Genomic DNA, 72,089 nt, shown 5'->3' with positions numbered 1-72,089 from the left:
ACATACATCTGAACACACACTCGGCGACTGTTGCTATACAGTTGTGACGGTGAGTAAAGACGTGGGCAGCTGTCGAGCATCTTCGCCCGCACCGAGGCGAGTTCCGTGGGTCAGGAGTTCCTCTACAGTGGTCCAGTCGTCAAGCACCTTTCGGTTCCTCAGACGACTTAGTTTCTGCTGGCTCATCTCAAGAACTGTACTATAACGGTTATCTATGACCCCACCCCCATGCACCAATCCGGTAACAGCCACGCCCCCTCTGGCCATCTGCTGTCGCTGTTTCTGCAGCATGTGCTCACGGCGTTCAGTGCGACTCCAATATCGACCCATACGGACATCGGAGTGGCTTTCCTCATCTGTGCTCATGCCACTACGCTCATCCGCCAGACGGGATGCTCGATCTCGTAACATCTGGTTTCGAACTGCCCGCATGTTTCCGCTAGCTGTTTTCCGGGTGGCTGCAGTGGGCATGTGGCCCTCCAGAGTGCTGTAGAGACCGCCTCCGCCCCCTGCGCCCAGGCGGTTGGCAGGTTTAGGCCAGGTATCATTGGTGTCCTGACTGGGCGTGTGACTCAAGGTGTGGAAGCGCACGTCTCGTTGTCGGCCGGGTGGCTGCTCGTTCACAAAGTTCTGCTGTAGCTGGGGTTCAGTTGATGCTCGCATCCTGTTGATGTCTTGAAAATTTTGAGGCGGAACCCAGCGATGGTCGTCAATTGGACATACCAATGACGGTTGACTCATCATATGTGTAGCTTGTGTAGTGCATGCAGTCTGTGCAGCGAGTGCAGGGTGTGCAACAGGGTGTGCCAGGTGCCCCATACTGCGCATCATGGTGACATCCGGTTCTTCAGGTAGCTCCATTGGAAGGTCGATTGTGTGGCTGCAGTGATGCAGCGTTGCGCTGCAGTAGTTGGGTGACGCCGGGTGACTCGCCCGCCTGCGGTGCTCCATGGATGCAGGATGGTGATGCAACGTCCTGCTTCTTCTCAGCATTCCTGCAGAGCTTCGATGCGGCTGTGGCCTCCGCTGGCCAGATGGGGTACTGCAAGTAGAGTGCACAGCGGGATTGAACAGCGAGCCGCTACTTGAGCTGTGTCTGTTCAAACTCGGTCGCTCCTCTTTGCGGTACTGCACGGATGACACTCGGGACAAGCCTCGCGACCCCGGAACTGCGGGTATGCAGAGGTTTTGAGGCTGCACCGTTAGCGCCTCAGGGATGGCCTCCAACTCGCGGTGTTTTATCTGGCTGTCTCTTCGTTCACGGGAAGACGGCTCTCCCTGGTGGTGCATACGAGCGTTGTAATGGCGCATGCGTCTCTCTAGCAGTCGCTGGAATCGCAGAAACTCTCCAGTACTGACGCTGTAAAATCCAGAGTCGCTCAGTTCTGATGAGATGAAGGATTCAGATGAAGGTGAACCTCCCCCTGCGTGGACGTGGCATTCATCAAGCCCCTCCTCTGTCTCCACCCCCGACAGCTCGCCCTGGTGGAAACTGCCATCCGTCCAGCCGAGACCGCTGTCCAGCTCGTGGTGGAGGGGCAGGTAACCGACGGGTTTCTCCATCATGTAGTCTTCGTCATCAGTCTGTCAGACACAAACATACACACATATTATTAAATGAAAGCAATACGCCACTCAAGGCGGTGCGTTACAGTGATTTTACCATGGTACAATGATTCTACTTTGTGTTCTTCCTAACAACACCACACTTAAAGTCATGTAAGTTCTCAGACGGCTACTATGAGCACATCTGAGAAAGTTGTAGTCACTGGATTTGAAGATTGTGACGTTCATGACATCAAATCTTTTTTGAGTTTTGAATAAAACACAAGATTTCCACCAGCAGAACCGTATAGTCCTCATTGTTTTCAGAGTTATATCTGTGAAATAATCAAAGCTTCATTACTTTTAGATGGACAGAAATTCTGACAGCAAAGTCTACACGGGTCTCCACTATATTGTCCTATGAAGACAGTGAAGAGGCTACCACGGCATATTTTGATGTTTTTTCCCCACAGCAGTCTATTATAGTGGTATCAATGATTTCACATAAACTCGCCACTAAACAACACGTAAAAAACTGTGATTGGTGTCTTTATATATCTTGTCTGTGTGGGTGGTTCTTGGCCAAAATAAGCTGCAATGTGGACCAGACAAGGCTTTTAGTTAAAAGTCTAAATATGTGACACTACAGTATAGTAGCGTAAATGATAACATAGTATTTATGTTTCGGTGAAATATCCCTTTCCCTTTGACTTTGTGAAATCACAAAGGTTGAAGGGAAAACAAGTTTCACATTTAAATGATATATGAACTGAATTCATTGAACTGTAGCAGATTCGAGCTGGGAGTCACTCTTATGGCAGACCGGCTGAGAATATTCAGTATTTATGATCGCTAGTTGCCTGGTAACACATAACTTACATAATCTGTGACTCCTCGCCTCTTGGGCTGTGACAGATCGAGATGCTTTTGAGAATATTCACACTACAGTTCTACAAACTACAGATGCAATCCTGAACTCTCAGCTCGAGTCTAGTTCTACATTCATTCAGTCAAAGACTCTTCATTAATTGTTGATTAACATTTGAAGATTATTGATTAATTCTCCATAACTGCACAGATGGTGAAATAGTTCCAGGTTTAGGGTGTAGGGGTTAAGGGTTAAGTTAGGGGTAAGGAGGTAGGGTGAAGGGAAAGGGTTAGGGGTAAGGGGATAGTGTTAGTGGGTAGGGGTAAGGGTTAGGGGTAAGTGTTGTGGGTAAGGGTTAGAGGGTAGGGCTAGGGGTAAGGGTTATGGGTAAGAGGGTAGGGATAGAGGGTAAGGAGGTAGGATTAGGGGTAAGGGGGTAGGGTTAGCGGGTGGGGGTAGGGTTATGGGTAAGCGTTAGGTTTGGGGTAAGGGGGTAGTGTTAGGGGGTAGGGGTAAGGTTTAGGTTTGGGGTAAGGGGGTAGTGTTAGGGGTAAGTGTTAGAGTGTAGGGTTAGGGGTAAGGGTTAGGTTTGGGGTAAGGGGGCAGTGTTAGGGGGTAGGGGTAAGGTTTAGGTTTGGGGTAAGGGGGTAGTGTTAGGGGTAAGTGTTAGAGTTAGAGTGTAGGGTTAGGGGTAAGGGTTAGGTTTGCAGTAAGGGGGTAGTGTTAGGAGGTAGGGGTTAGGGCTAGGTTTTGGGTAAGTGGTTAGGGTTTGGGGCAGGGGTTAGGGGTAAAGGTTAGGTTTGGGGTAAGGGGTAGAGGGTAGAGTTAGGGGTAGGGGTAAAGGTTAGGTTTGGGGTAAGGGGTTGAGGGTAGTGTTAGGGAGTAGGGGTAAAGGTTAGGTTTGGGGTAAGGGGTAGAGGGTAGAGTTAGGGGGTATGGGTAAAGGTTAGGTTTGGGGTAAGGGGTTGAGGGTAGTGTTAGGGAGTAGGTTTGGGGTAAGGGGTAGAGGGTAGTGTTAGGGGGTAGGGGTAAGGGGTAGAGGGTAGTGTTAGGGAGTAGGTTTGGGGTAAGGGATACTTGACAGTTTTAAACGAGAGAAGGTGGATTGGATTCAAAGCAAGACCGTATTTCTACATCCAAGAGCGTTTTAGGGACGAAACCCTCAGAACTTTACCGAAGTGCAATTGACGTCAAACGTCAAAATATTACAAATAAATGCATACCTGAGGTTTATCGGCCACTTTGCAATGGCCGCATTACCACCTTGTGTGCATTAAATGCTCAATAATTCAATAGTCATTCATCAGTTATTCTTTATGTAGGTTCTGCTCATATTTTCATGCTCTTTTAGAAGTTGTAGTTTGAAAAAATCTCACCTGACTCTGGAAGCTTCTGGGCTCATCTGGATTCGCATTGCAGCAGCCAATCAGACAGTTTTGTCCCTGAGAAACGGCATTCGAGAATTCTGGGTCCTAAAAAACGATAATTAAACAAAGAACCAGACTGTTATTGGATGTGACGATTTATTGATAATGAATCTGGCTTCATTTGACCCTTTAGTACACTTGCCCCAAAGACTGCACCCGTGACACGCCAAGAACAGCATCATTCTTAATATCATTATTGCATTTGAAATGTTTCTGCCCTAATGAGAAGAACATTTGTCCATTCATGAGCAATTATTAGCATGACGAGTGTCATTATCTTTGGTTTTTAAATGACTGTTAAAGGGAAACTGTCAGTCTCTGTCTCCTTCAGTGGCTTTATTTCCTCTCGCCCACCGCACACGTGAGTCGTGTTCGATTGTCTGTGTGTGTGTGTGTGTGTGTGTGTGTGTGTGTGTGTGTGTGTGCATTCCCAAGCGTAGCTAAAAGCATGAATAATTCCTGCGCATAAGAGAGAAGCTTGATTTTGAAATACGTGTTTATTTGGAGACGCACACAATTTAGCATCTCTTAACACTACACACATAAAATGAATGTAGCAACTGCTTTTAAACATTCATTTGAGCTTGTCGCTGTAAAATTAATCATAAATGATTGATATTGATGTTAGCGTCAAATGCTGAAGTGCACAATTGCTATTTCCTGCTTAAAATAAGATTTTTCAGTGTGTGAAAATGCAGCTATGGTGCCTCGGCCTATTTGTATTTATTAATATATTTTAATCAAAATTATCTTTTAATCATAATGTAAATATCACAGTCGAGTTTATTTTTGCTCAGGCAAGAGTTTCCGAAAAGCTGCTTTAAGACTAAATGGATTATAAAGAGAGCTGTACAAATAAAATGGACTATATATAATTGATAATTTATATTATATTATAAATTATAAAATGCTTTAAATATGTTCATGTAAAAGCACAATGGACTGTTTTTATAGGTTGTATAAATTAATTATATATATTATAGAATCAATTCATACAATATTTTTAAACATGAATTTATTGATTTTAATAAACAATGTTTTTATAAATTATACAGTATATTTATTATTGCTATAAGGTCTAAAACAAGGTTCTTTACATCAAGTGTAAATCAAGCAACTGCATGCATGTCCTTATGAATATTAACGCATGCTTATTATCATGCATGTATTATGTTAATGACTTACGTTGCAGGACAGGCGGTCTCTGTGCTCCAGGTCTCTGGGTGTGTTGGGCAGGTATTCGTACCTGCTTCCGTCTCTATGGTTACCTGGCAGAGTCATGTGATTGTAGTACGTCCTGAAAAGGCGGGAAAAGTACAAACACTCATATATATGTGGTTTATGTAAAATGAGTATTATATAGTGATGACACAGCTCTGGCCCCGCCCCCTTCACTTAAGATGCATTAAATGATCTTCTTCTTGCACTATTAACAGTGTGAAATGTGTGTCCAGTCGGTGTCAACAGTGTCGCACCTATCCGTGTGAGGCAGGTGTGGTAAGGTACAGGAGTGCGCTCGAAGAGGATCCCACGAGCGCTCCGTCTGCGTGCTGCAGTCCGTCGTCCTGTTATACGGCAGGCTCCGCCCCCTCCGGCCCTCAATCTGAAGCGTGATTGGCTGCTCATAGCTGGCCAGGATACGAAAGGCCTCGCGGTTCTGCAGGTGCGTCAAATCCCGACCATGAACCTGAATGACAAAGAACAAGACCAAGCGATTTTAAAGACTCCATGAAATGGTTTTATAGTAAAATTGTATTTCCTGTCTTGAAATGGAAAGTTGGGACGTATGGAAGGGCTCGTTTAGCCAACAGGCTTTAGCTATCGTCACAGCGCTGAACATGATTTGGTACTTGCTAGTCGATGGCTGGTGGTATTTAGCGGAAGGGGCGTTCACATTTTAGAGAGCATTTGATTGGACAAAAGCTGTGCAGTGCAGAATGGGCATCAATCATTTTGGGACTTCAATCGTAAATCGTTCAGAACACCATTCTTACGTAAATGGTTTCATCGAACTAAACGTGTCATTACAAATGTCTTTGTGTATTATTCACGAGACATGAACACTCATTTCTGTATAAATTGATCATATAAAATAGACAGAAATGAGTTGTGTTCATGTCTCGTGAGTAATACACAAACACTGTAAAGTTTAAATGTAAAATTGTATGTAAAAAAAAATATTTGACTCTCATTTGAGTGACCGCCAGCTGTTGTCATACACTCTATTTAACCCGATCTCTCTCACACACACACACACACACACACACACACACTCTCTCTCACACACACACACACACACACACACACACACACACACACAGTTTAATCACTTTATAGGTTGACCATTGTAACACATCCCCACTCAGGACCACATCTGTACTGGACTGGCACACACACACCATGAAAATAATCATGTATGTATGAGTCACGAGAGAGTGAGAGCGTGTGTGTGTGTGTGCGTGCGTGTGTACGTGTGTGTGTGTGTGTGTGTGTGAGAGAGAGTGTGTGCGAGAAATGAGAGGACAAATTGGACATGGTGTATCAGCTTCAGTGTCACTCATACTCACTATCAACACACACGCATAAAATCACAAATACAGATAGAATCCTGAACATACACACTCATCACACACACACATGCACACTCATCACAATCACTCACTCACACTCTAACACACACACACTCATCACACTCTAACACACACACACACTCATCACACACACACATGCACACTCATCACAATCACTCACTCACACTCTAACACACACACACTCATCACACTCTAACACACACACACACACTCATCACAATCACTCACTCACACTCTAACACACACACACACTCATCACACTCTAACACACACACACTCATCACACTCCAACACACACACACACACTCATCACACACACACACTCATCACACACACACACACTCATCACACACACACACTCATCACACTCTAACACACACACACAAACTCATCACACTCTAACACACACACACACTCATCACACACACACACTCATCACACACACACACACACACACACACTCATCACACACACACACACACACACACTCATCACACACACACACACACACACACACTCATCACAATCACTCACTCACACTCTAACACACACACACACACACACTCATCACACTCTAACACACACACACACACTCATCACACACACACTCATCACACACGCACACACACACACACACACACTCATCACACTCTAACACACACACACTCATCACACTAACACACACACACATCACAAATACACACACACACACTCATCAAACACAAACACACACACACACACAGACACACACTCATCACACACGCACACACACATGCACACTCATCACAATCACTCACTCACACACACACACACACACACACTCATCACACTGTAACACACACACACACACTCATCACACACACACACTCATCACACACGCACACACACATGCACACTCATCACAATCACTCACTCACACACACACACTCATCACACTCTAACACACACACACTCATCACACTAACACACACACACATCACAAATACACACACACACTCATCAAACACAAACACACACACTCCTCACACACACACATACACAGACACACACTCATCATACACAGACACACACACTCATCACACTCTAACACACACACACTCATCACACTAACACACACACACATCACAAATACACACACACTCATCAAACACAAACACACACACTCCTCACACACACACATACACAGACACACACTCATCATACACAGACACACACACACTCATCACACTCATCACACACACACACTCATCACACACACAGACACACACACACTCAACACACACACACAGACACACACACACTCATCACACACTCACACACTCATCACACACACACACAGACACACTCATCACACACAGACACACACTCATCACACACACTCATCACACACAGACACACACACACACACTCATCACACACACAGACACACACACAGACACATTCATCACACACACACACAGACACACTCATCACACACAGACACACACTCATCACACACACACACAGACACACTCATCACACACACACACAGACACACTCATCACACACACACACAGACACACTCATCACACACAGACACACAGACACACACTCATCACACACACACACACACACACGCACACACACACACACACAGACACACACACTGGACTCACCCCAATGCTGTCACTCATCCACGGCCGTGACAGTCGGCAGCCCATCACCACGGCAACAGATGCGCAGAATCCTGCGGTGATGCTGTGAATTCACAGAGCGCTGTTTGAAGAACAGTCGCATGCATCGACACACACACATGCATGCACACGGTCGCATGCACAGCTGCAGTGAGAGAGATGCGCAGCAGAATCACACAGCACGCTCTCTCTCTCTGATCGCCCGCTCGCATCACTGCCACTCCAACACTCAAGCCCTGCCCACCGCAGTATAGTAACCCTGCTGGAACACAAGCCACGCCCCTCACACATACACACACTGATTGGTCGGTCAGTGGTGCCTGTCAGCTGAAAGTGAGAGCTGATTGGCTGGTAGAGCTCAATCTTCTCTCCCTCTCTCTCGACCATTCAATCAGATTGCAGACTATAAAGATTAATTAAACATTTAATAAGAAAACACCCTCAGATGTCCACTTTCAGAACATCAAATATGCACTTAAAACTGAGGAACAATTGTTTGTTAAGTCCAGCATCACTATCATTATTGATCAAACCTCTAACAGTAAATATTAAACATTCAGGGTTTTTGTGCTATAGACATCAATGATCCGTCTGTTACTTCACTAAAATATTACCTAAAAAAAACATAAACTTACATTAAAGAGGAGAGACTATTCTCTTCTGATGTGGACCAGTAAGAAACCACCAAGAACACCATAGAAATCACACAGTAATGCTCTAGCAACTACAGAAAAACCTTAGCAACTTCCCAGAACACCCTAGCAACCACAAAGCAACATTCTAGCAACCTCTCAGATCACCTTAGTAACCACATAGAAACACCCTAGCAACAATATAGAAACACTCTAGCAACCTCTCAGATCATCAAATACACACCTGATTGCAAATGCATAGCAATGCTCTAACAACCTCCCAGAATCCCCTAGAAACCGCATAGCAACATTTTAGACAACTTCCAGCAATGCTCTGACAACCGCAAAGAACACCCAGAAACTGCATAGCAATGCTCTAGCAACCACCCAGAAAACCCTAGCAATGTAATAGCAACAATCTAGCAGCCGATGAGAACACCCTAGCAACTGCTTAGCAATGCTCAAGTAGCTTCCTAGATCACCCTAGCAACTGCATAACAACATTTTAAAAACCACAAAGAACACCCTAGTACCCACATAACAACGCTCTAGCAACCACCCAGAACACCCTAGCAACTGCTTAGCAATGCATTAGTAACCTCCCAAATCACCCTAGAAACTGAAAAGCAATGTTTTAGAAATCACAAAACACACTTTAGTAACCTAACAGCAATGCTCTAGCAACCACCCACATAACCCTAACTACCACACAGCAACCACCAAGAAGACCCTATCAACCTCCCAGAACACTAGCAACTGCTTAACAACCACTCAGACCACTCTAAAAACCACATAGCAACCACCCACAACACCCTATCAACTGCATAACAACCACCCACAACACCCTAGCAACTGCTTAACAACCACCCAGAACACTCTAGAAACAACATAGCAACCACCCACAACACCCTAGCAACTGCTTAACAACCACCCAGAACACCTTAGCAACTGCATAACAACCACGCAGAACACTCTAGAAACCACATAGCAACCACCCACAACACCCTAGCAACTGCATAACAACCACCCAGAACACCTTAGCAACTGCATAACAACCACCCAGAACACCTTAGCAACTGCATAACAACCACACAGAACACTCTAGAAACCACATAGCAACCACCCACAACACCCTAGCAACTGCATAACAACCACCAAGAACACCTTAGCTACTGCATAACAACCACCAGGAACACCTTAGCAACTGCATAATAACCACACAGAACACTCTAGAAACCACATAGCAACCACCCACAACACCCTAGCAACTGCATAACAACCACCCAGAACACCTTAGCAACTGCATAACAACCACCCAGAACACCTTAGCAACTGCATAACATCCACACAGAACACTCTAGAAACCACATAGCAACCACCCACAACACCCTAGCAACTGCATAACAACCACCAAGATCACCTTAGCTACTGCATAACAACCACCAAGAACACCTTAGCAACTGCATAATAACCACACAGAACACTCTAGAAACCACATAGCAACCACCCACAACACCCTAGCAACTGCATAACAACCACCCAGAACACCTTAGCAACTGCATAACAACCATGCAGAACACTCTAGAAACCACATAGCAACCACCCACAACACCCTAGCAACTGCATAACAACCACGCAGAACACTCTAGAAACCACATAGCAACCACCCACAACACCCTAGCAACTGCATAACAACCACGCAGAACACTCTAGAAACCACATAGCAACGTTTTAGAAATCACAAAGAACACCTTAGTAACCAAACAGACATGTTTTATTCAGAGCGCAGCTCATCGAATGTCAAAACTTTATTTCCCCTCATATATGGTGCAGTTGAAGAAGGAATACTTTTGGTATTTAAAAATAATAATTATGGTTACCCAGTTTGTAAATTGTGATTTAAAATATTGCTGTCTCATGCACTCCAAACCTGAAGTAGGGGAGAGATTTGTTGTGTATTTATTGTCAAGTGTCAAAATTACTGCTTTATTATACATGACAAAGTTAATAAATGACCATTATTGACATCATATTTTAGTTTTATTTTAATTAGATCAGATACAGTTGTGAGAGGGGGATTTTACGCTGTAATATGTCGCCATATGCCCCGTAGTCGGGCACGTTGTAACATTTCACATCTTCTTTTTTCCAGGTAGATGGCGAAAACATTACAAGCTGTATTAATAAAACAAGAACACATATTTGTACCAGACACGTGTCAAAGTCATGTGAGAAAGAAAAACACTTTGAACTTCAAGTGTATTTACACAGACGTAAGAAAACCAAAAAGTGTTCGTTTGCGCCCCGAGCTCTTTTTGTATCCCCAATTTTTATCGCCTCAATCCGGGTGGTGGAGGATGAGTCTCAGTTGCGTCCGCTTCTGAGACCGTCAATCGGCGCATCTGATCACGCGACTCGTTGTGCATGACACCGCGGAGACTCACAGCATGTGGAGGCTCATGCTACTCTCCACGATCCACACACAACTCACCACACGCCCCATTGAGAGAACCACTAATCACCACCACGAGGAGGTTACCCCATGTGACTCTACCCTCCCTAGCAACCGGGACAATTTGGTTGCTAAGGAGACCTGACTGGAGTCACTCAGCACACCCTGGATTCAAGCTCACGACTCCGCTGAGATACCGCAGACCCAGTTAGTTTCTTTATTTTTAGCCTGTTTAGAATCAAACTAACAAACGCGATTACTCGTTTTTTTAAATATAATTTTCTATTATTTAATATTAACAACATTGCAATGCACCTTAATACCATTAATTGTATTTATTTATTTATTTTTTGACAGTTAGCACTTTCACTTTCAATCCTTATTGGCATTTCAGTTGGTAGACAACAACCAATAACACAAAAACAAGTAACATCAAACAAAACAAAATGTATAAAAAGCTATTTATAAAAGTAGGCCTAAATGCCGGAATATAATCAATAAAATTGTCTATCATGCAAATCTACCAGGGAGCAACTCGCCATCCGCGCAGACGATTAAATTAACCGTCAATTCAGTTTTACCGCACGCAATTTATTTGTTTACAAGAGCGGCTTATCGAGAGAGAAGACACGGTTATCAGTAAACTCAAGATGCTGCACATTAGACGGCACATCGTGTCACTTTGGTCTTTATACGATTATCCCGGGATGTGTGTGAATGCGAGCACAGATTACGGGAAAGCTCTTGCAGTGTGAATGAACAAATTTTGCAGTCCCAGAACAGTTCCCGGAATGACTTTTCCTGGGATTAATGCTGAGATCTCTGTGTGATAGGGGCTACAGAAACATTCTAGAAACTTCCCTAGCAACCACCCACAACACCCTAGCGACCGCATAGCAACACTCTAGCAACCAGAGAACACCCTAGTAACCACATAGCAATGCCGTAGCTGCCACCTACAACAACTTAGCAAGCACATATTAACACCCAAGCAACCTTCCAGAACACCCTAGCGACTGCATAGCAACACTATTGCTACATCCCAAAGAACAGCTCATTACACACACACACACACACACATAGTGACTATGCTTACATGGACATCAGAAAGCAGCTTATTGCGTGGACGCAGCGTTCCGGTTTACATGCGTCTCGGTCAGTTAGCAGCTTTTCCCACAGCAACGTAACTTCCCTGCGACGCTAGAGTAAATAACAAACATGGCAACCGAGGAAGACTTCACCATTTTATTCTACATTCCTACACATTCCTTTGTTTTACTTCCAGATATTCCAGAATTGTTGCTGTGTTTGTTTTCTTAACTTTCTATCGTGACCTGCAGCGGAATTGCGCTTCAATAGTGGGGTTTCCCGCTTACGTAAAGCTCTGGGATTCCCCCGGTGCATATGCAAAGACACGAGGGGCCGTCAATATTTGACATTGGCATGTACAATTGGGTATAGTTTATAGTGCATGTTCTTTTCACACTGTACTCCAAGAAATGTAGAATTATTTCTGCTGTGTTGACTTGTTGTTGGGCTCCATCGTAAGACGATTGTTCTCCGGTCTGTTCACGCACATGCGCACTCCTCAAACGGTAATGTGTTTACACGGCCACATTAAACCGCATCTCCTGGAGAAACCTTCAGTAACTATCATTTACCCTGAAATAAACACGTCTTATGTGCATGTAAACGTGGTCACTGAATGTACAGTCTACTGTACGTTAAAGGAGGTTTTGCAGTAACCTTAAATCACTGTCACGCACATTCAATTATTCACAAACACAGACTAAAAATAGCATCACACACACACACACACACACACAAGAGTGCACTAGAAATCTGTCTGAAGCTTCTGTTTTACACAAATGAGATCTTTATAGTATTATGATTGTTTCCTCTAGACGGCGATTAAATGGTGATTTGTGCTTGAGTGCTTGTTGAGATTCAATCAAAAGTCTGAGATCTTAATATGAACTCAAATATTTATCATCAAATTCTTCCAAGAGCAAAAGATCTGAGCTTTGCCATCTACATTTACTCTGTATGTCTCTATACTGTATGCCAACAAATGTCTCCTTTCTGTCTTATTTTATTTCTCCTAGATTGAAATAAGTTCATAAACAAACTCATCCTCATTTCTCCCGCTCTGATGTGATTGTGGGTTTTTCAGGTCTGTTATTAACTCACTGCTGGGAGATTTGGGATGTAACCGGTCTTGACAGCAGTCGGGCAAACGCGCTGCTGCAGCAGATCTTGCGTGTGTTTCTCCTGCGGGCGGCACATGCAGAGCAGAACTCACGCCAGAGGAAAGTGCAAATCTGTGTCAAGCCATCACACGTTCCAATAAACCAGCAGAACCATGAATAAATAAAGTGAGTGTCCTGCTGATCAGGAGCGGGTGTTCAGACACGTTACAAACGTTTTAGGTCCGTTTATTTAGCGTGTTAACTCGGTACATAACGAAAAATAACGTGTTCAAAAATGTACGCTATTAATCAAGCCCCCGGACCATAATAAGGAAAGTTCACCTTCATGCCAGCAGGGGGCGGTATGCACAACTCCGGCCATACAGACAACAAACTACACTTATGGTGCATTCAAATACAACGCGAAGAAAATTTCCGCCTTGCGCGAGTTGGACCGTTGGATTATAAATGTGTTTTTAAACTCGCGCGAGTAACGCGAACCCCCGAGTATTCCCGCTTCTCTTCCGGAAAAGGACAGGAAGAGGAGCTTCTACGACGTGGTTCATTGTAAAGTTCAACCAATAGCTGGAATCAAGTAGACGCGCTTATTTTCATGCGCAACTTCCTCGCTCACTTTCCTCTGAGCGATGTCTTTATTCGTCCGGTCTCTGCACATGTATGACGTTGTGTCATGTATGAAACACCGCTACAACAATCTTTTCCAGATTTCTTCTGCTACTACGTCAGTGACATACGGACTATCTCAGTGCTGATAGGCTTTCGCGACAACGCGTTAAGCGGATTTTTCGCTCGAATTGAAAAATATAAATGTAAAAAAAAATCGTGATTTCACGTGTTCGAGTTGCGCCATTCGCTTCCTTCGCGCTTCCCTTTCCTTTGCATTGACATTGTATGTAATCGCGCTGTGCGAAACGCATTGTATGTGACCATTGTACCATTACTGACAGCAGACAACACAAGATAAAAAAAATCGATTTTTCATCGCAACCAAATTTAGATGCTCCAAAAGTGTGTCTGTACAAGCGTACATAGAAAAGCCCTTATAATTAGTCTACCTCGGACAGATTGACGAGTTTAACTATAAAAGGGATTTATCTGAACTGTAGGCCAATAACATGCTTATGTTCAATGATGACATGGAAATAATACAATTTATTGCCTTTAAAAGTCACTTTTTGTGTTCTCAAATCAATACTGTGCTCATCTAACACAATAATGCAATGCGTTTAATTATCTGAATTATTATATTTATCACATATTTTATTGAAAGCTGCACTACGTACAATTTTCTGGTTACACATTAACAAATTGCATTATTGATTGAGTAGTTAAACAATGAGTGTTCAAAACAATATCCTTTCAATATGTGTAAATAGGAGTGTTTTATATCTTCATCGAAGCAAGTAATATTTCAGTTTTAACTGTTTAATCGTACATAATATCATCTGTCTCCAGTCATGATCACACACAGGCGATGTCTAGATAAGCTCGAATCATGAGGTTCGTCCTCCAGAAGAGCAGAAACACGACTGACGTAAAGCGTTCTTACGCTAATTGCTGCAGTTTCAAGTTTCAACCACAGATGTCGCTAGAGAGCACAAAGTTACATAGTGCAGCTTTTATATATGTCATTCTTTTGATTAAAACTTGTAATTGAAGCTGTAATTGTTTTCATGATCAGTTTTTACATGTTATTCTTCAGTGGCGGGGCGGAGGGCGGGGCCGGGTCATGATTCCGCACACCCGCCCCTAATCAGGCTAATTACCTCTCAAGAGGGATAAAGGCCGACCGCAGACGGCAGTGCGACAGAGAGAGAGAATTACGGGCAGCTGTCCGACACCTTTGTGTGTGTGTGTCTGGTTCAGTTTTATATTCAGCTATTATTTATATTGCAAGCCGGTTCTCGCCTCCTCCTTTCGCTTTAACCCCCTTTACCCTGGTGCCGAAACCCGGGAAGGAGGAGGGATGTGCCGTAGTGGAGTTCTCCCCGCTACCATCCACCCCAATGGAGGAGCCCGGCCGCCGGAAACAGAGGAATGGCCGCCGACCACAAGGGGAGGAGGGGCTCCCAACCAACCGCCTGGAGCTGTTACCACTGCCAGGGGCGGGGGAGACCCCTACCGTCCACGAAAAATGCGCCGGGGCGTTCCTTCGGCCAGGAGCCGGAGGACTGCCTCCGATCCGCACAGGGAGGCGTGGCTGTCGTCCATTAGTAGGTGGAGGAGTGGCCGAGGAGCAAGCTACTTTTATATTAAACTATTATTTATATTGCCAAGCTGGTTCTCGCCGCCTCCTTTCCCTTTAACTCCCTTTACATCCTCTCTTAAAGGTGCAGTGTGTGGTTCTTTGGAACATCCAGCAGTTTGGTAGATTCTCATTTAAAGTGCCACTAGCGCCACCAAATGGCGCTAGTGGCAAAAATGATCACAGTTTTCAAACAGTTTTCCTGAACACAGGAAACATCTCATTTACTGCTGTCTATGAGAAACAATTGAGATATTAAAGAGATTACATGTGTGATCTAGCATGGCGTTGTGTAGTTATAGGTGGTGATAACTCAGGGAGACACACTGCTAGAGGAAGATGTCATCTCAGATCAGTGGCACTGCAGTCAGTGAGTGCATGTGCCCGTGAAGTATTTCTGTGGGATTACCCAAGATGCCCCTGTTCACCTCCAGATGGCAATGTCTCGGTTTAGTCTCAAAGGACACACAAGAGCGCCGGGGGTCGCAGGAGTCACCGGACTCTAAAACCGCAGACATAATTGTGTCTTAGTGTAACAGGGAGGCACTTCGCTCATAATGTGACAGACTCAAAGAGGAAGACAGTGAGAGCACTTCAACTGAACCACATCATTTAACTTCTGCAACACACACTGGAGCCAAATATAGACAATCGCTGCTGTCAGTTCACATGCCAAGCACACATACACACCAACAAACCTGCTGTCTGCGTGCACACGACACGATAGACATTATATACCTTATCTATCCTGTACTGTCCATTCTATATGATATACTATTTTACTCTATATACTACTACCTATTATAAGAGCAAGAGACTTCAGAGTCTGAATGAGAGTAATCTAATTAAATATTCAACCAGATGCACAATTCTGAATTAAACTTAACCCCTTACCCTGACATTTAACATTCTCAAATACTGTTTTTCAGTGGCGGACTATTGTGACTGATTTGTATTAGATCACAGGAATAAAAGCTGCACGGCAAAGGATGTGCGCCGTCTCCATGGTAACAGATACAGGGATGGCGTAGTGACAGAAATGCACTTAAGAGACAGACTGATACAGTTACTGAACAACAAATTCTCACCATATTCGTGCTGGATGTAAATAAGTTTACAAATTAATTCATGTGTGTATGATAAATTAGCGTGAACTGTAATGTCTGAGTTTGCTGTAATACACTTGACCGCCAGATGTCGCTGCAACGTCACGTTGTATCACTATAAGTAACGCAACACACTGAAGACAATTTAAAAACACTGCACACACACACACATTGTGGACTTATGTTAATTACACTTTTATTATTATTATAAAATACACCATATTTATCCCTTGTGCGTCAAGTTAAAACAAAGTTACTCAGAGGTCCTTGGAGGACAAAAAATGTCATAATATTATATATCAATATTATTTTCCACTTTCAATTAGTTAATTTTTTTAACCAACATCAGTCTTGATCAAAACTACCAAATATTCATTCATTTTCAGGATATTAACCCATTAAATGCCAGTTTGTTTATATAATGCCACTGTTGTTTTTATGAAAAAAACAAAAACAAAACAAAAAAATTATTATTTTACATATCACCATGTAAGCTAAGGGAATTTATTTATTTTTTATTATCACAGTCTGGGATATATCAATGATTAGCAACAACATTGATTTTAATGCATTGTTATTTTTTGTGCAGTGTCAGATAAAAACAAAACAAAAAACTGCCATAAAAAATACTATATATTAATATTATTTTACACTTTCATTTACTTTTTTAACCAACATCATTCCTGATCATAACTACCAAATATATACAGATTATATACAGGATTTTAACACTTTAAATGTTTGTTTACATAATGCCACTGTTGTTTTTTACACTCACACACACACACACACACACTCTCTCAAACACAAACTCATACACACACACACTCATACACACACACACTCTCTCAAACACAAACTCATACACACACACACACACACTCATACACACACACACACACACATACACTCATACACACACACACTCTCAAACACAAACTCATACACACACACACTCATACACACACACACTCTCTCAAACACACACACACACACACACACTCTCAAACACACTCATACACACACACACTCTCTCAAACACAAACTCATACACACACACACTCATACACACATACACACTCTCTCAAACACACACACACACACACACACACACTCATACACACACACACACTCTCAAACACACACTCATACACACACACACACTCTCTCAAACACAAACTCATACACACACACACACTCATACACACACACACTCTCTCAAACACACACTCATACACACACACACTCTCTCAAACACAAACTCATACACACACACACTCATACACACATACACACACTCTCAAACACACACTCATACACACACACACACACACTCATACACACACACACACACTCTCTCAAACACACACTCATACACACACACACTCTCTCAAACACAAACTCATACACACACACACACACTCATACACACACACACTCTCTCAAACACACACTCATACACACACACACACTCATACACACACACACACACTCATACACACACACACTCTCTCAAACACACACTCATACACACACACACACTTGTATCTGCATCATGTATTCAGTTGTCCTGCAGGTCTCTATAATACAGCAAACAGAGTACACACACACACACACACACACACACATACACACACACACACACACACACACACACACACACACACTCACACACACTATAATACAGTAAACAGAGAATACACACACACACACACACTCATACACACACACACACTCTCTCAAACACACACTCATACACACTTACATCTGCATCATGTATTCAGTTGTCCTGCAGGTCTCTATAATACAGCAAACAGCACACACACACACACACACACACACACTCACACACACACACATGTCGTGTTTCACACATTTACACGGACTTTCATACACATAATGGCTTTACACTGTACAAACTCTATATTCTACACACACTAACCCTACCCTAAACCTAACCCTCACAGAAAACTTTCTGCATTTTTACATTTCAAAAACATAACTTAGTATGATTTATAAGCTGTTTTCCTCATGTGGACTGACAAGATGTCCCTACAAGGTCAAATCTAGGTATTACTATCCTTATGGAGACATTTAGTCCCCACAAAGTGATAAATACACGCTCACACACCCACACACACACACACACTCACACACACTATAATACAGTAAACAGAGAATACACACACACACTCTCTCTCTCTCACACACACACACACACACACACACACACACACACACTCTATAATACAGTAAACAGAATAGGGGAAAAGCTTGTATTTGCTCCACAGGATAAACATGAGGGAAATGGTGCCATCTGGTGGAAAATATTAAAAAAGGACATTTTGGGGGGTCTGGGTATCTCAGCGAGCAAAGATGCTGAATATCACCCCTAGAGTCACGACTTTGAATCCAGGGTGTGGTGAGTGACTCCAGTCAGGTCTCCTTAGCAACCAAATTGGGCCGGTTGCTAGGGAGGGTAGAGTCACATGGGGTAACCTCCTCATGGTCACTATAATGTGGTTCTCGCTCTCGGTGGGGTGTGTGGTGAGTTGTGCGTGGATGCCGCGGAGAATAGCGTGAAGCCTCCACGTGCGCTACGTCTCCACGGTAACACACTAAACAAGTCACGTGATAAGATGCGCGGATTGACGGTCTCAGACGTGGAGGCAACTGAGATTCGTCCTCCGTCACCCGGATTGAGGCGAGTCACTACACCACCACGAGGACTCAGAGCACATTGGGAATTCCAAATTGGGAAGAAGGGGGGTCGGGGATCAAATATTGCATTGTTTCAATGGGGACATTTTGTCCTGAAGGTCCTCAGTGTAACTATTTTATCTATTATAGATGGATTATAAGAACTGAGGTTGAAATATCAAAATTCCCCCCAAAAATACACACTTTTGGCTAAACGTATGCCGTTGGCATTAACACTTGTAATGTAATGATTGAAAAAACAAGACAAAAATGTCCCGAAGGTCGCACAAGGGTTAATAATCAGAAGACTTATGGACTTTTAATGACAGCTTGGTGATATTCTTAGCTGGTTCAAGATGGTCCTCCAGTCTAACCAACTCTAAAACCAGCCAAGAGACCCCCTGACCAGACAGGAAGACCAGCAAACCAGTTGGATTGAGATGTTTTTCAGGAGGTTATATGTTTTATGTAGTTTGGTCGTTGTTTTCAGGTCGTGTGTAGGTGATCCCTGAGCACAAACCTACGCGCCAAAGCAAACAAAGGAACCTCGGTTCACATCGCCACTCGCTTCTATAATTACACGCCGAAACTTTACGGTAAAGAACGCCTTCACGCGGATATTGTTTTTCCACTGAGTGTCGTCATGCGTGTCAGAGCTGGGCTTTACGTCAATCTCCATATTTGGAAACGGACGGAAGCGGAGCGTCACCATAACACGCCAGTGTTTTCCACCCTGACAACCAATCAGTCAGTCAGCGAGCTCAAGTGAGGACCCGCCCATCTGTTTCATTGGAGGTTCTGTGTGTCACTCAGATCAGTGCGGGTGACGTCATTAACTTCGTGTGTATTTATCCGCGGATTCGCTTCCTTACAAACAGAACGCAGCGCTTTGAGAACAACAGGATCTCTTGGACCGAACCGAACACAAAGGAATGTTTGCGTTATCGTAATCAAAAAAACGTTTTGATTCAATTCACCAGCGACTCAGGACGGCGGCTGTTCTGTTTTTATCTTCACTGTTATCATCATCAATACTTTTGGAGGTAGTGAAATGACTCACGGTACCGAAGCAGAAATGACCCCGGAGATTTCGGCCGCGGCAAGTTTTGTGTGCAGGCTACTGCGCAGCCGCGGACACCTGAGTGACGCACAGCTCCAGGTGTTCAGAGACTGTCTTGCGCATCGACTCTCAGGTACTGCGATGAACTTGATTAAATACATTCTGTGAGTTAGTATGTTTAGCATGTAGTATTTACAATTATGTGCCATGGTATTGCCGTCTTATGTGGACATTGTACTTGGCTATGGTATGTTTTTAAAAACTGTGCCAGTACCATGGTGCAATGACCCTATCAATTGCTAATAATGAGGTACTTTGATATATACACCATGGCCCTTTTTATTTCCATATACCCCAGGGTTCTTGGGTAGGGTACTTCAAACAACACCATTGTATAACCACCACTGTGGTGTCCACTGATCATGGTATTACAATGGTTTCTCCATAGTACGTTTGAATGTTTAGCCAACCAAGATGTTGTATTTTTAACCATTCAATCAACAACTTATAGAACAAACTTTATATTTAGTTATACACCTTTTTTGTTTTTGCTGTTAAAGATGATTTTAATTTTTACGGAACGGTTTCCTCCTTTTCCAGAACACTACCAGCATCACTGGTTCCCCGACAGACCACAGAAGGGTTCCGGTTACCGCTGTATACGCATCAATCACGAAATGGACCCACTTATTGGCAGAGCAGCTGGACATATTGGACTGACTAGTGGGCAGCTGTTTTCTCTCCTGCCACGGGAGCTTACGCTCTGGGTTGACCCGTACGAAGTGTCGTACCGCATCGGCGAGGACGGCTCCATTTGCGTTCTGTACGAAGCGGAACCTCACGTCCCAAGCCCCGCCCCCAGTGTCAGAGGACCCTCAGCATACGACCAAACAGCCACCTGCAAATACCACTTCACGATGGGCGGCCGTACAAGTCCACCGAAAAACTACCTGATGACCGTGTCCAGCTAAACGTATGGGACCGGTGTCCGCTGGTGCCACGTCTGAACGGCCAACTGCCACTTTAACAGTTTACGTTTCCTGTCCTTTTACATTTCTAGACATTCAGGTTCTAAAACAAGTAATTTAAGATGTAAAGCTAAAGCACTGGTTGATGATATGGATGATATTTGGACCACTGACTCTTACAGCACTATACTAAATGAATATTTTATTTACCCTGAAATGGGTTTTGGGGTATTTTCACTGGTGCTAGCACATTGTTTCAATGCAATAACGATACCTCACGTCTCTCACAAGATTGTAAAGCAATTAAGGTCAGAAACATACTCTAACCAAGTGTGCAAACGCTTCGGCAACACTTTGGGCCAAATTCCTGAAGCGTGACTTTCTGCGTACATTTGTCTGTAAATTGTTGCAATGTTCCTTGTGTGTCATGAATGAGGTCCATAGTACTTAACAGTTGTTATTGTTTGGTTAAAAACTCACAGTTTGCCGTTATATTCCAATGTCTGCGACGCTTTCGCTACAGTAACACAAAAAGACAAACCACAGTTTGGCATTACATTAAAACTATTATTCAGACTGCTAGTTGGAAGCATTTCAGTGGTTATCTACCAAGTCTCTTCAAACTGTGGCTTCGCCATGACAGTACTTGACATTTTATGCCAATGTCTGCAGTAGCACCTCCTTGTGGCCACGCTGAGAATGCAATCATATTCTGACACACTTTGGTATGCAACGGCACATGAAATAAAGTTTTAAATTGTGCATTTTTCGCCAGAAGTGTTTGTATTAGCATGCTTGCGTAAAGTGTGTTTTGGTGGTGTTTCATACAATTGTTGCAGGAGCTGCTACTGACTTCCACAATTCCCTCTGCCTTAATGACGGCGCCACCACTCCCTTAATAAATGTCACTGCCTGACTCTCTTATTGTGCAATATTCAGGCAATATGCTCTTTAAATTCCTTCTGTAATGTCATGAAATGAGTCTGAAATGAATCTTTCTCAGGATGCTTTGCATGTGGTATGTTGGTTGGTATTGGGCCGCAGTGCCAGTATAGACTCTCGTCTGTAGCGTTCTGTGTCTCTCGTGCTGCTGAGCAGCTTGTTTACCGTAAAATGTAGTTTTTGTAAGCTATCGAAGCGGAGTTTGCTTTTAATGTACATTTTGTTTTTTAAACACATTTGTGCAGATATAGTGTACAGTCAATTTTTATAACAATAAACATTTTATGAAGAAAACGTATGACTAATGTTTCTTATTACTCTCTGAATGTTTTAAAATGTCTGTTATGGTTTCATGTATCTGTTCTCCTTTGAGAACTCCCACGAGTGTCCGGTCCGAGGGCGTGTTGGCGTTATCTAGGTTGGTACACGTCTGGGCTTGTTTATGCTCCTACACACAAAGAAAGGGTTGAAATAAGTGTACGTTTACTCTTCTCAACAACGGCTGTTCTGAGAGATTAGCTCCAATGAAAAACCGACATTTTAATGCATTTATAGCTGTGAACTCTGTCCCAGGTAGGCAGTGAAATGATGGGACCTTATACCATGTTTTGGACAAAGTCCCCATAGAGAACACAATCCCAGAGTACATTGAGAAGAAGACTGTGAGTTGAATATGGACATATATATATATATATATCATGCAATATCAAATGAGTGCAATAAATATAATTAAATCTAATTAATTCGTAGTGGTGATATTTTGCCACTTTTATGCTTATTAGTCAAGTCAACTTTTACTTGTAAAGCACATTTAAAGACAACAGACAAGTGCTGTACAGTCAGTAAAAGAATAATAATAACAACAAAGAGAGATGGAAAACATAAGAGCAATAAAACAATGTGAAATTAGACGATAGGAAACAATACAGCACTGATAAATCATTAATAACAGTATTTCAGTAACTTGGGGTTTATCGTACAGTATTAAGGTCTATCAAATATTTTCACGATTTGATTTTTGTCCAATCACATGTTTGGAAAGATGTTTATCAATGTTTTATTGGCTAAATGATTGGTACCTCACGGTCTTGTTTTCATTCACATCAAATTATATTGGCATTGAAGGTGCTGGAAGCGATTTTAGCCGTTCTAGAATTTCGACAAGCTGAGCCATTGGATTAGCCACGCCCCCTTTTTTTCCTCTCAAAGCCCGCACTCCAAAGATACCAAAAATGAGCCTTTTTGAGCAAAATAGCGCCCTCATCTGGCAACTGTTTCGAACAACATGGCATAAGAATGGCATTAAGACTCAATAATTCGCTGCAGCTACAATACTGAGAACGAGCAAAATGATTGACAGGTCGAAAGTCTCAATGTCTGCGGACACATTTTTATTTGCTGTTTTCAGAGTCTAGTGATGTCACACAGACCGCTGAGATCTCACAACACTTATTTCAGTAATATCTTTCATGGAGTTGGAAAATGTTTTGCGTACATTTCCGTGAAACAAAAATCACTTACAGCAGCTTTAAATAGTCATTTAATAAGATTACATGTAGAACAGTTGCTTATGTAGACAATAGACTGTGTGTGTGTGTGTGTGTGTGTGTGTGTGTGTGTGTGTTTTTGCAGTCAGCTGACAGTTTGTGGGGGATTTGGTTGTGGCTTAAAAAACAGCATTACTTGTCCTGTCTAAAGTGCTTAATGAGGGGCTGTATGGGACAGACAGGCAGATGGCCTGAACAAGAGACTGCCCACATATGGAGGGCCACACTATTGTTCAGCGCTGCTACAGACACACACACTTCCCCCAACTTCAGCTCAGCGGAGACAAAGACATTTTCTCCAAATTTCTCATTTCAGATTTAATATTCGCGTTCAAACCACGTACACTACAAAAGCATTAATAAATGTACAGAGGCCCCAAAGAGTATTTCATCACTTAAAAGCCAAATGTTTGTGTTCTTTCAGCTGTTGAGCTGTTCGTTTGATGTTATTATGGAGCTGTCAGGCTCATTTTACTGTGTTTCCTGTGAGTCTGTTTGGCCTCCCCTCACTGACCCATTCAACACAGGAGCGTGACCTCTGACCCCCAGCTGCTGAGGCCCGCTGGGGTTTCTTGCTGTCAGTGCTGCCGTGTGATTGGCCAACAGGACGTATCTGGGCAGATCTGAGCTCGGTTCTCATGTTTTTACACACTCAACAAGTGTGATCACCGCTGCCTCCATTTAAGTACATACTTTTAGTGTGAAGTAGAATAAAATGGGACACAGCCAGTGTTTCTGAAGAGATCTAGTGAGACATCATATAATGGAAACATCCCCCTCAAACACTCACTCTGAGGGGGGTGGAAGTAAGCGGTTGGTGAGAAGGCGGGTGTGTTTCGGGCCATTTGGTTAGTTGGTTAATCCCTGAAATACCGTGTCCCTCTTTCACAAACCCGAGACAAAGAACACACATGCAGACTATTGCTTGTAATTATGAAGTTGGTTGTTACTAATCTGATCGAGCTGAAATTAGTCAGTGTACCTTAAACACACACACACACACACACACAAATGAACTTTGCACCTTATTTTATGGAAGCAACAGGTGTGATATGACTGAGTTTCTTTGGTTGTAAAATCTCAATGGCCTTTGATGTGTCATTCTCAGGAAACTGTGCTAATTGTGTTCTTCATATACACTCACCTAAAGGATTATTAGGAACACATACTAATACTGTGTTTGACCCCCTTTCGCCTTCAGAACTGCCTTAATTCTACGTGGCATTGATTCAACAAGGTGCTGAAAGCATTCTTTAGAAATGTTGGCCCATATTGATAGGATAGCATCTTGCAGTTGATGGAGATTTGTGGGATGCACATCCAGGACACGAAGCTCCCGTTCCACCACATCCCAAAGATGCTCTATTGGGTTGAGATCTGGTGACTGTGGGGGCCATTTTAGTACAGTGAACTCATTGTCATGTTCAAGAAACCAATTTGAAATGATTCGAGCTTTGTGACATGGTGCATTATCCTGCTGGAAGTAGCCATCAGAGGATGGGTACATGGTGGCCATAAAGGGATGGACATGGTCAGAAACAATGCTCAGGTAGGCCGTGGCATTTAAACCATGCCCAATTGGCACTAAGGGGCCTAAAGTGTGCCAAGAAAACATCCCCCACACCATTAAACCACCACCACCAGCCTGCACAGTGGTAACAAGGCATGATGGATCCATGTTCTCATTCTGTTTACGCCAAATTCTGACTCTACCATCTGAATGTCTCAACAGAAATCGAGACTCATCAGACCAAGCAACATTTTTCCAGTCTTCAACTGTCCAATTTTGGTGAGCTCTTGCAAATTGTAGCCTCTTTTTCCTATTTGTAGTGGAGATGAGTGGTACCCGGTGGGGTCTTCTGCTGTTGTAGCCCATCCGCCTCAAGGTTGTGCGTGTTGTGGCTTCACAAATGCTTTGCTGCATACCTCGGTTGTAATGAGTGGTTATTTCAGGCAAAGTTGCTCTTCTATCAGCTTGAATCAGTCGGCCCATTCTCCTCTGACCTCTAGCATCAACAAGGCATTTTCAGCCCACAGGACTGCCACATACTGGATGTTTTTCCCTTTTCACACCATTCTTTGTAAACCCTAGAAATGGTTGTGCGTGAAAATCCCAGTAACTGAGCAGATTGTGAAATACTCAGACCGCCCGCCTGGCACCAACAACCATGCCACGCTCAAAATTGCTTAAATCACCTTTCTTTCCCATTCTGACATTCAGTTTGGAGTTCAGGAGATTGTCTTGACCAGGACCACACCCCTAAATGCATTGAAGCAACTGCCATGTGATTGGTTGATTAGATAATTGCATTAATGAGAAATTGAACAGGTGTTCCTAATAATCCTTTAGGTGAGTATATATATATATATATATATACACATGTATACCGACCCTAATCTAATCCTGCATTAATGTAACAGTGTTCTCTTTTATGTTTTCACACAGTGACATGTTTTAAAAGAGAATCCTGTTACATTTAAAATGTTGAAAGTTACGGCCTTGAAGATGTCAGCCCTGTCAAAGTATGTTTGGAATTCATATACTTACAATTTTTATAGATAAATGAGTAAATTCAGGTAGTATTACTCAGTTTTGATGCCTTGAAATACAGCACACATTAGAATAAAACATTTATAGTAATCAATTACATGTTTCATGATATCTTCAACCCTGTAACATTCTACCCATTTTTTCTCCCCAGTTTGTAACGCCAAACTCCCAATGCGCTCCAAGTCCTCGTGGTGGTGTAGTGACTCGCCTCAATCCGGGTGGAGGACGAATCTCAGTTCTCCACATCTGAGACCGTCAATCCGTACATCTTATCATGTGACTTGTTGAGTGCGTTACCGTGGAAACATAGCGCTTGTGGAGGCTTCACGCTATTCTCCGCAGCATCCTCGCACAACTCACCACACGCCCCACCGAGAGCGAGAACCACATTATAGTGACCACGAGGAGGTTACCCCATGTGACTCTACCCTCCCTAGCAACCAGGCCAATTTGGTTGCTAAGGACACCTGGCTGGAGTCACTCAGCACGCCCTGGATTCAAACTCATGACTCCAGGTGTGATAGTCAGCGTCAGTACTTGCTGAGATACCCAGACCCACTATTCAACCCATTTTCAATGTAACAGGATTATATTTTAAAATCATGTTACGAAAGAGAACCCTCTTACATTGAAAATGTTTCGGGGTAATCAACAAATATGTGTAAATATGGCTAACAAAAGCCTAAGCTAACAAACGACACTACATTATTTACAGTCAGTGTTCTTGTGCTTTGTCCCAAGAGCTATAACAGAGTCAAACAACTGAGCTTGACCAGACCTGTTTAATGCTGACAAACACTGTCAAAGAAACCAAACTCAGTTACTCCCTTAAATAGGATGTCAGGGTTATTTAAAGAGGGAATATCACAGCATAAAGGGTTGAACAGAAAGTGAGAGATGAAGACAAACAAATGGCATTGTTTGAATAAGTAGTCATTTTCAGAAATTTGAAGAAAATGGAAACTTATGTGAGTTTGGACTCATTCATTTCAGATGTTCCTTCTTTACACGTTCCTCAGTGGCAAACCATTCAAAGCACATTGAGATCCACACGGTTTCCTCACACACACACACACGAGTAGCAAATCAAACCTGTTGATCTGAATGCTCCTGGAGTTTCACAAACATCGTTCATGAACAACATCCTGCAGGCGTGTGAACGACACCCATTCAGAGTGTGTGGTGAGTTATATCAGTCGTGCATCACAAAAGCTGGCGGCAGACGGGTGGAGGATGGGTTTAACGCCACAGGATCGCCCATGAACTGATTAAACACTGCTTTTTGTGACTTGAAACCTTCAACAGGCCATTCTTCAGAGTGTGTTGTCTCAGATGCAGAAATAAAAACACACAAATGACTCAACTGTTGTCATAGTAACAGTATGGAGCAATACAATGAACGTGGATAGTATAGAATAGATATTATTGATTGATTTACTACAGACTCTACAAACACACAAAGTTGAATGTCTACACATTTAGTTTCAGTTTTAACCATTTGTGATACTTTAGCAGGAATCTCAGAATAAAAGAGTCTGCGGGAAGTGAAGTTGTTAGCAGAGTTTGTAAAGCGAGTTGTGTTGATGTGTTTGGCAGCTGTTCACTAAAGTCTCATAGAAATTCATTGTCCTAAAGTTCCCGGGAAACTAAACCAGCAGCTGTCGTTACACACCCTGCCCCCTTATCCTCTTATAACACACACACTCACATATCCCAACCAAAACAAACCCCCCAAATACCAAATAATCACTCAGTTGGGACTCACGACGGCGCATTAACCCTTATACACTTTAATCTCATTGGGTTTAATCTTATGTGGTCTAGTGAATCTATGAGAAATGTTATGTTCTAGATTTAAGTTCATAAACTGAACTCATGTAGCCGATGACCAGTCAACACAAAGAGGAGATCTCCCAGAATTCAAAGTATTTCCTCTTCCTGTGACTTGTTTTGTCAAACACTGAGAGATCTGAAGCGCTTGAGCTGTTAGTTCAGTACACAGTGTTCTGGAGAATAAATCAAACACATTCTTTTACCAGTTTAAGGAATAAAATCTGGGGATTCTGGACAATGACCTCAACCTGTCCCTCAGTTTGTGAAAATGAACGGGACCGCTGCTGTCCTTATCGCGGCGCCGTTTTGTGGTCCGTTCCGCATAACATGGCGGCTCATTTAAGCTTATCGCGGCCCATTCGACACATTTCGTGGCTGACCCACCGGCCCGCTCGTTTCTCCCGATGGCCAGTCCGCCCCTGATTGGCCCCAAAGTGTGTCGGCCCACCGGGAAAATGACCGGAATAACAGATTACCAGTTCAGCCCTGATTCCAGAGTTGGTCTGGGTATCTCAGCGCAGATTGTGTGTGGATGCCGCGGAGAATAGAGTGAAGCCTCCACACGCCCTACGTCTCCATGGTAATGCGCTCGACAAGTCACGTGATAAGATGCGCAGATTCACGGTCTCAAACACATCATTCAAACACAGTATTTTCCATCAGCGACTAAAAACGGTTCAAGGAATAAACAGCGAAAACAGACAAAAAGTTTTAGCAGAACGTAACCGAAAATGGGAACAAAGTGATTTTCATTTGTTCCGGAGTGAAACGTTATTTTTATGTGTAACCAGTTTTTTTTTTTTCAGATAATTTTTTCATGAAACTAAAGGCCAAAGTGTTTATCACAGTTTACGTTTTGTAAATTAAAATAAAAATTTCAACTTGTGCTTTGATCATGAAGGAAACTGCTTCATCACACATTTCTTTGCCTAATTCCCCGTTGTGGATGTTGTTTTAAAAATAACGTTATTAACCGTTCTTTTATTACATTCGAACCAGTTGCCATTTGGAAAGAAGGCTGCAGAACTTCTGAAATGGAACGAAAATAATACTGTTTTTGCTCAGAACCAACCGAAATAAAAAACATTTCCTTTTAGTCCCTGGTGGTTACCAATGCCATTATTCACTTCACACAGTAAACCAGGAGAATCCATGAGTGAAAGTGTCCAATAACAGGAGGATTACTGAGATTAAGTGAGTTGTGAGCTGGTCATGTGATCATAACATGGCCGCCACCATGAGGGGAGAAGGTTCCTCCATGTAGAATAAAACAGCTTTTATAAGGTTCCTGATATGACTGGAATCTTCATCTCATGTGAGTGCTCATGATTTTATACATACATTTCAGTATTACTATACATTTCTTTAGAAATGACAGTGCAGCTTTAAGAGGAACGTTTCACCATGATGCCTCATGTGCTGTCAGACCCATGTTGTGTGTATAATTAAAGACATGAACAATAATTACATTTAACCTAAATACACTCCACCCTTATAAGCACAGATAAGACAATCTTTGTCTGGGTGTGGTCTATTTTAACTTCCTGCTCTCCTACACACACACACATGTTTATCTAACTATGTAAATAGGGTCATACCATAGACTTCTACTGTTTTAATATAAAGCTACTTACTTATATAAGTCTAATTTACTTCATTTATAAATAATTGCTTCCTTTGAGGACGTCACCAAAGGAAGGTGTTGTCAGATTAAGCTCACTCAAGGACACAATCGTGTACATTTATACATTATTGGGTGGATTTATTAGAACCGCTGAAAATGTCTTCCAAACCTACACAAGGTTGTTTCCAAACAGTGTTGAGGAGGAAAACCCCAAACCGCAGCGATTACTGCTCCCGCTCGTCATTCACTGACGTCACATACCTCAGCCAATCAGAGACTGTTGCTGAGGGAGAACTGAGAACTCTGTGTGTGGTGTGTGTGTGTGTGTGTGTGTGTTGCAGTAAAACACGGAAATACCCAAAAATCTACACGAACTCACATTCTGTCTCGATATTGAAGATAAACGCCATGAAAACAGTGAAACAGACACAGAGATCGGCATTGTGAAGCATTTAAATGTCTCAGCTTGTTCATATTTTTCACCTTTAACACTTTTGCGTCAATTAAAAATGTCTTTCCAGGACAAAGATGTCCGCGTCAAAAACTGCCATAATAATATTATATATCAATATTATTTTATACTTTCAATTAATCATTTTTTTAACCAACATCAGTCTTGAGCACACACTACCACATCTCTCACACATTATACTAAACTTACACACACACTACACACTGCACTCTGTCTCATACACATGCACACTGTTGCTACACACACACACACACACACACACACACTCTCTCACACATATACAAACACACACACACACTCTCACACTCTCTCACACACACACATACACACACACAAACACACACTCTCACACACACACAAACACACACACACACACACACACTCTCTCACACATATACAAACACACACACACACTCTCTCACACACACACACACACACTCTCACACTCTCTCACACACACACACTCTCACACTCTCTCACACACACACATACACACACACAAACACACACTCTCACACAAACACACACACACACACACACTCTCTCACACATATACAAACACACACACACACTCTCTCTCACACACACACACACACACACACACACTCTCACACACACACAAACACACACACTCTCACACACTCTCACACACACACTCACACACACACACACACACACACACACACACACACACACACACACACACACACTCTCTCACACACACACACTCACACTCTCACACACACACACACACACACACACACACACACTCTCACACACACACAAACACACACACTCTCACACATCTCACACATTTCTGTGACATATTCTGATTTATTACTGAATTATCAGAACATAATTTTTCATGACTTGTATGTTTTGGGCTTTGATCCGGGTTTTCACACAGTTATATGATCTGGTCATTTGCATAGATATGTCTAAATTAAGTGTGTATTCATTGTGGTTTTGCTTGTGTAAACACTGTACTCAGATCAGTTCAGTCGTCAAATGCTGGACAGGCTCGAGTTTACTGTAGAGCTCCATGATCAAACCCGCTGATGACCTCAGCTGATGGCGAACAGCGACACCTGCTGGTCACACTGCAGTACTACAGCAATCTCCTCTGTATTACAGTATTACAGCTGATCAGTGACTGTCATATAACAGTTAAAAGACTCACTGCACCAAGATATTTATTAAGAATTTTAAATCACAATTTTTTTATTAGATTTTCTTACATTTAAAGGTATTTTCAAAAAAGTAACTCCAACTTGATTAAAATAAAATGACATTTTTTACATTATAGAAAATATAGGTGTGTTACAGAAATGCACAGAAAGTTGTAAACAGCGTAAAAGTAAAATAAATTAATCGAATTTAATAGTATAAAAAAGGAAACTACAAAATACCTAAAAGCCAACCCTTTTATCTAAATCAAGTTCATCTAGAAAGTTCAATATCTAAAAATAGTCATGTTTCTCTAGAAAGTATTTTTATTATATCAATCAGTTAGTAAGTATAACTATAAACACCTGCCGACAGAGTATATCAGAAACAATTCAGTTTAATTAATGACGTCAGACCGTGCTGTGGAGGACGAATCTCAGCTGCCCCCACGTCTTATCACGTGACTTGTTGAGCGCGTTGCCATGGAGACAGTGCACGTGGAGGCTTCACGCTATTCTCACGCCCCACCGAGAGCGAGAACCACATTATAGCGACCAAGGAGGTTACCCCATGTGACTCTACCCTCCCTAGCAACCGGGGTAATTTGGTTGCTAAGGAGACCTGACTGGAGTCACTCAGCACGCCCAGGTGTGATAGTCAGCGCTGAGATACACAGACCCCCAGCTTACAGCACCTTAAATGTTACCCTATTTGTTTAATGTCGCCCTATTTTAGATTGTCGTTGTTTTTGTGGCAGATAAGTTGCGTAGAATTTATAGTCAAATTATATATAATTACTTCTTTCTCTAATAGCGTCAATGTAGACTTTAGGCGTATTTATAATTGTTTTGATATGAGGTTTAGTTTATGATCACTGTGTATTATTAATCATGTGCTGCTGCATTCATCGAGCGCCCCCTGCTGCCTTCACATGCACACTACAGCAGCTCTTACAGTCTCTGGTGTCGTCATCATCAGTCACTTCCTGCTTCATCTGTGATTCTGAACTTTTATTACATTACAAGAAACATTACAAACATACATGACCTGGTCCAAACATTTCTTATCCAGACAATAGACAAAGTACATAAATATAAAATAAAAGGAGGTCAAGACAACCTTCTTCTTCATTGACTTCAGTGATAATAATAATGACATCGCTGCTTGTGAAATGTATAAAAGTTTGGTGCTGTTTTAATGAATCTACTCTTATATTAAAATAATTTACCAAGAATAATAATTATGTGTGTTCTTCCTTTAGCATATATACCAAATATCACATTTTCTTTTCATTCAGAAAAATGGTCAAACTTAGGAAATAACCAATAATGTAAATCTTCCCAGAAGGCATGAACACATTTACATTCATGAAATAAGTGTTGTGTTGTTTGTTCAACTGTTCTGATCGAGACCAAATCTGCATTGATTTATTCCATTAAGAGATTCAAAGTGCACTTTGCTTTTGGTACGATTGGAAATGTAAAATATTTTGTTCTCAATTTCTGAAACTCATCATTAGAAAAATATTGGAAAATTGAATTTACTTTTTTGAAGAAAATGGCTATAATTCATTGACAAAAGCGTTCCGGATGGTGTAGTTTGGGAATTTCAGGTTAGGAAGAGCCAGTCCATTCAAGGAAGATAAAGACGTTTGAATTATAGATTGTGGGATTGCTTTGATAACAATATCATGGAAGAATGATTCCTGTATTTTCCAAAAGGTGCATCACATATTCCTCTCTCATACAATTGTTAGGACTTGTTCCTAAATAGCACATATCTACAATCCCATAACGGGACGCTATGAGGGCTAAACTTGTGCTTGTAAATTAATTTCCAATATAATAATACCTGTTAGCTGATAACTTGATGCCCCTAGTTTCATAATAATGTTGTTATGGACACAAAGGCTGTTTTTATTTTTCACAAAGGATCAAATTAGTTTTGATTGTCCCATTAATACACTCGATATCAAAGTGTTTCAGACCTCCGTCATCAAGCTCACATAACTCCTGTCCTAATGTAGCCTGTTCTTCTTTTCCACATGTAAATAAAGTTTGCTGGTTTATAGCTGTTATTGTATTTTTATATAGAGAGATTTCAGAGATATAGTCGTCTGCTAGTTACACTGTTAATTTGTCCAAGTCTGAGTCGTTTATAAGAATAAAGAGCATGTCCACAGCAGTAATCAATAGTAAAGGACAGATGGGACACATTGTTTAATTCCTTTGTCATCTGAAAATCTTGGAGACGTAACATGTGATAATAAGACTATTAGTGTCCTTGTAAATTAATTTAAATAAATTAATAAAGTTTTCTCCTAATACAAACAATTCTAAAGTACGTATCATTTATGTTCAATCCTGTCAAAAGTGTTAAAAAAAATATCTAAAAATAAAATAAAACCTTCATCTTCAATCAAGAACGAGTCGTATATAGTTATGATTTGACCTTTTAAATAACCTGACTGTGTATCTGAGGTCATTTGTGTAATACCGTTTTTTAATCTGTTGGCATAAATATGAGTTCAGATTTTATAGTCTTTATTAAGTAGTGTGATATGCGTTTAATTTATCGTTACTCGTTCCTTCCATGTTTTATTAAATCATGTGCATCTGTACAGTTTGCCGACGCCGTTAAGAAAAGCCCGCGAAAAGAAAGCACTATAATGCGCATGTGCTTTGACCTGAAAAGTAGTTTTTTTTTATGTCATGGCCACACCCACAGATACGCCCAACCCCCGTACTTCACAAACAAGCTTCTGTTTAAGCACAATTTCCCCCAAATAAATATATTATTAGTAATAATAGAATGATTCAATATAAAAATAGAACTATCTTCTATAAAAGTTGGTATGAAAATAATATTGTGTTAGTTAGACAACTTTAAAATTCAAAAACGGTAATTTGTTTTAATTATAATTTAGTGAATTCTTTGATAAATTTGGGTTTCCAGTTCCACCGAAAGAGTTTCTTGTTGTGTTTGACGTCATAGCTCAGCAGGTTACACGTTATAAGAGCTTCTGGAATCTAACTTGAGAAACAATAACCGAGCTATATGTACTCTGTTCCAAATGCTGTTCCTTACTGGAATAACCTTACTCCAAATCTGGACTGGAAGACAATGTGGTGCTTACCTTCCAAATACCTCATTTTAAATAAGATTAAGGAAGTATCTTTTAAAATGTTGCATCGCTATTATCCCTCCAAGGTATTTCTACGAAGATACAAGAAGACCGGCATCATTTATTTTGGACTTGTCCCCACTCTTGCACTTTTTGGCAAGATATCTGAACATTTATCTCCCGATATATTGACTTTAATTCTCACTTTCCTATCACAGTGTATTGTTTGGTTTTTTTACATACCCTTCTATCAAGGCAAATCATTTGTCATCAATCTGATGCTATTGCTGGCAAAATCACATATTCACAAATCTAATGCTCAACCATAAACCTTCCTTTGCCATCTTTGAAAACGAAGTCAAACAATACATTAAGACAATCCTATACTCTAAAAACAGGAAAAGCTATCAAGACCTTGCATCTATTTACCCCGTTTCACATCTTTCAGTGCTGATTTGTGATTTTAGTTTTTTGTATTTTTATTTTTTTGTCAGCCCTATGCTCCCCTGCTATTGTCTGCCTTTGTGAATTATATGTTTTCCATACTGTTTATCAATGAATGCATCAATAATAAATATATATATATTTATAGTGATATTTCTGGACAATATATGTTAAAGACAGCATGTTTATTGGAGATATTGATATCCTTCAACGCCATTGTACCAATAAACATATTAGAAATATTATAATAGGTGAAACGGCTACTCATAAAAGTTCATTGTGGAGATTTCATCTGGATATTGATTATTCCTGTGAGTTTTGCTCAACGGAAAAATAATCTACTGTCCATCTTTTTTGTAATTGTGTAACTCTAAGATTTGTTTGGGTGGATATGGAAAATTATATCAGAAGGAAAACCAAAATTATATTCAAGCTAAATAATTTTTATATATGTATATATTATTCCAATGAAAATAATAATAATATTTTTCTTGTACAACTTTTTATTATTTTGGGGAAGTTCCACATAAATAAGAAGAAATAGTCATTTTCTGTAGGAGATCAAGAACTACAGGACCTGTTTGGAGAATATTTAAATATAGAAGACTTCGGTACATGTTCTGTACATCTCTGTATATTGTTGTATATTTTGTTCTGGTAATTAATAAAAAAGAAGAAGAAGACTGTCGTTGTGATTGACCGTCACTGCTCGAGCCGTACCGGAAACACTTCGTCTGAGATTCTGATCGTAATGCTCCGGAAACGGAAGAGAAACTATTTTTTTTTATTTTTATTATTATTATTGTACTTCGGATAATAACATAGTCTAACACAGAGCTTAAAATAATTAATTACATTGTTCAACAGTTCAGAGAGTGTGAAATACAATAAAGAACAAAAATAACAACATTAATTATACAAAAACGTGTTCTCATGTTTGAAAAACATAATATATGAGGGGTATTCAGAGTTACTCTGATCAATGTAAACTTTGATGCTAAAATAATCAAAAGATGAATGATGTGATTTAGTTTATTCAGAAAAAAGTGGGTTTTGTAAATTAAGTGAAATATATGGTTTTAAATTGGAAGATTTATTACATTTTATTGTCATGTCCATTTTAAAGTCAATCCAAAACTAAATATAGGGCAATAATAATAATAAACGTTCAATATCTTCATTTTTCACACACAGTATTGATATACAGCTGCATTTACGCAATAACATCGATGAATCATTTCCTTTATTGTTAGAAATAACGTATTTATGAGTAATGTCCAGATGGTGAGGATTAAGCCATTTAGATGTAGATGGGGGATTGGATCCGACATTAAAATAGTTTCTTATGAAATTATTATTAAAAGTCAATAATAGAAAAAGCATTTACTAAAAGTTGGGGATTTTATGAGGTCGTATCATCTACAATGGAGGACTCGCCACTTGCCTTATTAGTTTTTTTAAATACATTTTCATTTACAAATGATTTTGTGTGTAGGTTTGCCCATTCTTGTCAATAAGTTGATTTACATTGAATATATTATGTCAGAACCAATTCTCCATACAACGACTAGTTGTTATAAGTAATATTGTTCAATTTTATTTAACTTATAAAGTAATATTGTGTGAAAACATTGTTCCAAATAAAACATCTATTGGGAAAGAAACTGCACAGAAGTGACCAGTACAGTAATGCGTGTTTGTGATAACCAAAGCAATGGGAAGTTTACCAATAATTTACCAGTAATATACCAGTAATATACGGACATTGTAACAAAAAAGTGCAACCACCTAATTTTCCAAATAAATAGTAACGGGACAATCTGGAATATATTTGTTTGATTTTTTTAAAAAAGTTTTAAGCCAATTAATTTTTTTAATTTGTGTTTTTTTTTTTTTTTTTAACCCACCTTCATATAATTTATAGACAAGAAGACTTTTCTTGATTTTATGGGGTTTTTTTTTTCCAGATAAAGTTAAAAAGTATTTGATCCATTTGCGAGAATAAAAGGAATGCAGATATTTGTGGTGGTGTTTCCCGGCAATAAAAGGGGACATTTATGAATGAATAATTCTGAAAACAGACTGTGTGTTGGCTGAACATCTAAAGTGAGAAAACTCAGTCTAATGATCAGCTTTTATACCATAAAATAAATCCAGTAAATACTCACCTTGTATTTCAGTCTGGCTTTAACATGAAGTTATTGATGTCTCAAATATAATTTGGATCAAACCCTCAATTTAACTTCAACTACATGTTCTTAAGTGCTGATCAGATAACTCAACCGTCTACAGACACAAAACACATGTTAGGAACAGCAGCAATTGTTTACTGTGTAAATCACAATCAACATAAATCTCTCTCAATCATATTAATATAGTAGTAATCACATAAACATCTTTTCTCATTATTTACAATGATTGAACTTCAGTTATTCAAACCGTAAATAAAATACATCATCACAACCTGATCACCATACACTGCATGATAATGACATCACATTCAATCGCCTCTGACTGGTGGAGAGCAGTGAAGGAACAGCACTGAAGAAGAGTTCCATCAGGATGTGACATCATCAGCTGATGACAAACATTAAAGTGCTTTGATTGGCTGATCTGTATAGGCATCAGAGACTGACAGACAGATGCACGAGTCACACGGAGAACACGTCCGGGTCAATGAAACACATATTGTTGTCATTATTGCAATATGAAAAAAGTCTTAGAACACAAAACGTTGGGAGAGAATAATGTTAATGGCGAAATCTCATTTCTAATGTTCATTGCTAATGTTCATCTGTGTTTTGGAGGTGAAATGTGACCTGGACGTGTTTTCAGGAGACGTCATGCATGAAGATCAGAGAACTAGAGGAAACACCACTGAAAATCACAGAAGTTCAACAGATCCATCACACCTGCATGTTTGAGCATCTAAAGAAAGACAAAGAAACTAATCTAAGACTCGTGAGCTGCTGACTGCTTGAGCTCAGTGCTTTTGGACTCAAACAGAAGCTTGTCTGTTTCAACACCTGAGAGCAGAAGAACTAGAGTTAGAACTAAAGAACATCTCAATGTTAGAACACTGATCAATGAGGGTTCTTCCTGTAATTAAAGACTCAAAGTTCTCCTCCGCTGAGAGAGCCAATAATCGATTCTCTTCTAAAAAGTGACGTTTGTGAGATCTCAGGATGGATGTAGGTGTTTGTGTTGAGTCTCAAGTGTCTTTAATCTCTCAGGAAGTGATGTCGTGAGACTGGAATGCGAGTCGTTGAGTCTCAGAGTACTGGACCGTCGCATACGATGTTCTGACTTTCACCTGGAAACAACTCCATCAGCCAGTATCGCGGGTCAGCGTACACTAGAAGAATATGACAGAACATGTGACTCACACGAGATGCTCTACAAAATGTGCAAAACTACTTCAGAATGCAGCTTGTGTTTTTGTGTGTAATATACATCAGATGGTCTAATGAGTGTGTGTGTGTGTGTGTGTGTGTGTGTGTGTGTTACCTATATCTCCTGGTTCCAGCCACAGGTTGAAGGAGCTGCAGTGTTTTTGGCATTGTTGAACAGGAAGAATGCGAACGACTGGAGAACCATCAGCAACAACCAGCCAACCCAGAACCTGCATTTTCTACAACAACAACAACACACAAGTGGATGTGAGTGGTGACTGTCCACTCGATACTCACTGCCGCAATGTTAGGTTGTTGTGGAAAGTTGCGAAAATTTTCTGAGTAGTTTTTAGCCTGTTGCTACTCCATTGATAAGCTGTTCTAAGAGGTTTTAGCCTGTTACTATGCAGTTGCTTAGGTTTTCTGAGTGTTTTTTTAGCTTGTGGCTATGCAGTTGCTAAGGTGATCTGAGTGATTGTTTTTGGTTCTGGGTGGTTTTTAGCCTGTTGCTACTCTGTTGCTTAGGTGTTCTGAGTGTTTTTAGCCTGTTGCTATGCAGTTGCTAAGGTGTTCTGAGTGATTTTTCTTTTGTTGTTCTGAGTAGTAATTTGGCCTGTTGGTATGCAGTTGCTAAGGTGTTCTGATTGATTTTAAGCCTGATGCTATGCAGTTGCTAAGGTGTTCTGAGTGTTTTTAGCCTGTTGCTATGCAGTTGCTAAGGTGCTCTGAGGGATTTTTAGCATGTTGCTTTCCAGTTGCTATGAAATTCTGAGTGTTTTTAGCCTGTTGCTAAAGTATTCTGAGTGTTTTTCCACTGACCATGCTCTGATAGCTTGTGTTGTCGGTCAGTTGGCAGTGCTGCAGTGTAGTTCCTGTATTATCCAGCAGGGGGCAGAGCTCAGCATCAGGAAATAACCACTGAAGAACAGTCTCTCTGCGACTAGACGAAAAACTCCTAAGAGACAGAATAAAACACAGAAACACAATGAAACTCACACTTATACGTTGCTTTCACCGGATACCTGTAAACTGATATTATATGTATATACCGCCTAAATATTTGTCTTTAAACTACATTTTTCCTACATTCACAATTAAGGTTTTGTCATTTAGCAACAGTAATTAATTTCTTTCAGTTCATGTTGACTTTAAACAAATATATCAAGTGTGAAAACAGTATTCACATCATTACCAGAGCAGAGTGAAGTTGGCAGGTGTTTGCATGAATGTGTCTGGCCGAGAGACGCTCGTGAATCTGGAGTTATAAGAGGAAAACTGTTCCAGCTCAGACACTCGCTGAGACACAGACTCTCCACCCTGACAAACACAATCATACACGAGAGACAGAGACATCAGAGGTTATCACGCTAATAAACAACAGAGGTTTGAAATAAACGTAGTCGCCATATTTGATCCGTGTACCTTCAGCAGCACTGGTTGAGTTTCTCTGTGCATCACTACAGACTCGCTCAGACTGTCGGTCAGTTCCAGCACTGCAGTCACGTCTGCGCACGTGGAACAGTTCACCTGCGCTGTCTGCAGAACATCAGTCGCCCACCACTCATGAAATCCTGCAGCACATACACGCGCACATCAGGCGTGTTCCTGCAGGTATTAATCGTGTTCAGAACGTGTTGAGTGTCTTACCATGCAGGTTGTATTTCTTCGCGATGGGAAGCGACAGCAGTCGCACGTGACTGAGCGGAGACGACCAGTTGTGTCCCGCCACGCTCAGCGGCCCAAGGAGGGAGGAGCTTTGCGGGTACGTGAACGCTAAAACCGCCATCAACAAAACTCCAACAGCAACTAAAAACTGAAGAAAACACAGTAGTTATAGATCAATATAGCGCCCGATATTCCGTTACTCAGAAACAATCGCTAAATTTACTTCTGCGACTTCATGCTTGGTGAAAATCTCAGAATGGCAAAATATCCATTAATTTAGAATTTTTGTATTTTTTTTATTCTGTACTTCTAATTTATAGCCAATACTGGATCACCGCAAGTTGCAAATGAAGGCGCGGTCACATTAACCTTGGCACAGCACAATTACGCGGACAGTCATTTCAATGGGGAACCATGCGACTGAATTTCCCCTCATGAATTTCGTGTGGAGTTCAAGTTTGGTGAACTTTAAACAGGCAAATTCGCAGTGTTGACAAATAGGAAGTTGCTTTGTGTGGGCGGAGCTTCGTACACAGCAAAACTGAATATTCGCAATGGACGAGGATATAATTTTAGCGGCAAGTTATTTTTTATTTCACTTTTCCAGGGTATAAATTGCAGCAGTAAAAAGAGGCTGCTTGACGATTTGTTTTTTGCTAGTTTTTACATGCACTCAACGTCCGCCAACGCCTTCTCTGACCGCGGAACTTCGCTGTGCATAGGTCCATACTAATCAATTTTCGTTAGCAAACACATACATTTTGCTACGTTCATTTCGCAATCTTCCCCTGCCGAAAATGTAGCGTTTCGAAAACGCTCTCAATCGTAACGAAACTGAAAACGGAGTATTCAAACCAAAACAGATTAGCATTGACGTCATGGATCATTAATATTCAGAGGGTCATCCGGGTTTTGGACAACTTGAGGGTGAGTAAACGATGACAGAATTTGAAACCATTCACTTAATGGTTTCATTGAAAACACATACCTTGACAGTGGCTCTGAGGATGGGGAACTGCGGCGGGTCGCGTCGAGGTTCATTCGTCTCTAAAACCTGCTTGATGAATTTCTCGATCTCTCTCTCGGACATCCCATAACGATAACCGGACTGCCGTAGAATATCTATACTCTCTGATAACTTATCATAAATACAGGGTTCACTGAGAGATGAACCCATGATGCGTGTCGTGTGTCACAGCTCTGTCAGGCACTCATCTTCATCAGCAGGATTGTAGAAGACAGAAGGACATGCCACGTGTGTCTGAATATAAAATGTTTGAATTGTGTGTTGTAAGTTTAGGAGCGTGAAATTATTTATTATTGTTGTTTATTATCCCAAATCACGTGAAAACGCGTTTGCCTTCATGATCGGTGAATCCTGTAACAAATTTCAAAATTACATCGTGAGAAATCATTCATAATAACATAGTCACAATCACTCATAAACAAGCAGAGAAATATTAGTCGAATCTTCCTCATACTAGCACTGACTAGCAGCTTTCGCTTAAACAGTCTAAACAACACGTTTATGTGCCTCTATCTACACAAACACTCCTCAGTAAACATCAATAATTATCTTACCGTCACATCTGATCAATTTATTGATCTGATGTTGATTTTCAGCAGTTTATTGAGTTATTTCACTCTAAACATTCATGCTAACACTGCTCGCACTGCATGAACCACGAAACACCCTCACCAGCACATTCACATCAGCAGATTCAACACATCAAAATATAACCTTAATTATTTCACATTCATATATATACATCGACAAAAAAATACTTCGGTTTCTCTTACAGATTTCTTTCCATTTTTAGTTTGTTCGTGGAGGAAAAACAGCCGGAAGTGCCGTTATGAGAAGGAAGCTTTAAAAACCCGATAAACATACGGATGAACTCTTATCAAACCTTCTTCCGTTTAAATATTAACTTAAAATAAACCCTAAAACATTCATTCAACGTGCTTACAGCATGGCAGAAACTTATCAGTCAAAGATGTTATTCTATTTGTATGTGTATAGCTACATAAATCACAAAGAACTTTTGTTTTTATTATAAACAAATTATCCTTTTAATATTGTTGTTGTATTTGTTGTTGTTAAGGATGTATATTATAATGTGTTTTCAAATAAGTCTCTGGAATTATCTTTTCGCAATAGTCATTGGCGCCATCTAGTGGTCTGATATTTCTAAATAACAACCGCACATCCGGGTATTGCGAGTCATCTTTTCTATCACTCTGCGATCTCTACACGTAAGCCAATCAAATAATTTCAACTGTTATAAATGTTTCATGTATATTTATTTGCGTATTTGGCAAGTAAACGTGTAATAAGCAGAATAATGTACATTCAGACGGTTTTGTGTTGGGGTCCTGATCACGCTGCAAGGGTTTATTTTGCTATAGAAACCGGTGACTGTACATTATAATTTACTTTAAACTCAAATTAAGTTCTTAAGGCTATTAGTGCTTTAACAACCAGGGATAGTTCAACCAAAAATGAAAATTCTCTCATCATTTACTCACCCTCATGTCATCCCAGATGTGCATGACATTTATTCTTCTGCTGAACACAAATGAAGATTTTTAGAAGTATATTTCAGCTATTAGGTCCAAACAATACTATAAATCTCCTCCCTGTCCAGTAGGTGGCGATATGCACAAAGAATATGAATTGCTAAAAACAAAAGTGAAAGTGGAGATTTACAGTAAGAAAGGACTTAAATATTGATCTGTTTCTCACCCACACCAATTATATCACTTCTGAAGACATGGATTATACCACTGGAGTCGGATGGATTAGTTTTATGCTGCCTTTATGTGCTTTTTGGACCTTCAAAGTTCTGGTCACCATTCACTTGCATTGTATGGACCTACAGAGCTGAAATATTCTTCTAAAAATCTCCATTTGTGTTCTGCAGAAGAAATAAAGTCAAACACATCTGGGATGGCATGAGGGTGAGGAAATTATGAGAGAATTAAAATTTTTGTATGTACTGTCCCTTTAACACACATACCACCGCGGACTTGACATGAGAGTCAGGAAGTAAGTCAGCTGACTGATTCACACATGTTTGTAATTCACTAAAATAATTAGTCTGAATCATTCTAGTGAATCAGACTTTACACAGGTTGTTCAGACAGTCCTTTCAATAGCACTTCACAATAAACATCTGGGTTGGCATGAGGGTGAGTAAATGATGAGAGAATTAAAATATTTGGGTTAACTAAAAAAAATGGACTGAAATCCCTACATCACTTTACATTCTCCTGTGCCTCTACCAATTAATTTTAGAGGACATTTTTTATTTAAATAGTGGTTTATTTGACAGAAGTGTCATGTTTTTATTTTCCTGAGGGGCACAAATTCAGTATGTATATTTTTTTGCTTTCTCTTGTTGTTGCCTTGACGTCACCGGCGTGCCTCCACCAGGGGGCGCACATGCGTGCTGGGAGGGAGCGTGTCCCGCATTGTTTGGATCAGCTGTGCATGGATGTGAAACCCCACCCAATGAGGAAGGACTAGCCGTGAAGAGCAGATCCGACAGCCCGAACCTGCACCCGAACCTGCTCCCGATCTAAGCGCCGTTCATCATGATCGCGTTATTTAACAAGCTGCTGGACTGGTTCAAAGCGTTATTCTGGAAGGAGGAGATGGAGCTGACGCTGGTCGGCCTGCAGTACTCGGGAAAAACCACATTCGTCAACGTGATTGCGGTAATCAAGCTGTTTCCTGTGTCTCATTTCATTATAGGCCTCAGTCGACTAACTGGTCTTATCATTCACCCCACGATCCTGTTACATCGCGATCAGACAAAACATATCAGATACAGCATCATTTGAACAAATAAAATGTATCATATACTGCATCAGATCAGACACTATGTATCAAACACAGCATCATCAGATCTGACACAATGTATCAGATACAACCTCGTCAGATCTGACACAATGCATCATATACAGCGTCATCAGATCTGACATGTATCAGATTCAGCATCATCTGATCAGACACAATGTATCAGATACAACCTCATCAGATCTGACACAATGTATCAGATACAACCTCATCAGATCTGACACAATGTATCAGATACAACCTCATCAGATCAGACACAATGTATCAGATACAACCTCATCAGATCTGACACAATGTATCAGATACAACCTCATCAGATCAGACACAATGTATCAGATACAACCTCATCAGATCAGACACAATGTATCAGATACAACCTCATCAGATCAGACACAATGTATCAGATACAACCTCATCAGATCTGACACAATGTATCAGATACAACCTCATCAGATCTGACACAATGTATCAGATACAACCTCATCAGATCAGACACAATGTATCAGATACAACCTCATCAGATCTGACACAATGCATCATATACAGCGTCATCAGATCAGACACTATGTATCAAACACAGCATCATCAGATCAGACACAATGCATCATATACAGCGTCATCAGATCAGACACTATGTATCAAACACAGCGTCATCAGATCAGACACAATGTATCATATACAGCGTCATCAGATCAGACACTATGTATCAAACACAGCGTCATCAGATCAGACACTATGTATCAAACACAGCATCATCAGATCAGACACAATGCATCAGATACAACCTCATCAGATCAGACACAATGTATCAGATACAACCTCATCAGATCTGACACAATGTATCAGATACAACCTCATCAGATCAGACACAATGCATCATATACAGCGTCATCAGATCAGACACTATGTATCAAACACAGCATCATCAGATCAGACACAATGTATCAGATACAACCTCATCAGATCAGACACAATGTATCAGATACAACCTCATCAGATCAGACACAATGTATCAGATACAACCTCATCAGATCAGACACAATGCATCATATACAGCATCATCAGATCAGACACAATGTATCAGATACAACCTCATCAGATCAGACACAATGCATCATATACAGCGTCATCAGATCAGACACTATGTATCAAACACAGCATCATCAGATCAGACACAATGTATCAGATACAACCTCATCAGATCAGACACAATGTATCAGATACAACCTCATCAGATCAGACACAATGTATCAGATACAACCTCATCAGATCAGACACAATGTATCAGATACAGCGTCATCAGATCAGACACTATGTATCAAACACAGCATCATCAGATCAGACACAATGTATCAGATACAACCTCATCAGATCAGACACAATGTATCAGATACAACCTCATCAGATCAGACACAATGCATCAGATACAACCTCATCAGATCAGACACAATGCTTCAGATACAGCGTCATCAGATCAGACACAATGCGTCAGATACAACTTCATCAGATCAGACACAATGCGTCAGATACAGCGTCATCAGATCAGACACAATGCATCAGATACAGCGTCATCAGATCAGACACAATGCGTCAGATACAGCGTCATCAGATCAGACACAATGCGTCAGATACAGCGTCATCAGATCAGACACAATGTATCAGATACAGCGTCATCAGATCAGACACAATGTATCAGATACAGCGTCATCAGATCAGACACAATGTATCAGATACAGCGTCATCAGATCAGACACAATGCATCAGATACAGCGTCATCAGATCAGACACAATGCTTCAGATACAGCGTCATCAGATCAGACACAATGCATCAGATACAACCTCATCAGATCAGACACAATGCATCAGATACAAGCGTCATCAGATCAAACACAATGTATCAGATACAGCGTCATCAGATCAGACACTATGTATCAGATACAACCTCATCAGATCAGACACAATGCATCAGATACAACGTCATCAGATCAAACACAATGTATCAGATACAGCGTCATCAGATCAGACAAAATGTATCAGATACAGCGTCATCAGATCAGACACAATGTATCATAAAAAGCGTCATCAGATACAGCATCATCAGATCAGACACAATGTATCAGATACAGCGTCATCAGATCAGACACAATGCGTCAGATACAGCGTCATCAGATCAGACACAATGCGTCAGATACAGCGTCATCAGATCAGACACAATGTATCAGATACAGCGTCATCAGATCAGACACAATGTATCAGATACAGCGTCATCAGATCAGACACAATGTATCAGATACAGCGTCATCAGATCAGACACAATGCATCAGATACAGCGTCATCAGATCAGACACAATGCTTCAGATACAGCGTCATCAGATCAGACACAATGCATCAGATACAACCTCATCAGATCAGACACAATGCATCAGATACAACGTCATCAGATCAAACACAATGTATCAGATACAGCGTCATCAGATCAGACACTATGTATCAGATACAACCTCATCAGATCAGACACAATGCATCAGATACAACGTCATCAGATCAAACACAATGTATCAGATACAGCGTCATCAGATCAGACAAAATGTATCAGATACAGCGTCATCAGATCAGACACAATGTATCATAAAAAGCGTCATCAGATACAGCATCATCAGATCAGACACAATGTATCAGATACAGCGTCATCAGATCAGACACAATGCATCGGATACAGCATCATCAGATCAGACACAATGTATCAGATACAGCGTCATCAGATCAGACACAATGTATCAGATACAGCGTCATCAGATCAGACACAATGCATCGGATACAGCATCATCATATCAGACACAATGCATCGGATACAGCGTCATCATATCAGACACAATGCATCGGATACAGCATCATCAGATCAGACACAATGTATCAGATACAGCATCATCAGATCAGACACAATGTATCAGATACAGCGTCATCAGATCAGACACAATGCATCGGATACAGCATCATCAGATCAGACACAATGTATCAGATACAGCATCATCAGATCAGACACAATGTATCAGATACAATGTATCAGATACAGCGTCATCAGATCAGACACAATGCATCGGATACAGCATCATCAGATCAGACACAATGTATCAGATACAGCATCATCAGATCAGACACAATGCATCGGATACAGCATCATCTGATCAGACACAATGTATCAGATACAGCATCATCATATCAGACACAATGCATCGGATACAGCGTCATCATATCAGACACAATGTATCAGATACAGCATCATCATATCAGACACAATGCATCGGATACAGCATCATCAGATCAGACACAATGTATCAGATACAGCATCATCAGATCAGACACAATGTATCAGATACAGCGTCATCAGATCAGACACAATGTATCAGATACAGCATCATCAGATCAGACACAATGCATCAGATACAGCATCATCAGATCAGACACAATGCTTCAGATACAGCATCATCAGATCAGACACAATGTATCAGATACAGCGTCATCAGATCAGACACAATGTATCAGATACAGCATCATCAGATCAGACACAATGTATCAGATACAGCATCATCAGATCAGACACAATGCATCGGATACAGCATCATCAGATCAGACACAATGCATCAGATACAGCATCATCAGATCAGACACAATGTATCAGATACAGCGTCATCAGATCAGACACAATGTATCAGATACAGCATCATCAGATCAGACACAATGTATCAGATACAGCATCATCAGATCAGACACAATGCATCGGATACAGCATCATCAGATCAGACACAATGTATCAGATACAGCATCATCAGATCAGACACAATGTATCAGATACAATGTATCAGATACAGCGTCATCAGATCAGACACAATGCATCGGATACAGCATCATCAGATCAGACACAATGTATCAGATACATCAGAAAGATCTTGTCCAGTATCTGATATCATTTTGATAGCTGTCAATCAAAAACGTATAGTGTTTCTCAACCAATGAGCATCAGGTATTCTGTCCAATATGTTTTTGTTTTGTTTTTTGAACAACTGATGAGTATTCAACCAGCACAACAAACACACTGTCAGGAAGGTCGTTGGTGTATAAATTCATTGGTTTAGGGACTGTAAATCACATCAGCACTTGCTCTGGGCTGTAGAGATGTTCACGGTTCAGGGCCAAACTGGATCCATCTTAGATGACAAATTATGACATCACATCCTGAACAACAGTGTTGGAGTTTTCCCATGTGTGAAACTCTCTCTCTCTTTCTCTCTCCAGTCGGGACAGTTCAGTGAGGATATGATCCCTACGGTCGGCTTCAACATGCGTAAAATCACCAAGGGTAACGTCACCATTAAGGTCAGTAGGGGTTTCAGAATATCAGAAAACATTTTCATTGTTAACTTGCCAAAATGCAGAACATTCTATTCAGTTATGACACAAAGGAAGTGACATCATTTGGGAACTTTCCACATCATACTGTATTGGCCCATTCATCTGAGTGCAATCGACAAACTCATCCACATGTTTCTCAAGTTATTGTAAGGAAAAAAGATCAAACAAACTTTACCTTTAGCATTACCCATAGATTTCAAATATGTCTTTCTTTTTTCATTTAGCAGACACTTTTATCCAAAGCGTATTAGAAGCGATTTATCTTAAAGAAACAGTAACATGAAAAGTGCTGCAGATTATATCTTTGCGTGTCGTCGACACATTGGCCTGCCTGCATGTTCTGTGCTGATGACGATACTTGCATCACATGGACTCAAAGTATACTTTGGCTATGATATGCAACCATGTTACTTGCAAACCCCATTACCCATTAAGGCCAATACCCAATAAATTTCATTAATTGAATTAAACAGAGAGTTTGCATTGCATATGCAACATATAGCAGCTCTTATAATAATCGTTTGATCTCCTGTGATGGACGAACAGCATTCTCTGAAGGTTAATCACCTCCCTTTTTGCAGTTTTTTGCTCTCATGTTCATGTAAAGTGCCAGAGGAATCATCCACGTGTGTTTGTGTTGTAGTTGTGGGATATCGGAGGACAGCCGCGCTTCAGGAGTATGTGGGAGCGGTACTGTCGTGGGGTCAGCGCTATAGTGTGAGTTTCTTATGATGAACAACTGCAAAATCTCATTATGTTGTTACACGTGTTACTGCACGACATTATGATGTCATGCATTGGTTTTGTAAATTGTTTGTAATATGACTAACACAACGAACAGATGTAGATTAACTCTCCTATCCATCGGTCTGACATTCAGGTATATGGTTGACGCAGCTGACCCAGAGAAGATCGAGGCGTCCAAGAATGAACTCCACAACTTGTTAGATAAACCACAGCTGCAGGGCATTCCTGTGAGTACGGACAACGTATATCATGTTCACCGTAAACTAGCAGTCAAACATTTGGTCACATCTACATCTACATTTGCTGTCTTCACTCAGGTTCTTGTTTTGGGCAATAAGCGAGATCTTCCTGGCGCTCTGGACGAAAAGGAACTGATCGAGAGGATGTGAGTTCTGACAAGGTTGTGTTTGTGAGTTGAGATCGGTTCTGAGACGCGTCTGTTGTTTCTGAGATGTGGGGTCAGTTCTTCGTCGATCACTCGATATGTCTGAGGTGACATGACGTATATTAGAGCATCTCTTTGTGATAATACCTCTCTAGATAATTCGGTTCTTCAAACGCATGCGTGGATTTGATTTGAATATCTGGACTGAGTTGTCTAAGATAATTGCACATTCTTAAATCACATATCCAGTGTTGGGTGTAATCTGATTACAATTACAGTTACTTAAATTCTAAACTTAAAAGTAACTCACAAGTAATTAGTAATGTGATCAATTAGTAAAATAATCTGAATACAATTTTAAAGTAATTTGGGCAGCATCTGGGTATCTCAGTGAGTATTGACGCTATCACACCTGGAGTCGTGAGTTTGAATCCAGGACATGCTGATTGACTCCAGCCAGGTCTCCATAGCAACCAAATTGGCCCGGTTGCTAGGGAGGCTAGAGTCACATGGGGTAACCTCCTCGTGGTGGTGATTAGTGGTTCTCTCAATGGGGCGTGTGGTGAGTTGTGTGTGGTTCGTGGAGAGTAGCATGAGCCTCCACGTGCTGTGAGTCTCCGCGGTGTCATGCACAACGAGTCACGTGATCAGATGCGCCGATTGACAGTCTCAGAAGCGGACGCAACTGAGATTCGTCCACCACCACCCAGATTGAGGCGAGTAACCGCGCCACCACAAGGACCTACTAAGTAGTGGGAATTGGGCGTTCCAACTGTGGGGAGAAAAAGGGGATTAAAGAAGAAAATAAGTCATTTGTAATGTGCAACTATTGTTGAGTAACTAACCCAACATTGCATATAATGATACTCAAACCCATGAAAATTCTGACTGGTTTCTATTCACGTAAGAGGGCTAGTTATGCTTTTCTAACGGCACACAGACAGCGCTAAGTTCTGCTAAATTCTTTGCATCTCTTGAGCTGTAGAGGGCGATCTAATCCCGATTACATTAAACAAGGGCGTAGGTTTGGTTTGAAAGCTGGTTGTTATATAGGCAAAATAACATTGTTTCTTACAGTAATATAACATATCTCATTTCCTATTTCTTTTCCTCACCATATTAAATATTAACCTGTTTATTTGCATTGTTTAGAACTGACCAATGGCTGCATGAGATAGAGGGGCAATGCCATATGCCATAAACTTGTTTAATAATGTAGCAGTGAAATGCAATGCCATGAACATAAGATTAATGGTTTGATTGTTTTCAACAAGCTCTACATTGAGAAAAGTATATCATGAAGTGGCATTATTTAGCATTAAACAAATTACACTTACACCACTTAAAAAATGTTTCGACACATGCCAATGATGTCATAGGAAAACACACATGCCAGAAGCATATATTCTGCTCCTCACATCTTTGTAAAATTTATGGATAAATGCATTACAATTACAGCCTACCTCAAGGTAATTTGATATATCCTGCATTGCTCTAACATTCCTAATTTGTTCATTTACCAATTCCTAATTAATCACTGATGACTGCGATTGTGGCATCCTGAACAGGTGCCATGTGACACCGTTTATGCGCTGCTTTGACTGGGGCCTGTTGTGGGTTTTGCTCGGAGACTTGCTATTGGCTGTTGTGTTTGCATAAGTAATGAGGTTGGTCTGTGCAGGTTTTGGGGACTGGTTGGGGGGTGTTATTCATTAACATTTAAAATCAATTGGGGTTATAGTTACATTTAATGTTCATCATGTCATTTTATGCTTTATTTTTTAGTTACCATGGGTGAGAGTAGTGTTCCTTTCAGTTTTGTAATAATCAACTACAGTTTCTCACGCTGATTGTTAAAGCATTAAAGTGTTAATGTTAAAGCATTGTTAAAGTGTTAAATAACGTCTATCAGTGTAAGGAGAGTTAATCTTCAGTGTGTCCGATCCCCTGACAGGTCGATTTTTTTTTTTTAAATGTTCCCCGATAAATGCTCGTGCCATAGTGTTCTCCATGTGGCATATATGTCTAAATATTGGTCGGGACATGTCCGATTATCTTATAGATGGTAGGGGCATGTCCCAGCCATCCCTACCTAAATCTACGCCTTTGACATTAAGTAAGACTGCTCCCGAGTAGTTTGCATTTACGTACCTGTTGATATGAAAGCGACGTAATAATCCAGGACCGGGTCAAATCGTCAACGATGAAATCCACCGTGGCATGGGGGCGTGGTCATTTGTCGGTCTGCGGGAGAGAGAGAGCGGTAAACCTCGCTCACCTGGTTCACAATTATCCCTAACACCTGTTCCTCGTTATAGCGACACTTCGCGACCTATATGAATTATTAGGCATTAAGTCGATTTGCACCAGTGTTTACCACCCGCAAACCGATGGGGTGGTCAAACGATTTAATAAGACCTTAAAAAACATGATTCGCAAGTTCATACGCGAAGATGCTAAAATCTGGGATAAGTGACTCGAACCCCTGCTGTTTGCAGTAAGAGAGGTCCCACAAGCCTCCACCGGGTTGTCCCCGTTGAGCTGCTGTATGGGCGTCGGCCACGCTCCATGCTTGACGTCATATGGGAAGCTTGTGAGGAAGGACCTTCGAATAGTAAAACTCAAATTCAATACGTTCTTGACCTTAGAGAATAACTCACACTTTGGGGCAGTTTACACAGGAGAATTTGCTCCAAGCACAAGAACGCCAACGGCGACTGTATGACGGAATTTGCACAGGGAGGTAAAGTGCTTGTGAAACTGCCCACCTCGAACTCCAAATTACTCGCCAAGTGGCAAGGACCCTTTGAGGTCACACGACGAGTCGGAGATCTTAGGCGAACAGATAAGGGAGGGGCACGTCAAACCTACCACCTCAACCTCCTCAAACTATGGAGGGAGGCGGTACCTGTAGCCTTGGCGACTGTAGTTCCGGGTAGGGCGGAGCTCGGCCCGGAGGTATTCCCCAATTCAAGTTCATTCACCCCAGTCGCTTGCTGAGGGAGACCTAAAAGGGACGCATCAGAGAGCGAGAGCGTTAACCATCAAGCACAACAGCCACGCACCGAGAGAGTTGCATTTATTTAGAGTGCTTCATTTATTTTAAAAGGAACGTTTTTCTTTCTTTGCCACTCGACGGATACCGTCTGAGATGATTCTAAGATCTGATCTGAGATGTGTCTGATCTACAGGAATTTGTCGGCCATTCAGGACAGAGAGATCTGCTGTTACTCCATTTCCTGTAAGGAGAAGGACAACATTGGTAAGACACTCGTTGGTTTAACAATGCATGTGTAGCTGTGATAATCTGTTAGTAATGCTCTTTTATAGCGCACGTTTTCGTCTTTATTCCACGATAACTGTTGCATTGATTACGTTGGGGTGTTTTATGATTCTGGCTGTGCTTCTCTGTTCTAGACATCACACTACAGTGGCTGATCCAACACTCACGAACCAGGCGGAGCTGAGGAGGCGTCTGATTGGAGGAACAGCATCATGTGATCAACTGTATTTAAGGCGCTCTTGATTTCGTTCTAAACAAACATCCGCCCCTCCTCTGTTCTTATAAACTAATAGATATTATTTGTTTCAAGTTTTTTTTTTTTTTACTTGAATGTGTTTTTTTACGGTTCATAATTAAGTGTGAATGTCGTTTTGCGTGGTTTGCTCAGACATCACATCCAGTCAGTCAGACCTCTTGACCCCTGACGCTCATCTATCAGAACAAACGCTCGATGCGCTGCAGTCAGGTGATTATCAGGGTGGCTTTGGAGACCCTGTACAGTTATGACATCATTCTTACAGCCTGGCATCATCATCATCATCATCACAACTGTGACATCATTCTGTGGGCATCAAGGTCACGTGACTTGCTTTTATCTGACTTGTAGCATTAAGAAGTTGTCTGTAATTTTATCAGCAGAATGAAATCGTTTTTGTTATCATATTTGTGAAGGCTTTTATGTGTGTGAATGATTACCATGGTAGTTTCCTCTGCCGTTGGTCTGGAGTGTTAATGAGTCGCTGTGGTTACAGCGTGGTGTCAAATGACATCCGTGGGTTGCCATAGTAACTGTTCCTATGATGGTGTAAATTGAGCTTTAAGAAGGTCTGTTTAGAACGCATCAGTGCTTTGACGATGTTATATGCGTTGGACGGATTTGATACCCGACAAGATGCAATACAGTAACCGCATCAGACGAAGCTGCTTTGAGTTTATTACTACACTCGCAATTCAATCAAGCAAGAGTTTGTGTCTTTGCAACAGTTGTTGGGTCTTTGAGAAAGTTTCTCTTTTTGTTTCAATACCACTGAGTCGCAGATGAATGTGCCGTTCCGTCTCGCGGGACAAACCGGCATACAGAATACCAAGGGATACTTTGGCTTTAACACGGTGTCCAAACGGGGTGACGCAATAAAAGCTATACGCTTCCAAGTCAGAGTTTTCGTCTTAACCAGCTGCAACAAGCGACGAGTCACAGGACATTTGGTTGGTCGTTTGGCTTTTATTTTTGCAGCATTGCAAAGTCCTGCTCATAATTGTGCATTAAACTTTAAATGTTCTCATGTTGCTCGTGTTATTAGTTAAAATCGGCAGATATATGAAATATTCAGAGTATCTCTTGCTGAAATTCAGTGTTTCTTCACAATGCTTTTGAGTTCGTCTTCGTTATCTCTAAAGGTTAGGGGTGTAACGGTTCACTCATCTCGCGGTTCGGTTCTCGATGCTGAACTCGCGGTTCGGGATGATGAACTCGCGGTTCGATTCTCGATGCTGAACTCCCGGTTCGGTTCTCGATGCTGAACTCGCGGTTCTCGATGCTGAACTCGCGGTTCGATTCTCGATGCTGAACTCCCGGTTCGGTTCTTGATGCTGAACTCGCGGTTCGGTTCTCGATGCTGAACTCCCGGTTCGGTTCTTGATGCTGAACTCGCGGTTCAGTTCTCGATGCTGAACTCGCGGTTCGGGATGATGAACTTGCGGTTCGGTTCTCGATGCTGAACTCGCGGTTCGATTCTCGATGCTGAACTCGCGGTTCTCGATGCTGAACTCCCGGTTCGATTCTCGATGCTGAACTCCCGGTTCGGTTCTTGATGCTGAACTCGCGGTTCAGTTCTCGATGCTGAACTCGCGGTTCTCGATGCTGAACTCGCGGTTCGGTTCTCGATGCTGAACTCGCGGTTCGGTTCTCGATGCTGAACTCGCGGTTCGGTTCTCGATGTTGAACTCGCGGTTCGGTTCTCGATGCTGAACTCGCGGTTCAGCATCCTGGGGTCACGTTCAGCCGAACTCATAGTACAGGTACAACACCTGTGGCTGCTAGAGTGCAATGCACACAGCGATGCAGTGATTGCCATGTGTATGCCGTGTTATGTAGGTGTAGGAAGTTACACGTATTGGATTGAAGAGCCGCTAAAATAATTGTAAATAAAATTGTAACAACCGTCCCGTCTCCACAATGCACATCGGCACAGTTTTGAAACACGATAAACCGTTACACCCCTACTAAACTTTGTTCATATTTGGGAGAGACATTTTATTATTTTTCTTGCTGAATTGTTTCGTTTACAGACAATTTCATTGAGTCACATGTGTGGGCGTTTGATTGGCCACTGTTGGATTATTCATGTATATTTGCTTTCTGTTATTTTTGCCATATTTGTACTGTTTATATTTTCACAGTGTTTTTGAACTGGATTGTTTATATCGCAACTTAAACCAAAAGAAATTGCCCTCAGTGTTACAGCATCCTATGATAATAATAATAATATTTAAAGAAAATCTTACTCATGTTCTCAGCAATTTGAACAAACAGTGTGTGTGTGTGCGAGAGAGAGTGTGAGTGTGAGTGTGAGTGTGTGTGTGTGTGTGTGTGTGTGTGTAAGTGAGGGTGTGAAAGTGTGTGTGAGTGTGAGAGTGTGTGTGTGTGTGAGTGTGAAAGTGTGTGCGTGTGTGAGAGAGAGCGTGTGTGTGTGTGTGAAAGTGTGTGTGTGAGAGTGTGAAAGTGTGTGTGTGTGTGTGTCAGTCACATATCGAAATCAACTTTGACGTAACAAAATTCGCAAACTTTTGGTGATTAAAAGTAACAGTCATGTAGTCACTGTAAGAACGCGACTTTGTTTTAATGAAGTAGTTTTTTTACGTTAGGGTGTAAATCTGTCACGAACTACAACTGCACGATGTTCTTTATGTATTCATAATTCATGTTTATTTTAAACTCAGTTTAAGTGTTCGCTTGGGGAATGAGGTGATATCACCCCGGCGTCCCCTTGCATGACTCATTATGGGATGGAACCGGTTGCCATAATAACTGTATCATTAAACTGAAGTTAATCAGCGTCTGAACGGACCAAACCCAATAATGCTCATTACAGAACGTCTTTCCTCTATACTGTATTTCTCCTCTCATCCCGCCGGTGATAACTGTACTTCATATTGTTATTTACAGATTATTTCAAAATGAAGATTAAATCATTTCCCTCTCAGACACACAGATTTACTTTCCTTGAGTCAGAGTGAAGGATTAAACGAGACTCTAAACTTGAAGTATTAAAGTTCAAACGGTGTATGTAACATGTTTTACTTTGTTCAGCTGTCCCAAGGAAGATTTTAGGGGATGGAAAATATAATTAGCTCAGTATTACACGACTCTGTTGCTTTCAGAGAGTTCATCGGCTCTTTGTTTCAGAACATTCATTCAGTCCAGTTCAATGGGACCAGTCAGACTCCCAACTGCTGTTGTTTTTGGACCGGCCCGCCTGAGTCTGGCTCTTGTGTGTTTTGTGTTCCTCCGCTGGTAGGATGTGAGAAGGGCAGAGGTCAGAGTACACTGGTCGTCATGGCAGCCCTCACAGTGTGCCTTAACGTGCCGGATGTCCAACAGGACGGACGGGACAGTGAGAATCATGACAGCCGAGCAAGTGGTCTTCCTGCTCATGTGGACGGGATGTTGAACCCCACGGCGTTGTGATGGGTCTCGGACAGGCCCAGTTCCGCTGGACCCGCAGAGAGCTGGAGCAGATCTGACGAGCTATCAAACCACAAATACAGTCGCGGAGGGTTTCCACGGCGATTCCGAAACTCTCAAACAGACACAGCGTTAGTCTTTTAATGGTGGAACAATACAAATAGTGTCTCAAAGCTGCCACACACAAAACACACACTCGGAGCAACATCGAGAACATTCCCTGAAGCCCAACAAAAGGATAACTGATGTACTGAACACATATTTGGATCGTTTGTGCCAATCGTTGGAAATGTTTATGAATGTATAACTGACTCCAGTGTCATCATTTTATGTTTGGCGAGTCTTGAGCGCTCAATCGAGTCTTTAGTTGGTTAGTTTCATTCACAAATTTTAAATAATATGAGTCAAAGATTACTTATGTGGGGGTCTGGGTCGCTCGGCGAATATTGATGCTGACTATCACACCTGGGTGTGCTGAGTGACTCCAGCCAGGTCTCCTTAGCTACCAAATTGGCCTGGTTGCTAGGGAGGGTAGAGTCACATGGGGTAACCTCCTCGTGGTCACTATAATGTGGTTCTCGCTCTCGGTGGGGCGTGTGGTGAGTTGTGCGTGGATGCCTTCACACGCGCCATGTTTCCATGGTAACACGCTCAACAAGTCACGTGATAAGATGCGCAGATTGACGGTCTCAGACGCGGAGGCAACTGAGATTCATCCTCCACCATCCGGATTGAGGCGAGTCACTACAACACCTTGAGGATTTAATGATGCGTTCACATACAACGCTGGATTATAAATTTGTGTTTAAACTCGTGAGTAACGCGAACCTGCGAATATTCCCGCTTCTTCCGGAAAAGGACAGGAGGCGGGGCTTCTACGACGTGGTTCATAGTAAAGTTCAACCAATCACTGGAATCAAGTAGACGCGCATATTTTCACGCGCAACTTCCTCGCTCACTTTCCTCCAAGTGATGTCTTTATTCGTCCGGTCTCTGCACATGTACGACACACCGCTACAACAATCTTTTCCAGATTTCTTCTGCTACTACATCAGTGACATCCGGACAATCTCAATGCTGATAGGCTTTCGCGACAATGCGTCATGTAGATTTTTCACTCTAGTTGAAATTTCGAATTAATCGTTGAAAAATGAAATTAAGCGATTTCACATGTTTGAGTCGCGCCATTCGCTTCATTGCATTGACTTTGTATGTAATCGCGCAACATGAAACACTCGCTTCGCGTTGTATTGTGAACGCACCATTAGAGCGCATCTGGAATTGGCCATTCCAAATTGGGGAGAAAATCCCCCCCAACCAAAGATGACTTATCTGAAATGTTGGATGGTCGTGGTAAATTACACGCTGCTGACACACATTTGTTACTGAAGTAAACTAACGTTAGTAGTTCTAAACTTTGCTTTTAAGTTTACATTTTGTATAAAGTATTTTCGCTACAATTTTAATTAAATGTTTCAATTAAGGCCACGCCCACACTAATACCATTTCAAACTTTCCGCAAGCTGCTTTTTCTGCTTTCAAAACGGAGACTTTCGAAAACGTTACTTTGAAAAAACGATGACGTCACGAAACTTTCAAAAGGAAATATATTAGTGTGGGCGTGGCCTAAATGTACAGACTATGCACAGGTTTGAAAAGCTATAAAAAGAAACCCTGCTAGTGTTTACAGAATGTTTGTTGTGGTTGTATAAAGTTGATATATATTTGTATTTGAGCTAGTTAGTGAAACTGCCGACGTGTTTAAAGCTACTTTAATAATAGAGCTGTTCACGGCAACATTTAAATGTACATTTGAAGTATTACTGTGTGTGATTTATGTTTTAGAACAACACCTCCACGTATCTTCAACTAATGTTTACCACAAACCTGATCTGACTCACGAGCGCAACAGTGCCCGCACACGTTTTCAGCCATCTTGGTTCCGGATGTATTTTCCCTGTTCATTTCTTCCATAAACTTTTAGTAAAATTCTCCATTAAAGAGTTGTGCGCCATGAACCAAACCAGCCAGCTCCGAGGAGAACATCACAAACTTCGTTTTTGAGGCAAAAAAATAATAAAAAATCGTACATAAAGACAAAGATGCAAGACTGTGTACTTATTGTTTTTCATGGGGGAACTATAATGAACTACAATCCCATGATGCATTGCGATTTATGTCATTTGAATAAACAAACGATGGGAATGTGTAAAACTATTGATTTTATGTTGTTGATTATAAGTATAGAAACAATATATTTGACATTTATTGTAAAATATACCATTATATAAGTAGTTACGTCATTCACAATGCGTCATGGGAGTGTGCGGTCGCTACAAACATGTTTCGTTGGCCGGCATTCTCTGATTGGTGGATCTTTCTCTACTGCATGATGGGTAATGTAGTTGTTTACTATCTGTTGTACTCTATAACAGCTAGTTTAATGGCACAGACATTTAGAGGAAACCATATCGCCTCGGAGTTTGAACTTTTGTGTACTTGCATGAGTTATTTTGCTGGCCTACGTATGCTAGGGGCGAGTAAAACCAAAGACAGTTTGGGTTGCGAGAGAAGATATCAAAAGACTATCGTATTCGCACACGCTGCGTATAAACACACACTCGACCTCATTCAGTGCGAGTGTGTATCCCCAAGCAGATCTTTTAATCTGACCCAAATGACTTGTTACCCCATTCTTCCACTTGAGCAGCTGAACTGCCCCTCCGAGTTACCCTTCTCCACATCAGAGCATGTCCGCCAACAGACGACTCCGTCTCCACGACAACAGGTGCTCTGAGAGAGAGAGAAAGCGGAGAATGTCGCGTCTGTTTCAGGTCTGTTGCTGTTTGCGGTCTGAATGCTGAAAGGCGCGTGTGAAAGCAGCCTAGCAACCGCGAAGGGGCCGCTATTGATATTCAGTGCGGGGGTCGCGGATGAGGAACAATACGGCCTTTATGGGCCCCCACGGCTCCTGAGAATCTACTGTAGGAGGGAAATATCTTCACAACAGCCAAGAAACAGCAGTTCACTGTGTGTTTACCAGACGGCTCACACAAGTACTTCTTTACGTTTATGTGTAAGTGAGGAAGAGGTAAAATATTTCTTGCTTATTTAAACTTTATTGGCTGCAACCAAGTACAAAAGATATACAAAAATCTGATGCTAACAGTCTGTTCAGCTACACGCTCTTCAAAACACATGTTCATCTAACAGGTTAATGTTTGTACACCAGCACGGGTTGTTTAATTCCAGCAGAGAATCAGACGGTCTTTGAGACACAATCATTGACGTCTCACAAAAGCACATTGTCCAGATGACACGTTCTCTTTGCAACACCACAGCTATATAGTCATCATATCAAACGATAACTTCATTCTTTTAAACATAATAAAATGAATTTAAGTGCATTAAATCGATGAAAACACGATGCATTGGACTGTTTTCAAGTTTGCTGTGACCGACAGTCCAGCAGTACAACATGTGTGTGTAAACAAGCCAAAATATTAGTTATTATTAATAAGAGACAATCAAACGTACAAATGAATTACAGTTTTGAGTTTTGCGTGTTCAGCCGTTGCACTGATGGAGTGTTTACGATGACAATGGACCGCTCGAAAAGAATTACAGCAACAATGAAAACGATCATCATCTGAAAATCTTTCTTCGTGTAACTCTCATCTTACAGTCAACATGGAGGAACACTTCAACCCCCCAAAAATGTCCATCTATTTTGGAAGATGCATGATAACATACTGGGGGGGGGGCGAGTCTTGAGCTCAATGAAGTCTTAAGTTGGGAAGTTTTATTCACAAATTTTTAATAATATGAGTGACTTCAGACAGGTCTCCTTAGCAACCAAATTGCCCGGTTGCTAGGGAGGGTAGAGTCGCATGGGATAACCTCCTCGTGGTCACTATAATGTGGTTCTCGCTCTCGGTGGGGCGTGTGGTGAGTTGTGCGTGGATGCTGCGGAGAATAGCGCGAAGCCTCCACACACGCTACGTCTCCACAGTAACACTCCTACATTCGGCAAGGTGGAACGTATGATTACACACTGTATATTCAAATTAGCGCTGTTGATTTAACATGTTATTTATAGGCTACAGTAAAAACATTATGCGATTAATCTTGCCCCCGGACCATAATAAGGAACGTTAACTGTTTATGCATCCCAGTCAGCAGGGGGCGGTAAGCGCAACTGCGGCAGTGCAGACAACAAACAACACTTCCTAACAGCAGACGACACAAGATGACGATGCATTTTTGCGTTCAAGCAACCAGACGGTGCGCAATTCTGAACACAGGGCTCTCAAGATGTGTTTTACAGTTTCAAACTATGTTTAACTTGACCCAGCGTCCTAAAAACACTTTGTAGATTGATGAATTGCGAAATGGATGGATTCGAACTGAAGGCCAATGACAGGCTTACGATCAACAATATGGAAATAAACAATAAACTGCCACTTTTGTATTCTCTAATCCGCTTGACTCATCTGAAACAACAATAATGTTCCATTCATTTAATGATCTTATTTAATAATCGAAATACAATAGTTGAATAATTATTTGTTATATTTGTCAAATATTGATATATTTGATTAATCAGTTAATTCTATATATATAATTTGATTAAAAATGTCATTGATTGACAGAGCTCCACCATGTAAGATTTTTTTGGTTAAAAATGAACAAATCGACAATTAGTTTTCAAAACAATGTTCTTATCCCGATGCACTACGGTAAGCCTATAAATATAATTAGTATTTTGAGCCGTGGGGTATGATTTTGCACGCTGGCTTATGACGTACATCCTTCGTTACGTCACGTCCTGTAACTCGGAAAGAAGAGCCAGCCGCCTCGTTCCCATGTAAGCAGTAGATAGTGATAGCTTATATTGTCGTGTTTGTATGAATCGAACATTACTCGTATAGTAACCGATCGCGATGTATCTACGTTATCAGGGAAGTTCCTGTGACATGTTTGCTGACATTTATAACTTCTGAAATTGACTCGTCATTGTTAAACATATTATTATCAAGTTTAATAAAGTATATTTGAACCCCTTTATTACTGAATCCTTGTTTTATGTTTTTAGTGTGCGTTGTTATTGTGTGCATTGCAGAGACGTACTATTGTAATATAACGGTTCACTTGCATTATCAACTGAGGCTGTATAATATAATATAACAATAATAAAGTTAAACATTGAACTCGAATCAGCCATATCACGAGTTTCACCTCTTAAATTGATAATACAGACATTAATAGTGGATAAAACACTTTTAAATTCAAATATACGGATAATGATTGAGGTGATTGAGTCCCCGGTTCTTTATGTAAAAGCACTTTGAGTGTGTGTCAGAAAAAGTGTCAAAATCGTTATTTAAAAATATATGAAAACCAGTGATATTTCAGGTTTTACCGTTCAATCGTAACACATTATGACTCCGGCTCTGAATATCTCCCAATCATGGTCAAAATCATAAGACTCGTCCTCCAGACGAGACGAAACACGACTCGCGTAAAGTGTTCTTACGTAAATTGCTCTGCAGTTTCAAGTTTCAACCACAGATGTCGCTAGAGAGCACAAAGTTGCGTAATGCAGCTTTAATTTCATAAATGGCACATCGGAATGTGTTACGGCAGGTTTGAAATCAATGACAATAGGATACGAGACACGCAAGAACCAATGACGTCACATCTGGATATACACGGATGAGGTTTGAGAGCCGCGGTAGAGGGGAACCTTTTTCGTGTTTTTCGACACAACGCCATTGCGAGTCTTCAGAAGGCTTTGAAATACACTTGTATGGTCACTGTGAGCATTCATCATATGGGAAAGAACAGTACAAACATTTTACTAAACATATCTTTTTGTATTCATGAGGGCAAGTAAATGACGAGTTTTAATTAATGGATGAACTATCCCTTTAAAGACGTTAGTAATGGATAAATTAATTCACAGCTTGGATAAACGAACACTAGTCCGGTGCTGAGTCCAGCGAATATTCATCAACGCATGAACACAAGAACGTTCTGGATCAGCACGGCGTTCCGATGATCATCTCGTCTGGACTGTCCTTCACTTTATCGAAGAACACGGCGGGCAATGCGGGCGACGCTCCCGACACGATCTTCAGCTTCTGCTCCTGGACGGATGCGGGTGATGATGGTGGGGAGGGGATCGCCGTGGCATTGGTGGATGAAGATGAGGAGGAAGTGTCTGGCAGACACTCCTCACAACAGCAGCAACAGCAGTCCATGAACCCCTGCCCGAGAGACCGACATATGCACAACAACAGCACGGGCGTCGTTCCCGCCCGCACGAATAACAGGAACTGACCAATCAGAGCCAGGAGTGCCCACGTGGCCTGTGAGGTCTAGATAGACAGAAACTTGTATTACTTTGACAAACAAATATAAATATATATATACATATCGATCACAAACACCACTCACCTCCACACTCGTGTAGGTCAGCACAATATTCCAGGCGTTTTCCGGTAAACTGCACATGGTGTAGACGCTCGCCAACGCCACAACCGTGCGGGTCATCTGACGCTCTAGTCGTTGCTGCAGCTTTTGTTTTGGTGACGAGGACGATGACGATGAGGAAGAGGAGGTAGATGAAGGCCGGAGGGGTTTACCCACCGTTTTGGCGTTGTCGTCCGTGACGTGTCGCGTGAGCAGGTGGCATGCGGCGGTGAAGAGTAATGGCAAACAAAAGAAACAGCCAAAACTCCACCACATTCGGGCCTGTTGGTACGTCAAAACGAGCGAGTACAGCGTCTCCGGGAGATTGACGGACGGTTGCTGAACGCACGAATCCACCGGTAGACCCGTCCGAGGAGAAATCTCTTGTTCTAACTGCCACATGAGCAGTTCAGGGGTGGCGAGGACCATAGATCCGATCCAGATCACAGACAGTTTCGCCAGGATGGACTGACAGGACTCGACCTGCCGAGGTCGCGGCTGAACGCTGGTCACCGTGTGGAAACGGTCGATACTCACTGCACACAGAGTGAAAGTGGTCACGCCAAGAGACGTCACCTAATACAGAGACACAAAGACGTGTGAACGGCATACAGAACTGCAATACCAGTACAGTACCACAAATTACCATTAAAACAGTAAGCACCGTGCACGACAGTAACTACATGCTAGTTTTAAACATTTCACAATGGTACCACCATGTTTGATTAGACAGGGTACCTTGATATTACCATGTTTAGGTCATTTAACATAGCAATACCATGTTTTATGGATCGGCGACCAAGGTAATTCCATGTTTCTGACATCTGACATGGCAATAGCATGTGTTTGGAACATGGTACCATGTGATAATATTTGTATTGGACATTTATCATGGTAGTACCATGTTTTTTGGACAGGGTACCAAGAAAATACCATTCTTTTTTAGAAATGTGCCATGGTAATACTATGTTTAAGACATGTAACATGGCAATACCATGTTATTTTGGACATGGTACCATGATAAGAACATGTTCTTGGACATTTACCATGATGGCACCATGTTTTATGGATTGGTGCCCAAGGTAATTCCATGTTTCTAACATTTGACATGGCAATAGCATGTGTTTGGAACATGCTACCATGTGATAACCTTTTTATTGAACATTTACCATGTTTTTTGGACAGGGTACCATGGAAATACCATTCTTTTTAGAAATCTGCCATGGTAATACCATGTTTTTATTGGACATGGTACCAATATTATAACATGTTTTTTGGACAGGGTACCAAGAAAATACCATTCTTTTTAGAAATGTGCCATGGTAATACTATGTTTAAGACATGTAACATGGCAATACCATGTTTTTGGACATTTACCATGGTGGTAACATGTTTTTTGGACATGATACCAAGATTATAGCATGTTCTTGGACATATACCATGGTAATACCATTGTGTTCTTTGAATACCTTGGCGAACCAAGTAAATATCATTGTAAATGAATATGATAATCAATTAATACTATGGAAAATCAAAGTACAATGGTTTTACCATCACCACAATTTCGCCAACGTACGCTTTTTAGTAATACTGATAAAAATAAGGGTATAATGGTTTCATCCCAATATCTTATACAACATGTTCATCACCCAGACGTCTATTTGATGTGTGTGTTTACATCTGGAAAACGCACATATATATATATATATATATATATATATTTACATTGTTTCCTCTCGGATGTCAATAAGACCTTCAGCAGATGTAATTCTGATCTTTGTAAGATGTTTAGCAGATGTAAATTAGACTGTGATGCACAGAGATGTCCAGTGCATTCTGGGTAACAAGGAAGCTAGACAGAACGTTGAAACTAATTTGCATCTCATATATTATGCAGGATGGTCAATTTGCATCTCATATATTATGCAGGATGGTCAATTTGCATCTCATATATTATGCAGGATGGTCAATACAGATTAAATAGAGTAGGCAGAAGTGGGTCAACAGACACTCAACACCCTCATGGCAGACACTCTTTTGTTAAACACACCATCATTCAAAACGTTAATGAGGCCAATTAGTGCCGCTAATTACACACAGACCTCATTTACATGAGCAAATGAAAGAGCTGCTGCACAACTACACACACACACACACTGTGAGACTCATTATAATGATTAGTAGGACATTTGATTACACTATCAAGCTTTAAAGACCCACACCTCCACATATGGCACCACTCTGCAGGACAGGTCCCCCATCAGTCTCCTCTTGGTGAGCTCGTTGAAGATCACGATGGGCAGACAGAAGAACAGAACTGTGAAGTCCCAGAGGGCCAGACTGGCCAGCACACAGTTCCACGTGTTCTTCAGGTAATAATTGTGCCACACGATACACATGAGCGCGAGATTCCCCACGACACCCACCGAGAACACGAGCAGAGACAACGTCATGACCGCGTACGCGCTGTACGACTCCTCCGTGAGCGGGTATAACGGGTTATGAACCCGCAGAGACCCGTTAAAGGTCCGGGGTGTGGTGAAGAAGCTGTCCGGATCAGGATGCGGTCTCGGGAGGTGTCGGTGCTCGTGAGCAGACGGTTGTTTTGATTTGGAGCCGCGTGGAACTCTCTGCGCGTGATGTGTCCGGGTCACACGATCTTCATCATACTCTTCCTCAGCGTGATGGGCTGACACGGGAGTCCGACGGGCTGAGAGTTCGTGTGTGGAAGACTCCACCAGGCTCATCTTCACTGCTCGTGTACTCGCATCCCCTGACCCGACAAATAAAACTAGACAAAATAATACACAAATCATCCTCATATGAGTCTAATAAACTGGGTTAGTTCATAAAAGTATGCTTTACTCCTCCGGAAGATGCTCTGATCGCTGTGATGTAGAGAGAGAGTCTGAATGTGTTCATCTCAGACGAAGTTTGGAGTTTCTGCGGCTCTCATCAAGTTTTGGGTGAATTAATGATGCAGTGCCGGACTGAAGCCTGGCCGCGCGCGACCCCGTGTGGCCACTGATGGTACTACACTCAGTGTTTTCTATTACTCGACGGGAATAAATGACAAAGTACCACTGTATTGCCACCAGGGGCAGAAATTAATGGGCAAAATGTGGGGGCAAAATGTTTTTATGTAGTTCGAATAAAATAAAAGAATTATCACTGATTACATTGGTAATTTGGAGGCTTATTCCCACTATGCAGTCCTCATCATATATGCCTTTTTTATATTCTTTTTACTCATTTATTTATGAGTTTTCAATTATCACTATCATATGGGTACAGAGAACATTAATTTAAATTTATAAGCAGATTTAGCCATTTTTGTCATGTCTCTGTGTGTTCTGCACTGACACACTCTTAAAATGTAAAAAAAACAAAACTGTCAATTTATTACAAAACAATTCCATGTTTCCTCGGTTTTTCCCGTTCTCTTTCTCTAATCAAACATTTCAAACAAAACATGTTTTCTTTTGGATGTTGTTTGAATTGGTTATTCATTTATAGGTTTATCTGTCCATTATGTTTGTCCAACATCCCAGCTAACAAATTTTGGTTCCTAGAATGTTCTGGGAACGTTAGTTTTTGGTTCTCAGAATGGAAATCCTAACGTTCCCTGTTGGTTAGCCAGGAAACTTATTTATTTGTGTTTTAAATGGCAATAGAACATTCCCTTTAGGTTTGGAGAATGTTCCCTAACAATATTTTTGTATTTCCTCAGTTAATTTGGGATGATTTCAAGGACTTTAACGCTAAAACTTATAGTTAACATAAAATCCTTCTGTTTAATCATTGGCCCACAACACTGACTTAATTTCCCCAAGCCCCATTCGCTCTGTGCTTGATCTGGGCACTCCGAAGGGAGCATGGATCCTCCCTAAGCCCCATTTGCTCTGTGCTTGATCTGGGCACTCCAAAGGGAGCATGGATCCTCCCTAAGCCCCATTCGCTCTGTGCTTGATCTGGGCACTCCAAAGGGAGCATGGATCCTCCCTAAGCCCCATTCGCTCGGCGCTTGATCTGGGCACTCCAAAGGGAGCATGGATCCTCCCTAAGCCCCATTCGCTCTGTGCTTGATCTGGGCACTCCGAAGGGAGCATGGATCCTCCCTAAGCCCCATTCGCTCTGTGCTTGATCTGGGCACTCCGAAGGGAGCATGGATCCTCCCTAAGCCCCATTCGCTCGGCGCTTGATCTGGTCACTCCGAAGGGAGCATGGATCCTCCCTAAGCCACATTTGCTCGCCGCTTGATCTGGGCACTCCGAAGGGAGCATGGATCCTCCCTAAGCCCCATTCGCTCGGCGCTTGATCTGGTCACTCCGAAGGGAGCATGGATCCTCCCTAAGCCCCATTCGCTCGGCGCTTGATCTGGGCACCTCGAAGGGAGCATGGATCCTCCCTAAGCCCCATTCGCTCGGCGCTTGATCTGGGCACCTCGAAGGGAGCATGGATCCTCCCTAAGCCACATTCGCTCGGCGCTTGATCTGGGCACCCCGAAGGGAGCATGGATCCTCCCTAAGCCCCATTCGCTCTGTGCTTGATCTGGGCACTCCAATTTGTTTTATTTTATCAGATAAAATGTATAAATTGAAGCACAGGGTGACATCTCATAAACTTCCATTGATTTCATATCAGGCCAGCGCTGGACTGGTAATCTGGCAAACTGGACATTTTCCCGGTGGACCGGCACACTTTGGGGCGAACGGGGCGGACTGGCCATCGGGAGAACCGACTCTGATGATGGGTCGGCCGCGAAACGGTCTGAATGTGCCACATTAAGTAAAAAAATTAGCCGCCGAGTTACGCAGATCGGACCACAAAATGGCCCAACAACTTTTGGGCCAGTTGCTATGCAAAATCCCGGGCCGATTTCTCTTCCCAGTCCAGTCCTGTACCAGGCTCATGATATTTCCTAATTCTACCCCTAAACCTAACCATCACACAAAACTGTGCACATCACTGGAGTCTTTTAGGCCTTGTTATTCTACTAATGATGACATTTGGCCCTCACAAGTTACACAAACGGTCCAAACATACCACACAAGTCTGAGTCTGACCCCTGTGGGACAGTTTATACTCAAATTTGGAAAATAATGGAATAAATGATTGGTCACAATAATTAGTCTGTCTGTTCTTTGTTACACTGGTTTGGCTGCATATTGGGCCATCATTGCAAATTCTGACACTTCAACACAAGTGGTTTAAAAACAAACATGCTACAATTTGACAAGTAACTGTTTTTTATCATATACCCAATGCTTAACATGTGACAATATCAGAAATTCAGTTTGTTACAACATCATTAGGTTCTAGAGATCTTGGGGACGTCTTGGACTCGGTCGCTCCTCTAAGGCCTAAACTCCATAAATCGAAGTCTGTGCCTTGGTCAAGTGATTCCACTCAGACAGGCTTGCAGAAGGGCTGAGAGAAGATGGAAGAAAGACAAGCTCTAAAAAAAGTAGGTTTCAATTAAATTCAAAATGACGGACAGGAAGTATGGCCGCCATGAAAAATAGGGTATCTTTCGACACATTAAGCCCCAAGGAATCTAAAGAGACCAGTCTCATGATTGTAGCAAAAATAGCCATTTTCATATCTCTTGACCACTATGTGGCACTGTGCTGAAACTATGCAGGTACCCTCAAATCATGATGGCTATGAAATATACCAAGTTACGTGTCAATACGGCAAAGCGTTGTGAAGATACTGCCTCACGTCCATTTTGGCGTGCTAGCCGTCAAATGCGTTGAAGCATTATTCAAGAACGGTTTGCTGTATCAAAAAGCTCTTGATCACGTTTTGTTTATAAAAATTTGACCTGATTTCATAGTGCATAAGCTATTTTAATCTGGTCTTGTTCTTTAAATAACTCCAGTAACGGTGTGTATATGGTATGTATGGCGGAGTAATATGGTTTTACCAAAGGATTAGTGACGTTTCACCGTTATTGTTTGCTGGACAGTAGCGTGTTGTCCTGAGGGAATCACGTGCTTTTCCATTGTGTGAATTCACTCCATGTAGACTCAAAACAAAAGGTGAAATCCAAGAACTTCCACAGTGTCATAATTAAACTGCAGTAAGACGTTAGCTTCCACAAACATGAGTGTGTTTATCTGAAGATTGGATTGACCGTCTATGTGGAAATCTTCTGGAAAAGTCTCAGATGCCAGTGTTTACCATTGCAAGAGTAAACATTGTTCTTTAAATGGCCACACGGAGTCAGAAGAGTGTCACTACTCGCCATCAATATCAGCTGTGAGCAGAAATCAGCCCTGCAAATACAGCCACCAAGATAGTTTATATATATATATATAAAGTTATATTAACCTGTAATCACTTGCATTCTCCCTTGATAAACACAGTTTTGCCACTAATACATGTATGTCAGGTCATGCATATAAAGGTCTTTATATACTAGTTTAACTGTGGTTGTGATCATTGACCTGTTATTGTCAAAGCAACTGGTTTCATTGTTGTATCGAGTTACTAGCGCGACCGGACCGGTTCTGAGCTTACTTACATAATCCAGTCAAACGTGCTGCTTTTACTGTCAATATGCAACACTCATGCCAACATGTTTCTCAGAAATCACCTGTAAGTGTGTCACGCAGTTTATAAAGATCGCTGTGCATTCAGAGTTAGCAGGGCATTAAATCCAGTTCAAGAGCCGCGAGTATTTTCACCTTCAAATGACTCGCTCAAATGACTATACATGATAAACTGATTTAAAAATAATAATCATTTTATACTCTGTAGGCTACAAACCTCAAATTAAATATATCTGTAATTAGCAATTACAAGGTCAAGTGTTATTATAGACCAAAATCACCATTTTAAATCAGCAGTTTGAAGGTTATTTAAAAAACAAATATATATATATATTAGCTTTTGATCACTAGGCAGAGCTTGGCCCCTAATTATGGGGTTAATCACACCAACTGCATGTAAGGAAGTATGATTGGCCATCACTGATTACAACTATAAGAAAAGCGGTGTAAAAAACAGATATATAATCGCTTGTATTGAAATACAATTCAACAACTTTTTACCAATAGGTGGCGCTGTCCCCACATTTACATGGTGAGGTCAGGGTTGGGTCATTATGACACACAAAGTTTCATAAACATACGGCAAAGCGTTGCAAAGATACAGTCGTAGATGTAATTCGACACGTTAAGCCCCAAGGAATCTAAAGAGACCAGTCTCAAGATTTTAACAGAAATAGCCATTTTCATATCTCTTGACCACTATGTGGCGCTGTGTTGAAACTATGCAGGTACCCTCAAATCATGATGGCTATGAAATGTACCAAATTTCCTGTCAATACGCCAAAGCGTTGCGAAGATACTGCCTCACGTCCATTTTGGCGTACAGAGATACAGCCGTAGATGCTTTTTAGCTTCTTGCCATCAAATTCGTTGTTGCGCTATTCAAGAACCATTTTGCCTATCAAAGCTTTTGAAATATTTTTGTCACAAATCTTTGACCCTAACAAATTTGTACAAATTGGACTTATGGTCTAGAAGGAGACAGGAAAATGTAGGTGTGGCAGGGCGGAGGGCGGGTCGTGATCATACACACCCGGTCCCTTATCAGGCTAATCAAGCCTCTGAGAGGGATAAAGGCCGACTGCGGAGGATTGTGCGGGAGAGAGAGATGGTTTACGGACATGTCCGTCGTGTGTGTGTGTGTTTGTCTTTGTTTAAGTTTATCATCAAAATATTATTTACATTGCCAAAAAAAACCACATACTTGCCAGTTCTCCGATACGCCATAGCTTGTTCCTCGGCCACTCCTCCCCTCTCTAACGGATGACAGCCGCGCGTTTCCGTGCGGATCGGAGGCAGACCTCCAGCCCCTGGCAGACGGAACACCCTGCTGCATTCTTGGGGAACAGAAGGGGTCTCCCCCGCCCCTGGCAGCGGTTCTCCCGCTCGAGGCGGTCGGCTGCAAGCCCCTCCTTGCTCGCGGTCGGTGGTCTCAGACCCTGCTGCGTTTCAGCGGCCGGTAGGGGACTCCTCCGCCCCTGGGAGCAGCCCTGACCGGTCCAGGCGGTCGGTTAGGAGCCCCTTCTCCCCTCACGGTCGGCGGACGTTCTTCCGCTTCCAGGCGGCTGGGCTCCTCGTCCCCCGACAGATGGCTCTGTTGGAGTGGCCGGTAGTGGCGAGAACTCTACTACGGCGTATCCCTCCTCCTTCCCGGATTTCAGCACCAGTGTAAAGCAGGGAGAACCAGCTTGACAACATAATTAATATTTTAATGATTAACTTAAACAAAAGACAAACACGCACATGACAGACATGTCCATAAACGATCTCTCTCCCGCACAATCCTCCGCAATCGCCTTTATCCCTCTCTATCCCTATCCCCTGTCACTGTAGGTTTCAATTAAATTCAAAATGACGGACAGGAAGTATTCCTGTCACCATGAAAAATAAGGTGTCATTCGACACATTAAGCCCCAAGGAATCTAAAGAGACCAGTCTCATGATTTTAGCAAAAATAGCTATTTTCATATCTCTTGACCACTATGTGGCGCTGTGCTGAAACTATGTAAGTACCCTCAAATCATGATGGCTATGAAATATACCAAGTTACGTGTCAATACGGCAAAGCGTTGCGAAGATACTGCCTCACGTCCATTTTGGCGTGCTAGCTGTCAAATGCGTTGAAGCATTATTCAAGAACGGTTTGCTCTATTAAAAAGCTCTTGGTCACGTTTTGTCCCCCGTGTCTCTAGGTGACGCACAACAAATTTCGTGCAAATCGGACTTGCGATATAGGAGGAGTTCGAAAAAGTAGGTTTTTCAGAAAATTCAAAATGGTGGAAAATCTAGCCGGACGGAAATTGAAACCATGGCGTGCATCCGACTCGGCATGAGCAAACAAATCCGAGGAAGAAGTTTGATTCTAGGCCCTACGGTTATAAAGTTATGAGCCCAAACACAAGCGCATGATTCTGATGAAACGTGGGGGGGGGTGCACATGCAAAACAA

The 72,089-nt window shown here is 41.6% G+C and overlaps 5 protein-coding genes across 6 annotated transcripts in view; 2 read left to right on the top strand and 3 right to left on the bottom strand.

The window, feature by feature from the left end:
- LOC127641342 (uncharacterized) overlaps positions 1-8,307 on the bottom strand; it is a 10,760-nt gene extending 2,453 nt beyond the window's left edge. Inside the window, exons 1-5 of the mRNA XM_052124303.1 lie at positions 8,087-8,307; positions 5,316-5,527; positions 5,026-5,137; positions 3,790-3,885; positions 1-1,584 (exon numbers count right to left, since the gene is read on the bottom strand). The exon at positions 1-1,584 is cut by the window's left edge and continues 2,453 nt beyond it. Coding sequence (XP_051980263.1) covers positions 34-1,584; positions 3,790-3,885; positions 5,026-5,137; positions 5,316-5,527; positions 8,087-8,131 — 2,016 coding nt within the window. The 5' untranslated portion in view covers positions 8,132-8,307 and the 3' untranslated portion in view covers positions 1-33. The remainder of the gene's footprint in view (positions 1,585-3,789; positions 3,886-5,025; positions 5,138-5,315; positions 5,528-8,086) is intronic.
- A 12,010-nt stretch (positions 8,308-20,317) lies between these two features.
- On the top strand, positions 20,318-22,717 carry LOC127641138 (protein BTG2-like). Its single transcript, XM_052123926.1, has 2 exons — positions 20,318-20,642; positions 21,110-22,717. Exons 1-2 carry the CDS (start codon positions 20,501-20,503, stop codon positions 21,478-21,480), a joined length of 513 nt encoding a protein of 170 aa, XP_051979886.1. The 5' UTR covers positions 20,318-20,500; the 3' UTR covers positions 21,481-22,717.
- A 14,654-nt stretch (positions 22,718-37,371) lies between these two features.
- On the bottom strand, positions 37,372-42,761 carry c50h6orf89 (chromosome 50 C6orf89 homolog). 2 transcript variants are annotated; one of them, XM_052124003.1, is made up of 8 exons: positions 42,039-42,761; positions 41,227-41,616; positions 40,221-40,386; positions 39,996-40,144; positions 39,766-39,890; positions 39,393-39,528; positions 38,689-38,812; positions 37,372-38,536 (listed from the first exon to the last, which is right to left on the bottom strand). In XM_052124003.1, the coding sequence occupies exons 2-8, from the start codon at positions 41,413-41,415 to the stop codon at positions 38,454-38,456; spliced, it is 972 nt and encodes a 323-aa protein (XP_051979963.1). In that variant the 5' UTR covers positions 41,416-41,616; positions 42,039-42,761; the 3' UTR covers positions 37,372-38,453. The 2 variants fall into 2 exon arrangements, with proteins under 2 accessions (XP_051979963.1, XP_051979962.1); XM_052124002.1 differs by lacking the exon at positions 42,039-42,761 and adding an exon at positions 41,820-41,973.
- Positions 42,762-43,204: 443 nt separating this feature from the next.
- Positions 43,205-58,146, top strand: LOC127641083 (ADP-ribosylation factor-like protein 8A). The gene is made up of 8 exons (XM_052123851.1): positions 43,205-43,430; positions 43,675-43,958; positions 48,394-48,474; positions 49,154-49,227; positions 49,391-49,484; positions 49,575-49,642; positions 52,834-52,904; positions 53,060-58,146. Exons 2-8 carry the CDS (start codon positions 43,836-43,838, stop codon positions 53,107-53,109), a joined length of 561 nt encoding a protein of 186 aa, XP_051979811.1. The 5' UTR covers positions 43,205-43,430; positions 43,675-43,835; the 3' UTR covers positions 53,110-58,146.
- Positions 58,147-58,805: 659 nt separating this feature from the next.
- gpr37l1a (G protein-coupled receptor 37 like 1a) lies at positions 58,806-66,007 on the bottom strand. Its single transcript, XM_052123850.1, has 3 exons — positions 65,307-66,007; positions 63,070-63,660; positions 58,806-62,990 (listed from the first exon to the last, which is right to left on the bottom strand). The coding sequence occupies exons 1-3, from the start codon at positions 65,904-65,906 to the stop codon at positions 62,652-62,654; spliced, it is 1,530 nt and encodes a 509-aa protein (XP_051979810.1). The 5' UTR covers positions 65,907-66,007; the 3' UTR covers positions 58,806-62,651.
- Between the last annotated feature and the right edge of the window lie 6,082 nt (positions 66,008-72,089).

The sequence above is a fragment of the Xyrauchen texanus genome, chromosome 50 (genome assembly GCF_025860055.1).
Source record: "Xyrauchen texanus isolate HMW12.3.18 chromosome 50, RBS_HiC_50CHRs, whole genome shotgun sequence".
Taxonomy (NCBI): domain Eukaryota; kingdom Metazoa; phylum Chordata; class Actinopteri; order Cypriniformes; family Catostomidae; genus Xyrauchen; species Xyrauchen texanus.
The sequence above is the reverse complement of the archived record's forward strand: the minus strand, read 5'-3'. Positions and strand labels throughout refer to the sequence as shown.

Excerpts from the sequence above, each read along its gene's own strand:
- LOC127641138 (XM_052123926.1), top strand. The coding sequence starts at position 20,501 with ATGACTCACGGTACCGAAGCAGAAATGACCCCGGAGATTTCGGCCGCG. Across the intron at positions 20,643-21,109 it reads TCTTGCGCATCGACTCTCAG|AACACTACCAGCATCACTGG; the intron begins GTACTGCGATGA and ends CTCCTTTTCCAG.
- c50h6orf89 (XM_052124003.1), bottom strand. The coding sequence starts at position 41,415 with ATGGGTTCATCTCTCAGTGAACCCTGTATTTATGATAAGTTATCAGAG. Across the intron at positions 40,145-40,220 it reads GAAGAAATACAACCTGCATG|GATTTCATGAGTGGTGGGCG; the intron begins GTAAGACACTCA and ends TATGTGCTGCAG. Across the intron at positions 38,537-38,688 it reads GCTGGAACCAGGAGATATAG|TGTACGCTGACCCGCGATAC; the intron begins GTAACACACACA and ends ATATTCTTCTAG.
- LOC127641083 (XM_052123851.1), top strand. The coding sequence starts at position 43,836 with ATGATCGCGTTATTTAACAAGCTGCTGGACTGGTTCAAAGCGTTATTC. Across the intron at positions 49,228-49,390 it reads CGTGGGGTCAGCGCTATAGT|GTATATGGTTGACGCAGCTG; the intron begins GTGAGTTTCTTA and ends TCTGACATTCAG. Across the intron at positions 49,643-52,833 it reads AAGGAACTGATCGAGAGGAT|GAATTTGTCGGCCATTCAGG; the intron begins GTGAGTTCTGAC and ends TCTGATCTACAG.
- gpr37l1a (XM_052123850.1), bottom strand. The coding sequence starts at position 65,906 with ATGAGGATGATTTGTGTATTATTTTGTCTAGTTTTATTTGTCGGGTCA. Across the intron at positions 63,661-65,306 it reads GAGTGGTGCCATATGTGGAG|GTGACGTCTCTTGGCGTGAC; the intron begins GTGTGGGTCTTT and ends TCTCTGTATTAG. Across the intron at positions 62,991-63,069 it reads TGACCTACACGAGTGTGGAG|ACCTCACAGGCCACGTGGGC; the intron begins GTGAGTGGTGTT and ends CTGTCTATCTAG.